The sequence below is a fragment of the Aegilops tauschii genome, chromosome 1 (assembly GCF_002575655.3).
Source record: "Aegilops tauschii subsp. strangulata cultivar AL8/78 chromosome 1, Aet v6.0, whole genome shotgun sequence".
NCBI lineage: Eukaryota > Viridiplantae > Streptophyta > Magnoliopsida > Poales > Poaceae > Aegilops > Aegilops tauschii.
This window is the reverse complement of record NC_053035.3, coordinates 446,150,066-446,222,154: the sequence shown is the minus strand read 5'-3', so window position 1 is coordinate 446,222,154 and position 72,089 is coordinate 446,150,066. Positions and strand designations below refer to the sequence as shown.

The 72,089-nt window shown below is 45.9% G+C and overlaps 1 protein-coding gene and 1 pseudogene across 1 annotated transcript; both read right to left on the bottom strand.

The window, feature by feature from the left end:
• Positions 1 to 26,492: 26,492 nt before the first annotated feature.
• On the bottom strand, positions 26,493 to 30,912 carry LOC109782943 (glutamate--tRNA ligase, cytoplasmic-like; annotated as a pseudogene).
• A 2,269-nt stretch (positions 30,913 to 33,181) lies between these two features.
• On the bottom strand, positions 33,182 to 34,510 carry LOC109782945 (uncharacterized). Its single transcript, XM_020341579.4, has 2 exons — positions 33,897 to 34,510; positions 33,182 to 33,808 (listed from the first exon to the last, which is right to left on the bottom strand). Exons 1-2 carry the CDS (start codon positions 34,106 to 34,108, stop codon positions 33,547 to 33,549), a joined length of 474 nt encoding a protein of 157 aa, XP_020197168.1. The 5' UTR covers positions 34,109 to 34,510; the 3' UTR covers positions 33,182 to 33,546.
• Between the last annotated feature and the right edge of the window lie 37,579 nt (positions 34,511 to 72,089).

Below are 72,089 nucleotides of genomic sequence, written 5' to 3'. Positions count from 1 at the left end.
ATTGTCATCCTTAGATTCTCTGGCAGCTGCCTATTCCTTAGGGCTAGCTTGCCTGTCCTCCTGCTCGAAGCCTGGCTGGAGGGGACTGGCTTCGTCTTCGGCATTATCTGCAGCGTTATTGTCTCTTGTGCCGGTATCGCTGCTTTTGCTACGGCGGGGCTTAGAGCGGCGCCGCTGACGCCTGTGCTTGGGTTGCTTCTCGGAGGGATTATGCTCCATTGCCTTATCGCCATTGCCCTCTTTGGGGGTGCCCACCATGTATATATCATATGATGAGGTGGCAGTCCAGCGCCCTGTGGGCGGTGGTTCCTGTTCGTCTCCTGCATCGTCGTCCATACCATCGATGTCTTCGAAGCCGAAATCGAGCATGTCGGTTAAGTCATCGACAGTGGCTATTAAATGGGTGGTGGGTGGGGAACGAATTTCTTCGTCGTCCGCTTCCGACTCAAGCCGGACATAGTTCGACCAAGGGTCTCCTGACAAGGAGAGAGACCTCAATGAATTTAGCACGTCGCCCAGGGGAGAGTGCTGAAAGATATCCGCGGAGGAAAACTCCATGATCGGTGCCCAATCAGATTTGATAGGCACGGACGCAGGCGGTTCGGAGCCCGTGGCCGGGGACGAATCCAAGTGTCCGGCAACACAGGTCTCATAGGAGGTGAAGTCAGCATTCGGCTCTATCGCCACTGAGTGCGCGGCCTCCGTGGCGGGGTCTATCCACCCGTCCTCGGACGGCGTGATCTTCTCCGGATTGGGGGCCGAAGTAGCCGCAGGTGTGATCTCCCGAACACTGTCCGACGGCAGAGCTAAGTCATGCTCATCGTGACAGTGCGGCGCACCTGACATGGGCTCGAATCCGTCGAAGATCAAGTCTCCGCGGATGTCGGCAGTATAGTTCAAACTTCCAAACCTGGCCTGATGGCCATGGGCGTAGCTCTCGATCTGCTCCAGATGGCCAAGGGAGTTGGCCCGCAGTACGAAGCCGCCGAATGCAAAGATCTGTCCGGGGAGAAAAGCCTCACCCTGGATCGCATTGTTGTCGATGATCGAAGGGGCCATCAAGCCTTTATCGTGACGGCACAGTGGAACTCTCAATGAAAGCACCAATGTCGGTGTCAAAACTGGCGGATCTCGGGTAGGGGGTCCCGAACTGTGCGTCTAAGGCGGATGGTAACAGGAGGCGGGGGACACAATGTTTACCCAGGTTCGGGCCCTCTCGATGGAGGTAATACCCTACTTCCTGCTTGATTGATCTTGATGATATGAGTATTACAAGAGTTGATCTACCATGAGATCGTAGAGGTTAAACCCTAGAAGCTAGCCTATGGTTATGATTGTTCTTATCCTACGGACTAAACCCTCCGGTTTATATAGACACCGGAGGGGGCTAGGGTTACACAGAGTTGGTTACAAGGGAGGAGATCTACATATCCGAATTGCCAAGCTTGCCTTCCACGCAAAGGCGAGAGTCCCATCCGGACACGGGACGAAGTCTTCAATCTTGTATCTTCATAGTCCAACAGTCCGGCCAAAGTATATAGTCCGGCTGTCCGAGGACCCCCTAATCTTGGACTCCCTCAATGAGTATTCATAATCTGAAAATATAAAAACAGCAAGGTAACTAATGATAAAAGTGAGCGTAAACGGTATTGCAATGCGTTGAAACAAGGCCTAGGGTTCATACTTTCACTAGTGCATGTTCTCTCAACAATAATAACATAACTGGATCATATAACTATCCCTCAACATGCAACAAAGAGTCACTCCAAAGTCACTAATAGCGGAGAACAAACGAAGAGATTATGGTAGGGTACGAAACCACCACAAAGTTATCCTTTCTGATCGATCTATTCAAGAGTCCGTGGTAAAATAACACGAAGTTATTCTTTCCGTTCGATCTATCCTAGAGTTCGTACTAGAATAACACCTTAAGACACAAATCAACCAAAACCCTAATGTCACCTAGATACTCTAATGTCACCACAAGTATCCGCGGGTTTGATTATACGATATGCACCACACAATCTCAGATTCATCTATTCAACCAACACAAAGAACTTCAAAGAGTGCCCCAAATTTTCTACCGGAGAGTCAAGACGAAAACGTGTGCCAACCCCTATGCATAAGTTCAACTGAACCCGCAAGTTGATCACCAAAACACACATCAAGTGAATCACGTGATATCCCATTGTCACCACAGATAAGCACATGCAAGACATACATCAAGTGTTCTCAAATCCTTAAAGATTAATCCGATAAGATAACTTCAAAGGGAAAACTCAATCCATTACAAGAGAGTAGAGGGGGAGAAACATCATAAGATCCAACTATAATAGCAAAGCTCGCGATACATCAAGATCATATCACCTCAAGAACACGAGAGAGAGAGAGAGAGAGAGAGATCAAACACATAGCTACTGGTACATACCCTCAGCCCCGAGGGTGAACTACTCCCTCCTCGTCATGGAGAGCGCCGGGATGATGAAGATGGCCACCGGTGATGGATCACCCCTCCGGCAGGGTGCCGGAACAGGGTCCCGATTGGTTTTGGTGGCTACAGAGGCTTGCGGCGGCGGAACTCCCGATCTAGGTTATGTTCTGGGGTTTTTGTATATATAAGAGGTTTTAGCGTCAGGAACAAGTCAGGGGGGTCTCCGAGGCGGCCACGAGGTAGGGGGCGTGCCCAGGGGGGTAGGGCGCGCCCCCACCCTCGTGGTGGCCTCGGGACTCTTCTGGACCATCTCCGGTACTCCGTGGGCTTCTTGTGGTCCAAAAACAATCTCTGTTGAATTTCAGGTCAATTGGACTCCGTTTGGTTTTCCTTTTCTGCGATACTCAAAAACAAGGAAAAAAACAGAAACTGGCACTTGGCTCTAGGTCAGTATGTTAGTCCAAAAAATCATATAAAATAGCATATAAATGCATATAAAACATCCTAGATGGATAATATAATAACATGGAACAATCAAAAATTATAGATACGTTGGAGACGTATCAGGGCCCAAGTAGGATTCCTCCTACTTGGGTGCCCCAAGGTTGTTCCCCTCCCCCTCCCACGTATATATACGTGGGGAGGGGGCGCCTAGAACACACACCAACAATTGTTAGCCGTGTCCGGCGCCCCCTTCCACAGTTTACGTCTCCGGTCATATACACGTAGTGCTTACGCGAAGCCCTGCGTGGATCACTTCACCATCACCGTCACCACGCCGTCGTGCTGACAGAACTCTCCCTCGACACTTTGTTGGATCAAGAGTTCGAAGGACGCCATCGAGATGAACGTGTGCAGAACTCGAAGGTGTCGTACATTCGGTGCTTGATGGGCCGGAACGAGAAGAAGTTCGACTACATCAACCGCGTTGTCAAACGCTTCCGCTTTCGGTCTACGAGGGTACGTGGACACACTCTCCCTCTCTCGTTGGTATGCATCTCCTAGATAGATCTTGCGTGAGTGTAGGAATTTTTTTGAAATTGCATGCTACGTTTCCCAACAACCCCATGCGCACGGGGCTGACACTAGTAGAAAACGAAGCTTTATCACCGGTTCGTAAGGGCCTTTAGTGTTGGTTCTGCAACCGGCACTAAAGAGTGGAGACTAAAGCCCCCCCCCTTTAGTCCAAATTGAAGTTTTCAAATTTTCCTAACTAGTAGATGTAGTAATATAACTACCTCTCGAAGGATTTTATTTTTTGAAGTTTTTATCATTTTCTTTTGATTTTTTCAAAACTGAAATGGCGATACACATGGGGGGTAGAGTTTGAAAATTGCCCTATAGTCCCGGTTTGTGTCTCCAACCGGGACTATAGGTCAGACCCCTTTAGTCCCGGTTCATGGCACGAACCAGTACTAAAGGTTAGCCCTTTAGTACCGGTTTGTGCCACGAACCGGTACTAAAGGTGATCGTGGGGCCCCGTTCTGACGCCAGCCTGCCACCACCCCTTTAGTACCGGTTCGTGGCACGAAACGGTACTAAAGGTTCAACACGAACCGGCATTAATGCATAGCCGTTCGAATCGGCACTAATGGTACCATTAGTACTGGGCCAAAATCAAACCGGGACTAATGTGTCTCACATTAGGTCCTTTTTCTACTAGTGTGACTTAGCCCGTGCACACGGGGTCCAACGGGCAGAAACGGTCACCCGGGCAAGAACACTATAAAATCCCCCTTCTTCCACCTCCATCCCTAACCCTAATGTCTTGTTGAGCTCCACCTTTGCTACACTCCATTTTGCTCAATACTCTCAATCTCTCCATCCAAACTTGTTGAAACTTTGGGGATTGGGAGAGCAAGACCCGATCTACATCTTGACCAAACCAAACCGTGTTCCCCGCAACATTTCTTCCCCATTGACTTGTTACTCTTGGAGCTTGGGCTCCTAGGCGGTTAGAGGTTCTTTCGGAAGCTTCCTTGCTTGTGCTGTGCTCCGGAGAAGTTTGTAAAGGTGTGGTGGTCGCCTTCAAGACCAACCCCGAGTGATTCGAGGCTCATCCGTTGGGGGTGACTCGGAAGAGAGTACGGTGAGCCTTCAGTGGCATTCTGCAAGCTTTGGCTCCGGCACCGCTCTAAATGGAGAGTAGCTCTTCCCCAAGGAAGAGTGAACTTCGGGATAAAACCCACGTCCTCGCCTCACTTGTGGTTAATCCTTTCCCACACTTTACTTTGTCTTGTATGCTTGTTGGCTTGCTAATTAGATTGTTGCCTAGCATATTTGGCCCTAAGCTTGCTTGTCATATAGGTTGTGTTCACCTAGTTGCATATCTAGTGAACCCTATTTATCTTCTCAACCTTAAAATTGACAAGAAAAATTAAAATTTATAGTCTCCTATTCCCCCCTCTAGTTGACCGTATCGATCCTTTCACCTTTTATAAAGACTGATCTGGTGGATCGTGGGACGCCTTTGGCAGTCCATCAGATCACGCATATGAGCGCGTACGGTCGTATGGAACGCCGTCTTTTGCTATGTTCCCTCTGGCGCATCTCCCACTTGATCTCCACTTTACTCCTTTCCATGTATTGACTTGATTTCGTCTGTAATTAGCTCATTTCATGTGGAAACAAAATAATGATAGGATATTTGGAATCCTTTGCATTCATTAGTCATTAGTAGCAATATCTGGATGAATATCTTGTTTTTTATGAAATATCTCAGTTTAAACTCAGGTTTGATGAGCGTAAATATTAACACTCATCAACACATGCACTTCCCCTTTCCTTTCCCTTTCCCTTTCCCTTTCCCCTTCCCCTTCCCTTGCCCTTGCCATATTCGTCGCGGAAGTACCGACCGAAAACGCAATATGGGTCCACCATGATCTGCTCACTGCCAGAATTGTCAGATGCCTCAGGGCCATCCGTCGTCTCCTCCTCCCTGCAGGCCGATGAGCGGTCGTAGTGCTCGTGTTTGCTCGCATGCATGTAGGGCATTAACGGTATTGTCCTCTGTGTCCTTGTCAACAACAGTGTGGTTAGTAGCGACGCCCAACTTCGATGTCGCACGGCGGGCATGCTGCTTGTGCAACCGAGAGTTTATTGAATGAGTAATCTAAGGACGAAAGAAGTCATGCAAACACCAATTCAGAACCGCATGTGCCACCTAATTTCTGAATGAAACATCTCTAAAGAGGAAACCATATGTACAACCTGGTAAGCCGTCCAGTTGTTCAATGAGCAACCTAAACACGAAATACAAATTGTGTGCCGGAATATGCAATCCAAGTAAACTGATGACAACCCAAATCAATTATATACCCTACGTAAATTAGGAAAATATATCAATTCCGAGAAACTACAAGTGCAAATCTAACAAATCCAACCAAACTACGTGCACATATGTATCAGCCAACGAAACTGCATGTGCAAATCTATTAAATCCTACGAAACTGCATGGGCAAATCTATCAAATCGAAACAAACTACATACACCTCTATCAAGCCACGTAACTGCATGTGCAAATCTATAAAACTATCCCAATGGTTAATCTATTAGATATCACCAAACTGGCAAACTACAGGCGCAAATCCTCCAAACTCAACTACTATAAGCCGTAAAAAAGCAAGATTTCATGTAGAAATGCCACATTTCATAAGTATTGGTTTCCGAGGCATTCTGCGAACTAGAAAACCCCAATAATGATTTCAATACAGGTGGACCAAATATTTCCCTCCTACCTACGATTTGATAGGTATTGGCACATGCTAACTAATAATTCTTAACCATCCGAAAAAGATAGATCCTCTTGATTTCAAATCTCCAAACTAGATAGATGATGCGTCAGAAGGAGTACTTACAACACAAGAATTGTTGGATCCTTCCTCCATGGGGGTCCCACCAACAACCCGCTTCCTGGTAATCTTTGCACGACATTGCTGCTCCGGTTCATCCATGTATTGATTGTTCAACACCTTCCTAGGCATCGGTTTAATTGTCATCGAGATCCAATCCTAGGGAGGTGCAGACACACGAGAGATGGGAGGTCGAGGAGTGGCTATGAGTAATGGCAGCTGCTTTCTTCAAAAAGGGGGGGTTTGGCGGCTAAATAGGACGCTTCCGATGCCTCACGACGCGCGGACCAGTGACAGTGGGGTGGATGCCCAGACGAATTAACCAAAGCACCGAGAGCGTCCGATAAGTTAAGCGCCCAATAAGGCCCCGCTTGGATTGTCGGTTTGCTCCCAAATACCCCCGTAAACAATACGGACCTCCGGGCGTCGTTTTCTTTCTGGGCAGAAATAACACCACGGCCGGTAATATACACCTGTAGATAAAATCCGGTTGTATAAATTTACACCTAATCCAAGCGGGGCCTAAGTAGACGCGACGACGTGCAACTACAACCCACACACGGCCACCCGTGCCAACTTTACGGCTTGGAAGGTCTGACTACTATTTTGCGCCTAATAGATACACGTTGCATGGGAGCAAATCAAACCATCCATGATGTTAGTCGGAAGCACCTAACACAGGCATCGGCGCACACAAAAAATCAGACGGTCTGATAACCGAGAAGAAGGGTTTGGCACAAAAACCTAGCTCATCCAGCGTTAGCTGTCTTCTGGCTAGGCGCGAGCGGCGCATGCCACGCTGGCGGCTAGTCGACGATGTATTTTTTTTGAGGGGTTTCAGTATGCGAAATAAGATCCTTCAGAGATCATGTAGTAGAAATAACACGGCCATGCCGGCGAATTATTAACTCATTGACTGTAAAATTATTAGCCCCGCAAAAAAAAGAACACCAAAATTATTAGTCAAGTAAGTACTCCATATTATACAGCAAAGAATATATAAGTAGGAATAAAATCAAAGAAAAAACTATGACTTCCCAAAAGAAAAAAATACATCCAACTGGGATTTTATTTTATTTTTGAGATTCCATATCCAACTGGGTGGGGATCATATTTTCTGGGAGGGGACTCTGTCCAGAGCGCTGGCTAAGCTACCCGACTGTTGGGGCCGTGACGACGATGTTGCCGGAGTCGCAGAAGATGACGACGCGCTTGGGGTCGAACCCAGTCGGCGGCGCGTCCTCCCCGTGGTCGTAGAAGTGGACGCAGACCTCGGGCCTGTCTTTCAAGATCAGGGACGCCGCGTCGATGGCGCCGCAGTCCACCAGCTCCGGCCACGACTTCCTCTGCTCGCGATCGGGTGCCGCCGAGGGGGCTTCATCTTCTTCTGCTCCGGCCCTCCGAACCCCGAAAACGGACGAGAAGGTCGCTCCCATCCTCCAAAGCCTCTGACGGCGGGCCAAGTACGCGCGGAGAAGAGAAGCGACGGACTGCGCACGGGTTCAGACCTCTTTTTTCTTCCTTTTGTCTCTCTACTACTAGTACGTACGCGCGGCCTTGGAATCGTTTTGGGCTTCGGCAACAGCTTACCCCTGTATTTGTACTGGTCGATCGGCAGCGCACGTTGACACGATTCGACTCGTACTGCTGAACGGACGGGAGCAAATCCGCTACTTGGACACACGCCTTCACCGGTCGAACTAGAGTACAGCAAGTGCCCGGCCTGGACTCCTATAACGCCGCGTAAGTTGGCCTCTGTTGTAAATATAGTTTCTTTTTTCGGGGAAACATAAGTTACAAAGATATCCAATGAGGCATTTGTTTTATAGCATCTCTAGCCGATGCCTTTGCAATGTAGCCCCTCAAACGATCTCTTATTCTTCAACTCCTCATATTTGCTCCATAAAAAACAAAGTAATTCCTAGTCGAATCCCTAAAACTTAACTCCCTAAAACAAATTCTTCCTCAGTTGTTATAAGTTTTTATGTCCATGCTACATTTCAACTACATATTTGCACACATACTAAATCCAAATTTAATAATCAAAGTTCACACAATTCATTGAATACTATAAATTTAAAGTTTTTACAATTCAAATTCAAACACACGAAAGGGTCCAAATGAAGTAAAGAGCATGATAAAAGCAGAACAATCGACTGGTGCTCATTAACAATCACGGCAATGGACATTTCAAAATCGTCATCATCTTCTTCCTCCTCGTCCGATGAAGAGTCGTCGAACACCATCTCCCTCAACCTCTTCATCTACACTATGCAATATTCGTGAATATGATTGCAAAAACAATTAAATGAAATGAAAATAGCTAAAAACGCACCTAGGCAATTTGTCGAACACTTTGCGGACGCAGAAGGTGACAACATCGAGTGGTGGCTCTATGTCATCTCCACCGTCTGTCGGCTTCGTTTTCGAACAAACGAAGCAACTCCAGTGGTTTTTTCGGCCACGGGGGCGATGCAACGGTGACAGGGATATGCGTCATTTCCAGCGACGGCGGCAACTGGTGGGCAGATCAGAGTGGGGCAGGAGGGGGGAGGCTGCGGGGTGTCGGCACGCCGTCGAAGGAGGCTGCGGGTGGATGCCATAGGCAACACTAGCGAAGATTCAGTGCAAGCGGGGGTGTAGGGGGAGGCTGGAATTTATCTTGGGAAGTGGTGCCCATCGAGTATATTTGAGGGTCGGGAGAGCCGGCACTTCAATTGTTTACACCTCTGACCGGTTTTAAGGGACCGGATAGAGATACTCTTAGTTTGCATGGAGCAAACATAGCTCTTCTCTCTTCTACAGATTGGGGAGTTCCGACGGAAGTGGAGAGCATTACAAGCAAAGTCCCCCAAGCAAGCTATCTACTTCATATATCATTTTAGAAGGCTTCCTCCAAGGTGCCAAAGCCAACCTTTTGGACCTCTATTATTCCGGCGTGCGTCGACCGCCTTCTCGTTTGTTGGATCTTCTTTTGATGAAACAACCCGCAACAATCCAATCTATAGGTTAGATTTTTTGCAACTCACCCCTTGTTGCAATCCTACCAAGAGTAATGGGAGGTCTGTAGTGCGGCGACGACGATGAAGATAGGAATCCACGTTGGCATGCAGTGGCGCACCTCTAGCTTCCTCTCCAGATTCGTGTGACGCCCTCGACTCAATCGTACACTAATCATACACGCAAATGTGTACGATCAAGATCAAGAACTCACGGGAAGATATCACAACACAACTCTAGACACAAATTAAAATAATACAAGCTTTATATTACAAGTTAGGGGCCTCGAGGGCTCGAATACATAAGGTCGAAAACTCAAGAGTCAGCGGAAGCAACAATATCTGAGTACAGACATAAGTTAGACAAGTTTGCCTTAAAAAGGCTAGCACAAAAGCAACAACGATCGAAAAGGCAAGGCCTCCTGCCTGGGAGCCTCCTAACTACTCTTGGTCGTCAGCGGTCTCCACGTAGTAGTAGGCACCCTCGGGGTAGTAGTAGTCGTCGGTGGGGTCGTCTGGATCCTGGGCTCCAGCATCTGGTTGCATCAACCAGAAAGAAGAAAGAAGGGGGAAAAGGGGGAGCAAAGCAACCGTGAGTACTCATCCAAAGTACTCGCAAGCAAGGATCTACACTACATATGCAACATTATCAAAGAGGGGCTGTATATGTGGACTGGACTGCAGAAATGCCAGAATAGAGAGAAGGCCTAGTCCTATCGAAGACTAGCATCTTCTGGAAACCACCATCTTGCAGTAACAGGAGGGAGTAGAGTAGTATAAAGTAAAGTAGTAAAAGTGTTATCAACCTCGGCCAGAGATCCTTTCTCGACTCCCTGCGAGAAAGCAATCCCTGAGCCATACTATCCAGTTCTCATCCCCATTTCTCATATCCATTTCTCATCTCAGGTATCCAGTTCTAGTTGTATCGATCGGGATACAACTCCAAGTGTCCGTTACCGTAGGATAGGCTATCGATAGATGTTTTCTTCCCTGCAGGGGTGCACCAACTTACCCACCACGCTCGATTAACTCCGGCCGGACACACTTTCCTGGGTCATGCCCGGCCTCGGCCAAATAATACGCCGCAACCCGACCTAGGCTTAATAGAGAGGCCAGCACGCCGGACTAAACCTATGCCCCCGGGGGTCATGGGCCATCGCCCCGGGAACTCCTGCACGTTGCGTGGGCGGCCGGTGAGCAGACCTAGCTACCTCCCTAAAAAGGCAGGAGCTTACCAGTCCAACCCAGCGCGCGCCGCTCAGTCGCTGACGTCTATTAAGCTTCGGCTGATGTATACGACGCAGAACGCCCATACTATGCCCACGTGATGGTTAGTGCTATCAGGCCAGAGGCCCCTTGGATCAAATATCCAAATCGTAGTGGATTAGGAGCACGCGGTAACAAGCAGAGACTCACGAAGGATGTGACCCCGTTGCCCCGTCTCGAGGACTTGCGGCAAGGGCGGGCACCCTCCAGGTCAGCCCGACTCCACATCACTCGCAATTAAGCTCGCGCGGATACCCCTCAGGGCCGACCCGTCTTTCCAAGTAACAGTGGTAAAGTCCAAGTATCCGTGTGTCCAAACATCAAGGGGAAAACCCGAGGAATCACCCCCAGTGAATTCCACTCGATGTAATCATCAAGGTGAACGTAAGAGGAACCACACCCGAGGTTCACACTTGAGGGGTTGCACGACAGAGTCGTGTCGGAAGTGGTTAAGGCGGAATCACCCTCGATGACCATGACCGAATAGCTACACTACAGGGTTAACATCAGAAGTGCTGTAGAGGTCTCACCCTCGGCACTCGATAGTAACCCAATAGTGTCGAGCAACTAAGGGGAAAGTGATGTGCGGTGCCGGGGGCTGGTCTTCGATCCCGTTGATCAGTTCTTCAATGATGAAGCAGGGGCAACAAGGACAAGGTGGGGATCACTGATGGATCACTAACCAACCTATACTAAGCAGTTTAGGATAAGCAGGTAAGGTACAATGAGCAGGTTACAAAAGCAGGCTATGCATCAGAATAGGAGCAAACATTAACAGTAGCAAAATCTAATGCAAGCATAAGAGAATGGAATGGGAGATATCGGGATGATCAAAGGGGGGGCTTGCCTGGTTGCTCAGACAAGAAGGAGGGGTTGTCGGTGACGTAGTCAATCACAACGGCATCGGCAGCCGCCACGGGGTCTACCGAAGAGAAGAGGGGGGAGAAACAGTAAATACATAGCAAGCAAGTGCATATCAGGACAACAGGCAGAGCTAGACGTGTTCTAACGCGGTGCTACACGATACCGGTGAAGGGGGAATTCAACCGGGAATGAATTCCCGGTTCCGGACCTGTGTGAGACAAATGACCGGGGGGAATATTCCATGTTCAGATAGTTAGAGGCATCTGACATGTATGTGGGTAGCGTATTCGGGTTCGTCTCGTCGTTCTGAGCAACTTTCATGTATAAAGTTTTTCAATCCGAGCTACGGTTTATTTTATATTAATTTTCAAAGTTTTAAACATTTATTGAATTTACTAGATTTAAATTAATCTGAAATTAAGTGGTTAAATGCTATGGGTACACACAGAGCGTACCCAGCTGTATGTATGTGAGGCCGAAAAATGGGCCCAGTCAGCAGTTGACTGGTCAAAGGTTGACTTGGGGGCCACCTGTTAGTGACTAGACTTAGTTTAGACTTTAGTTAAGTTAGAATAATTAGCAGTGGGGGCCGCTAGTCATAGGACCATCTGACTAATGTAACAAAACAAAACAAAGAAAAAGAAAAACTAACAGGGGCTAATCCCCCGATTACCCAGGCCGGCCAAAACAAGCGGTGGACCGAGGCCACGGCTGGGTCACGCTCGGTCGCTCCCAGAGGAGCGCCGGTCGCCCGGGGCATGGGGAGGGGGTGCAGGGCGAGGCCCCCTAGGCAGAAGCGGCCTAGCCGGAGTGGCCAGGCGCCGACGGCACAAGGCAGGGCGGGCGGCGCAAGGCGGGGCAGCGGCGAGTCCAGTTGGGCGCGGCAGCAGCATGAGCGCAAGCGCGGCAGCAGGGCGAGCAGAGCAGCGAGCAGCATCGGCTAGCAAGGGCAACGACAACACAACAGCAGCAGTAGCAAACAGGCAAAGCGGCGGCAGTAGTAGTACGCACGCACGTAGAGCTTCGGGGCGTCGATGACGAGCTCAAGGCGGCGGCTACAGCGACGAATCGAGGCGAAAAGAGGGGGGATTCGGGGGAGGTGCTCACCACGAGCTCATTGGCGAGGTCGGCGAGGCAGGGGCGGCTCGGAGTAGCGGCAATGGTGACACGAGATGCGACGACCGAGACGGAGAAAGACGAAGAAGGCGTCGTGGAGGGGGCGTCACAGCTTTGGCTGGTCCCCTGAACGGAAGAAGACGGCCGCTGCGGACCTCCTGGACGTGCTCCCGCACGTCGGAGAGGTCGGTGTCCGCGACCACGATGACGAGACAGCGGTCAACACACGAGCTCGATTGGAGACAGAGGGGAAGGGGAACGATGGGGATCGAGGGGGATGAACGAGGGCGATCTAGGGTTTGCCAGAGGCTTCGGGGCGATCTTATCCACCGAGGGGAAGCCGTGGGATGGCCGGCGCTTGGCAGGCAGCCATGGGATGGCCTCATGAACAGAGAAAGGGGATGAGAGGAAGCTGGGCTGGGCCTATGCACTGTAGCAATAGGCTTTATGAACACGGTGTGTGCCGGGCCTCGTAAGAGCACAGTGCCCTTTTCCTCTCTTTCATTTTTTTCTTTTCTGGAAATCAAAAAGCTACTGCTTTGCAATTATTCCGAGCACCAAATGACTCTTGTAAAATGTGCCACATGCCACAATAAATACTTTGCAATATTGTGAACTTGCACAAAATTGTTTTGAGCATTTGGAAATGTTTACACACTTTTAGAAATTGAAAAGGCCAATTTAATTGTTGCTGGACCACTCAAATAATTTCCAGGAGCATTTTTGGAATCCAACAGAGGTAGGTTTCATCATGACAATTACTTAGAGAATATTTGCCACATTGTGAACTATTTTTCTGGCTCATTTGAAGATGCAAATAATTGACTTGCAATTTGAATTGAATTGGACTTGATTTTTGGACAAGTGGCATTTTGGCTTAGGAAAGCATGATGACAAGGCATCATTAGGGGGGATTACTGTAGCAAGATTCTCAGGGCGTTACAATTCGGCACCCAACGACACCATTGTACGCACCTTCCTATCCACGGCAGCCACAACCCAGGATCCCTCTTCTTCCTCCCCTTCAATCCATGGCACTGTCGGTGACCCGATGGGGAGCTCGTAGGTTCTAGCGCGCCTTGTCGGCCTCCTCCACGCCAGAGCAAGCTGCTGGCTGTGGATGACCATGCCCCACGCCCAGCAGCGTGCTTCTGTACTCCTGTGCTCCCCATCTTGTCCCAGACAGGATCGAGCCACCGATTACAGGGGTTCTTTTGTTGCAATGGCACATCCATGTCTGCGAACTGGAGATGCATTTTTTGCAACATGGTCTTGTTGCAGAGGTCTCTACAATAGCACCTCTGTTGCAGAGGTCTTTGTAAGAACACCACTGTTGCAGAGATCGGAAGAAAAAAAATAGGTTCAAGAAATGAGTTCAAAAAAGTCTTTTGCAACAGGGCTCTTGTTGCAGAACGGTGAGAGAAACAAGGCTTATCTTGTAGAGATCTGAGAAAAAAGGATGATTGCAACAAGGCCATTGTTGCAAAGAGACGAGCGCAACACTAAGCTGGTTGCAAGATCTGACGGTTATCTGCGCCTACATCTGATGGCCTGGGTGGCGATCGATGTTTCCAGGACATCAACCGTCTAATGCGTAGCATGGTCCCTATTCTTAAGGTAAGGCCATCCCTAATTCAATCCTGCAAATCAGCTCAAGTGGGAACACCCCTTGCATTCCTTTTTGGGAGAATATTCATGGGGATCTAATGATTCAAAATCAAGACTTTGTTTACGTAAAGCATACATGACTGACGTTCCCTCATAGGGGAACGCCGTGTGCCGTGTAGGATACTTCACATGAATCTCAACAGCAACACGTGGCAATCGCGGTGGTACACTTGTTCACCCCAATGCATCCCTCGGAGCTCTCGACTGAGCGAAAGACACAAAATGTTCGTTCACCATGCCAATCTAAGTGAATGACACAATCCCCGTGCTATCCCTGACCTCCCCCTGAAAATCACATACATATTGCAAAGTATGTATCTAGAGCATAGAATTTCTAACAGTTCTCTCTTATGCAGCATGACGATCCCCTTCTGGCAGCATTGCAATTCCTAAACAGGTAGGCAAATTTCTTTCCTATAGCATGAAAATTCTCTGTTGTAGCATTGCAAGTCTAGTATGGCAATTCATGGACATGTGTGGCAACTTGCTCTCATGTAGCATGCCAATGATTCTATGCTACACCATTTGTCATGTTCTTACATCTGCAGCATGGCAATCTCTGGAACACGTGGCAACTTTTCGCCTATAGTATGACAAATTTTGCTGCTTGTAACCATTGTCATACCATGGAAATTTCTCTCTGATAGCATGGCAAAAGAGGGTGCTCAGAAGGGGGGTGTTAGTGTTGTGCAAGGGAGGGCCTTCGAGTGTTCGCTGGAGCGGTTTTCTTGAAGGAACGATCTGTTCCCTCGCGAGAACCACCTAGAGCGCACACTCGTTCTCTTGGGGAACCGCCCTGAGGGAACATCGACGCGTTATTGCCGTCCTTTGTTTATCGTACTGCATTTCAGACTTATCCTGGAACTCCTAGATGGAACATGGAATTTGTTATAAATCTTTCTGGCAATCATAAAGACAATATCTATGCAAACATTCCAAGAATAATGAATCTCGATGCTCTTATTTGGTAACATACTCCGTTAGGCAAGTGCAACACCAAGATTGCTTATCAAAATTTCAAGCCCCATGTTTACTAATCCGGGCGGCGGCGGCGACAACTCAGGAACTCACTCTTGTGTTATAGGGTGTTGAATTTAGTCACTTGGATGCCAAACGTCGGCTCGAATGTGTCACAACCTCGGGCGGGCTGATGTGTGTGTTGCATTTGAATCAGTTTTCGACGAGTTTTCCTTATTAACCGGTCAATTCTCTTTCTTCTTAATGAAAAGGCAACTACTGCTAGTTGCTCAAAAACAGTTTGCACTAATCAAACTATTACCAGATCTACTTTCTCTTCTACTATAAAAAGCGATCTTGCAGATACCTGGAAAGAAACAGGGATTCCTCCCAGAGTACAATTTGGCATGGAGAATATTAAGGCAAGCTATTCCAACAACAACTAGAGTTGCAATGAGATCTTCTTTAGTTACATGTTACAACTGCAAGAGATGTGGAGAACAAGAGGATGATATACACCTTTTTGTTGTCTATATGGTTTTGCGAGAGTTGTTTTGTTTATTTCCTTTACAGGGAGGGCTCTGGGTGGATCAAGTACATCAACAAGGATGCACCACTATTTCTGAACCGTCAAGTTCATTATGCAAAAGGCCAGCATGCAAAATCTCTTATCTATGACCTTGTTAATTCTTTCGTCCATTTTAAAAGCAAGGAATGTTTATCTTCTCAACGCAAAAATTGGAACCAAATGCAGTTCATCCATGCAGCAATGGCATTGCTAAATGAAGATTATAAGGACGTGCATTATGCTCAAAGTTTGTCTGCTCCAACGACTCCGAAGCGCCCACTTTGCATTCTTTGAAGTTTGACGGGTCCAGGATCGGGAAAGGGCCAAACATATACATGGATGTAGGTTTAAAGGAAATGTGCCTTGTGCAGGAAGGGTGAATCATGCTGGCATAGGAGTGTTGATACTGAAGGTTAAAAGAAAATTATCATCTCGTGTACTCCAGATTTTTCTATTTGTATATATTTAATTGTAAAGTTCATTATCAACACATATTTATATACCCCACACTTATTAATATAGTTAGCGACACACATATACATATATGCTACATTAATACAAAATTAAATTAATCCAATAAGACATGGAATTTATTCATTCTTATTTGGTCACAATTAAGTTGAATTGATCTAAATATGTTTTAAGGCGTATTTTATTGACTAGTGTATTTTAATTATTTTTAAAATTCACCATAATAATTAGCTACCATTGTGAGTTGGAAAAAATAACTTGTAAACAAGTACTAAAATTTCGTATAAATATTGATATTTATTTGACTCGCACCAGGGCCCAATATTTGTTGGACAAGGAAGTAGAACCAGGGTGTGATCCCCATGCTTGGGTCGGACGTGTCGAAGCAGCGCGAGCACCCTCTGCTAACGAACATAAGACGGTGGCCAAGGTCTTGGGTGACCCATCGGTGAAGGATACCGTCACAGGCGGGGTCCGCACACCGAAGAGCTTGAAGCCTATGGTCACTCTGGGCTCTCCCGGCACGGCGGTGGACGCGATCTGAACGACCATCAAAAGTTCCCCATGACTCTCGACTAAGAACCGCGCCACCACTGCTTGGGGGCAGCACGAGTCCAGGGTGGGGGATCCGCGGGGCAGAAGATGTGCTCCTGCGCCGGCAGGAGGTGAAGGCCCTGCAACTCTGAGTCCGGGTCAAGGACGAACTCGAAGATGCCCTCCTGGTGCGTAAGGATGAAGAAGGAGCCATTGAAGAAGATCAGGTCTTCAAGTTGCTCCCCCTTGAGTTTGGATACCCAAAAGAAGCGCTCTTTGTAGGACCGCACAGGCCAAAAGCCTAGACGGCCACCGCCGTCCATGATAGCGCCCACCATGATGCCAACGTCTCTGCGTCAAGAGCAGGAGGCTAAGGCACGATCGAGGGGGCACTTATCCGCATGAACCTCTTGTCGCCGAACATGTCGATGATGTAGGAGGGAAGCCGTATGACCGTGCCAGACCTAAAGTTGAAAAGCCTGTAACTGCGGCCCTCCGTGGTGATGAGGAGCCATCTGCCCTGGCCCGATGAGCTGATGTACCAGGGCAGCTGCTCGTGGAAGAGGGAATGGGCCGAGTGACGATGGACACCGCCAAGAACGCATAAGAAGCAAGGTTTGCTCTGATGAGAGGGGAGCAAAATGCATGGGAGCGGTGAGGGATGCAGGTCGGAGATGGATACGGAGTTGTGCCACGGCCTGCAAACAGCGGCCATGGCCAGTCAATCCCTAACGCAAGGGAGGTGGTATGATGCAAGAAGAGAGAGTACGCCCATAGGAAGGTCAGCCCAATCCGCCGGCCAGTCGCCGACAAGGGCGGACCAAGATCTAAAGCCATGATCTCATTGTTCTCTCGGTGGTTGTGGGCAATAGGGGGCGGGAGAACTCTTGTTGGTTCAATGCTTAGGAGGGGAGAACTCTTGTTGGTTCAACGCTTTTGATTAAGATTGAGGTGTATCGGTGTATATGCAAGACCCTTGATCCAGGTCGGTTCATGTGACCGGATCTCAAATATGGAAGTGGTTCCTCGATATGGAATGTGCTGCCGATCTCAAATCCAAGGCTCCCCTCCCGCTTCTCTGTTGGTTTCCGTTGGTGTGTGCCACTGAACAGGTTCTCCATATTCTGCAGGTTTCTGGTTATTATTGGGTATCACTGAAGGGGTTCGGCATATTCTACTACTCAGGCAACGTCGGTGCTGCAGGCATCGGCAAAGGCTCTGGAGTTGGCAGCATGGCTTGCCCATCTCCTGCGGATAAAGAAGTCAAACTTCATACAAGACAACCAAACTCTGGATGAAGCGAACGCAAGAAGAGAGATCTTCAAAACTTCCCTAGACATGATCAAACCAAATTTCTCCAACTATCTCTAGTTCCCTCATCAAGAAGACGTGAGAGCCTTCACGATTGACCGAAAGAACAATACTCTTGTGCATACTCAAGATCAAGGTCATGCTTGACAATATTTACTTTCTTAGGACAACAACATTGTGCTGAGAAGTGTCCTACTAAGGTTATGTTGACCTCTCATCATGTGCAATGTTGCACGAGCAGATCACACATGAGTCGATTCGAAGGGCATACGGCTAACGACGTCCCAGAAAAAAGGATCAATGCCCCCGCATCGTCCCCTGAGGCGACTCGGGTGGCTCCTCTACCGCCACCGCTCCAGGCTCCCGCCACACCTTCCTCCCCTCGCCGGCACCGGCTGGTGCCGCCTGGGTAAAGCCCCGGCCGGTGGTTGACGGCGGTGTGTTCCTCTGCGCTTCCTTCGTGCTCCCGATCAGACCTGCCCCTACGTGGATCTCACCTCGCCGTTCCTCCCCAACCATGATCCGTTGGACGCCTTGTCTTGGTCCTTTGTGTTGTTGCTGGCAGAGCTACGTGTACCCGCTCTAGCCCTGGTCCTTCACCGGCGTGCACCTCCTGGTGGCGCCCCCGTGCGTGGTCTGCCCAGATCCGATACACCACTGTGGAGCAGATGGTTCGCTGCAGTACCGGTGCACTCGAACGTAAATCCGCCCTCCGACGCTATGGTCTACTGGGCCAACTGGATTGGACAAGGCTCTCGATAGTGAGGTGGTGATGGTGTGCTTCGTCATTGATACGTCTCCAGCGTATCTATAATTTTTGATTGTTCCATGCTGTTTTTTTATCAATCTTGGATGTTCTATAATCACTTTATAGTCATTTTATATCATTTTTTGGTACTAACCTATTGACATAGTGCCAAGTGCCAGTTGTTGTTTTTTCTATGTTTTTTACATCGCAAGAAATCAATAACAAACGGAGTCCAAATGCCCCGAAACTTTATGGAAATTTTTTATGGGCCAGAAGAAAGAAGATGGGCCTTGGTTGCACCTGGGGGAGTCCCGAGGAGGGGACAACCCACCAGGGCACACCTGGGCCCAGGCGTGCCCTGGTGGGTTGTGCCCACCTCGGGTGCCCCTTGGACCGCCTCTTTGCTCTATCAATACCCCAAAAATACCAGAACCCTAGGGGAGTCGACGAAATATTCATCCAGCCGCCGCAGAGTCCAGAACCACCAGATCCAATCTAGACACCGTCACGGAGGGGTTCACCACTTCCATTGGTGCCTCTCCGATGATGCATGAGTAGTTCTTTGTAGACCTTCGGGTCCGTAGTTAGTAGCTAGATGGCTTCCTCTCTCTCTTTTGATTCTCAATACAATGGTCTCTTGGATATCCATATGATGTAAGTCCTTTTACGGTGTGTTTGTTGGGATATGATGAACTTCGAGTTTATGATGAGTCATATATTTTTACATCCATGAAATTTATTTGAGTTTCTTTGATCTCTTATATGTGTGATCTTTTATAGCCTCGTATTTCTTCTCCGGTATTTGGGTTTTGTTTGGCCAACTCGATCTATTTGTCTTGCAATGGGAAGAGATGCCCGGTAGTAGGTTCGATCTTACGGTGCTTGATCCCAGTGATAGAAAGGGAACCGACACGTATGTATCATTGCTACTAAGGATAAAAAGACGAGATATAATATCTGCCGCAATAGATAAATGGATCTTGTCTACATCATGTCATCATTTTTATTGCATTACTCCGTTTTTCCATGAACTTAATACACTAGATGCATGCTGGATAGCGGTCGATGTGTGGAGTAATAGTAGTAGATGCAGGCAGGAGTCGGTCTACTAATCTTGGACGTGATGCCTATGTAATGATCATTGCCTGGATATCGTCATAATTATTTGAAGTTCTATCAATTGCCCAACAGTAATTTGTTTACCCACCGTTTGCTATTTTTCTTGAGAGAAGCCACTAGTGAAACCTATGGCCCCCGGGTCTTCTTTCTCATATGTTTGCCTTGCGATCTACTTTTCGTTTGCGTTTTTGTTCAGATCTATTAAACCAAAAACACAAAAATACTTTGCTGCACTTTATTTTATTTGCGGTCTATTATTTCAATCTATAAAAAATTTCTCCCATCTCCTCGCCAATTTTTGGCGCCGTTACCCAAAAGGGATTGACAACCCCTTTAACACGTCGGGTTGCGAGGGGCTGTTATTTGTGTGCAGGGGCTGTTTACGTTCTGTTGCTTGGTTCTCCTACTGGTTCGATACCTTGGTTTCATAACTGAGGGAAATACCTACCGTCGCTGTGCTACATCATCCTCTCCTCTTGGGGGAAATACCGACGTAGTCCTAGCAGACATCATCAAGGGAATTTCTGGCATCGTTGCCGGGGAGGATCTTCAACATAACCATGTTCCTAATCACAAATCTCATCTCCTCGCAATTTACATTATTTGCCCCTCGTTTTCCTCTCCCCCACTTCACAAGATTTTGCCGTTTTATTCGCCCCTCTTTTTCCGTTCGCCGTTTTCTTGCCGGGTCTGTTTTTGTGTGCAATCTTGTTTGTCATTATGTATAGTTCTACCTCTATTGCTTGCACTCCTGAGGACGAGGTCCTCAACTTTAAACAAAGGGGAGGAGAAAGTTTAAAAGATGCTTGGTATCGAATTTGCAATGCTCATAATAGATCTATTCGTAAGCAATCTACAGTTGTTCTTCTTCGCTGTTTTTATGTTGGCATCACCACCTGGTATAGATTCGTCCTTGATACGATTACCGATGGAAATTTCTTAATGAGTCCTCCTTTTGATGCTCTTAATGCTATGGGAAATCTAGTAGGCTCGCCACCTCTTGTGGTTAATGAAATAATTTTGACTCCTGAGCATGTTATGGAAAGACTAGATGTTATTGAAAAGAAAATGCTCACTGAAGATCATATGGAAATTATACATAAAAATATGCATAATTTTGCTACTAATCTTGGGTCAAAAGCGGGCGATATTTTTAAGTTGTTAAAATAAAGGGGCACCTTAATTCATGAAAGAATAGAATAAAGTCCGTCTCGGATCGATAAATTAGAAGAAATCTTTAGTAATCTAAGCACGGTTTTTACTACCACCAAAAGTATTGAGGAAACTCCCGTTAAGAGCAAAAGATCTAAGAACAAGGGTGCAACTTCTAGTAAAGAGGACCTTAAAATGATTAGTATCCACCCGGATTTTGTTGAAGTGATTAGAGATCCTTTTTGCAAGAATGAGTTCTTTAATTTTATTCCTAGGAGCATTATTGTTGAAAATCTTTATGTTGAATCTTTGAAGGATTCTAAGTGTTTAATTGAAGAGTTGGACAAGGATGACAAAAATTAGATCCTTGCCTTACGCCTAGCTAAGGGCGTAAAACTATAGCGCTTGTTGGGAGGCAACCCAATGAATAAAATTTACTTTCGCTTTTTACTTTCTGTTCTTGTGTGTTTGCACAATTATGCTACTGGTATGATTGTGTATTTTGTGTTTTAATTAGTGTTTGTGCCAAGTAAAACCTTTAGGATCTTCTTGGGTGATAGTTGTTTGATCTTGCTGAAAAAGACAGAAACTTTGTGCTCACGAAAATAATTTTCATAAATCACAGAAAAGAGCTTCTACCCTGATTCTTTTTGCAGAAGATTAATATACAAATTACTCTGGTCGTGCTAATTTTTCAGAATTTTCGTAGTTACAGAAGTTTTCGAAAGTGTCAGATTACTACAGACTGTTCTGTTTTGACAGATTCTGTTTTCTTTGTGTTGTGTGCTTATTTTGATGGCTCTATGGTTTTCTTTGATGAGTTTTTGCCATAGAAAATTTGGAATACGGTAGATATAATACAAAAACAAAATATGAATTGGTTTGACACAGCACTTATAGTAGTGGTTTGCTTTCTTTTACTAACGGATCTCACGAAGGTTTTGTTGAGTTTTGTGTGATTGAAGTTTTCAAGTTTTGGGTTATCTTACGATGGATGAAAGAAGGATAGAAGAGCCTAAGCTTGGGGATGCCCCGGCATCCCAAGCTATTATCCAAGAATGAGCAACCAACTAAGCTTGGGGATGCCCCCGAGTGGCATCCCCTCTTTCTTCTAACGACCATCGGTATTTTACTCGAGGCTATATTTTTATTCGTCACATGATATGCGTTTTGCTTGGAGCGTCTTGTATGATATGTGTCTTTGCTTATTTTATTTTGTGTTTTAAGTCATCAATCCTTGCTGGACACACCTATTTGAGAGAGCCCAAATTATATCATGACTTGTTAGAATTGCTCTCTATTCTTCACTTAAATCTTTTATGAGCTAGGACTTGCTCTAGTGCTTCACTTATATCTTTTTGAGCACGGTGTGCTTAGTATTTTTGAAGAAATGCTCTCTTGCTTCACTTAGATTTATTTGAGAGTTAGTAAAATTTTGAAGAAATTCTCTCTTGCTTCACTTCAATTATTTTGAGAGAAAGAAAATTTGTTATGCTCATGACCTTCACTTATATTTGTTTGAGCTTATGAAAAGCAACACATAAAAGTTAGTCCCAAAGTGATAGATATCCAAGAAGGATAAAATAAATAAAAATGTCATGAAGATCATTGGACAAAATAAACTTGATTCTTAGTAATAGTTTTGAGATATGATGATGTGATATGTGAGTTATGTTGATGAGTAATTGTGCTCTAGTAAGAATATTGGTGTTAAGGTTTGTGATTCCCTATGCATGCACGAAAGTCAATAATCATACAATGAAAATTATATCCTACTTGTGGTGCATTATTCGGTGTTAATTATGCTTAATGCTTGCTTTACAAAATTATTCGTTTCTTGGTTGGTCGCTTCTCAATCTTTTTGCTAGCCTTCATTTTGCACCGAGTATGATCTCTACTTGTGCATCCAAAATCCTTTATACCAGTTTTGCCACATGAGTCCACTATATCTACCTATATGCGGTATTCTTTGTCGTTCTAAGCAAATTATTTGCATGTTCCATCTCTAATTTTCAAAATAAACTTCTCTTTTGTGTGTTTGTTTCGCTCACGGAACGGTAACGGGTGGCTAATATTTTCCATGCTAGATGTGTTATCCTCACGATGAGTGTTTATTCACTTGTCATTGCACGAGAGTAAGGCAAAGGTTTTAGGGATGCCCACTCCGGAATGCAAAAATGAATTTACTTTATGTTGTCAAATAATAAATTCCTTGGAAAATGTTGGTATGGAAGGCAACCATGGATTCAGCTAGCCATGGAAAGTGAAAGTATGGTGGAAAAATGAATAAACTTTATTTTATTTTTGGGAACCGCCTATGGCATATCTAGCATGGAAAGTGTTCGGAACTCTGTGTCGTTTTCGTTGGTGGGATGGATACACCTCCCAAAATGTTTTTATCTCTATTTTTCGTTTTGAGCTCTGGCACCTCTACAAATCCCTACTTCCCTCTGCGAAGGGCCTTTCTTTTACTTTATGCAATTTTTACTTTTGAATTTGAGTCTTCATCTTCTCTTACAAAAGCACTAACTAGGAGGCAATATGATCGTGAGTAAGTATTGGGTGTAGCTAATATGCGATTGTGTTTCATGAATGGATCAATGTTTGAGCATGTTGGGCTAGGGATAACTTATTTTAGCGTTGATATTTTGATAGACATGGTTGCTTGTTGATATGCTTGAGTATCTAAATTATTATGCCAAAACTAGACTATTGCTTTGAATCACATAAAAGTCCAAATGTCCATGCTATAAAGAAAAGAATATGATATGACTTGATGAACAGCACTCCACATAAAAAATTCTGTTTTTATCACTTACCTACTCGAGGACGAGCAGGAGTTAAGCTTGGGGATGCTGATACGTCTCCAACGTATCTATAATTTTGATTGTTCCATGCTGTTTTTTATCAATCTTGGATGTTTTATAATCATTTTATAGTCATTTTATATCATTTTGGTACTAACCTATTGACATAGTGCCAAGTGCCAGTTGTTGTTTTTTCTATGTTTTTTACATCGCGGGAAATCAATATCAAACGGAGTCCAAATGCCCGAAACTTTACGGAGATTTTTTATGGGCCAGAAGGAAGAAGATGGGCCCTGGTTGCACCTAGGGGGAGTCCCGAGGAGGGGACAACCCACCAGGGTGCGCCAGGAGGCCCAGGCGCGCCCTGGTGGGTTGTGCCCACCTCGGGTGCCCCTGGACCGCCTCTTTGCTCTATAAATACCCCAAAAATACCAGACCCTAGGGGAGTCGACGAAATATTCATCCAGCCGCCGCAGAGTCCAGAACCACCAGATCCAATCTAGACACCGTCACGGAGGGGTTCACCACTTCCATTGGTGCCTCTCCGATGATGCGTGAGTAGTTCTTTGTAGACCTTCGGGTCCGTAGTTAGTAGCTAGATGGCTTCCTCTCTCTCTTTTGATTCTCAATACAATGGTCTCTTGGAGATCCATATGATGTAAGTCCTTTTGCGGTGTGTTTATTGGGATCTGATGAACTTCGAGTTTATGATCAGTCATATATTTTTATATCCATGAGAGTTATTTGAGTTTCTTTGATCTCTTATATGTGTGATCTCTTATAGCCTCGTATTTCTTCTCCGATATTTGGGTTTTGTTTGGCCAACTTGATCTATTTGTCTTGCAATGGGGAGATGCCCGGTAGTGGGTTCGATCTTACGGTGCTTGATCCCAGTGATAGAAAGGGAACCGACACGTATGTATCATTGCTACTAAGGATAAAAAGACGAGATCTAATATCTGCCGCAATAGATAAATGGATCTTGTCTACATCATGTCATCGTTCTTATTGCATTACTCCATTTTTCCATGAACTTAATACACTAGATGCATGCTGGATAGCGGTCGATGTGTGGAGTAATAGTAGTAGATGCAGGCAGGAGTCGGTCTACTAATCTTGGACGTGATGCCTATGTAATGATCATTGCCTGGATATCGTCATAATTATTTGAAGTTCTATCAATTGACCAACAGTAATTTGTTTACCCACCGTTTGCTATTTTTCTCGAGAGAAGCCACTAGTGAAACCTACGGCCCCCGAGTCTTCTTTTTCATATATTTGCCTTGCGATCTACTTTTCCTTTGCGTTTTTATTCAGATCTATTAAACCAAAAACACAAAAAATACTTTGCTGCACTTCATTTTATTTGCGATCTATTATTTCAATCTATTACAATTTTCTCCCGTCTCCTCGCCAATTTCTGGCGCCGTTACCCGAAAGGGATTGACAACCCCTTTAACACGTCGGGTTGCGAGTGGTTGTTATTTGTGTGCAGGGGCTGTTTACGTTTTATTGCTTGGTTCTCCTACTGGTTCGATACCTTGGTTTCATAACTGAGGGAAATACCTACCGTCGCTGTGCTACATCATCCTCTCCTCTTGGGGGAAATACCGACGTAGTCCTAGCAGACATCATCAGTCATCGGTGTTGATTACATCGGTCTGCAGCGGCGGCTTCGCCAATGATTGCAGTGACCACCGAAAGATCTTTGTGATGATTTTTTTTTCTCTCTAGATCCGGTGGTTACCTTCGGCGGTGAGATGCAGTCTATGAACGACGACTTGACGCAAGGGTATGCGCGTGCGGTGGCGGCGGACACACATCACATGTTGCTGTTGAGATCGAGGAAAGGTGGTGGACACAACACATGAGTGACTTCGATGATGGTGCTTCTTGAACACCTGGTCTCGAGTTCCGGGATGGAAACCTAGGTCTGGCCGAGATGGTTATACCTGACAATGGCGATGTTGTTGCATCATTACCTTGTTGAAGGCATTGTTCGGATATGCTCAGATTGGTTCTTTAGGGTGAAAACTTAGAACCTGGCTTTTGGTGGTTCGGTCCGGTGACGACGAAGCTTGTGCGTTGCTCCCTTCCTAAATGTGTTACCGTTGAAGAACATCGTCGTTCGTGTGGGGTCATGAGATAGTTGGTGTGGATAAGGTCATTGTTATAGTTTATTGATAAGAGATTTGATCGCCTTGGGTATTTTCTTTTTCCTCTCTTAGGCATAGCTTTAGTCTTATATAACTTTACTATTTGCCGGCTATTTATTGTGTGTGCACGTTAGCGTTGTATGTGTGCATCCTAATTATGCAAATGCCAGGTGTGTGCTCTTTGTGTTTGTATCCTCTTGATGCTTTAGATTAAGTAAATAAAATCCACACATTGTTGAAAAATGTGCGATGTTGCACATTACCTTCTGTATCTTGTTTTTGAACCCTACAAGTATGGTATAAATCTTATAAAAGTTCGGGGAATAAAAACGCCGCATCCTCCCTCTTGTCTCAGGCGCACATGCGTGCCCATGAATTCACTCTTGCCGGTGTTTGTCGGCACGATAACCTTTCACTACTTAATTTCCTATATGCTGCCCTTCCTCTATTCTTCTTTTCATGCCTAAGCAAGGGTTCAGGTTCTACCAGTTCCAGTTAATTCCTTACTTTCCAAATGTACAAAAAATTGTCCCAAAAAGAAGAACATACTAGAGATTGCAGGCATAGTTTATACCAAGTGACAAAACAAAAATCAAGGGACATGGTCCCAGCCAGTGTTGTAAACTATGCCTGCAATCTGAAGAACCGAAATCTGAAGTTCCATATTTCAGTCTGAGGATACCAATATGGTTGTAAGATTTTTGTCCAAAAAAGTACAACTATTTACCCAACATAACTTGTTGAAGCTAGGCTCCAGAAACAATCGACGTGGACTTCAGTCGGCCATCGGGAATGGCAAAAAGCATGATTGGTTTCGATGACCCGACAAATGGAACATCACACCTGTAATAGCCTTTCCTTTCGAGCTGTATAACTTCTCCTCGCTTGATGTTCCGCATGTTTGGGTCTCCAAGAGCTAAAGCTTCTCGTCGGGTGAATGGGTTAAGATTTTCAAGGAACTTCTCACCTCCGGGCTTATCATCTTCTCCCAGTTCGAGCTGCAAAAGTGCCACATATTAGTAGGACTAAAAGAACATGTAGATGTACCATTTATGATTGACTGAGAGTGAGACAATATGGACACATCGATGGAAGAGATAACTCATCCCAGGAAACATCATCACATCACATTGATCAAAGAGATAACTCATCCTAGGAAACATCATCACATAGATATAAAAGGAAAAAAACTAAATATCTTTGACATCAGCTCCAACAGTAGTAGAGTGAAGTATGGGGCCATGCTGAGTTTCAAAGACCAACCAATTCATGGAATGCCTCAAGCTGTTGAGGCAATATAAGCATAGTTGAACAGAATAATAAGTAACTAATGCAGCAAATAGGTAGTATAAGAAACGGTTCTGGTGCTCAAGTGACTGCAAGCCTACCAACTTGAACATAGAACATGATGCCTCACCTTTTTATTGATGATTAGGTAGTCAAAATCCACCAAAGAGAGAGAGACACAAGGTCTTCAGTATCCGATAGCCATGTTAACTTTAGCTTTGTCATCTTCACTGACCCGTCGGGATGGAGTTCACCAACTAGTTGAGTAATTGTTCCATCATCTGTCTTGATTTCTTTAATGATAGCATTTCCCCAGTCCATCAAAGTGACCTCCTCACCCACGCTTATGGCTGATGCATCAGCATACTCTAGCCAAATTCTGTTTGCGAACGTTATAGCCTTATATCCAGCACCCTCAAATTTCTTGTGCCTAGGTAAAATTCGAATGAATGGTACCTCTGGGCCATTAGTAAGTGTCAAGGGCACACTTTTGTCCTTCAGCACAGCAGTATGCCTTCCACAGACTGGATCAATTATCTTCTTGTTGATTGTCCAGAGTTTATCCCATTCCATGAGATTCAGATTCTTTGAAGCACCCTTCACAAACAGGAAATGCAAAAAAAAGAAAGGAGAGTTAATAACTCAAAACTTGCACACAATAATATTATATAAGAAGAGTAACTCATTAGAAGATTACCTGCTCGAGTATAAACTGGATCAAGGCTTCAATCTTCAAGCCACGCCGTAATATGCCTTGTACAGTGGGAAAGCGTGCGTCAGTCCAGTCCTCCACCTTCTTGTTTTGTACAAACCAGCGAAGCGTGTGCTTGCTAAGAACGGTATAAACCATATTCAGTCTGCTGAACTCAAAGATTTCAACCCTCCGCAGCCCCATGTCCTGAAGGATACGGTAGTACTGTGCGTTCCGATCATGATATTCACTTGAACGAAGAGCATGAGTCACCCCTTGCAGTGCGTCAACAAATGGGCATGCAAAGTCATATGTTGGATAGACCTTGTATTTTGAGCCAACACGATGATGGGGATCGGGGTTGCAACGGTAGTAAACAGGATCTCGAAGTGATTTGTTGGGGTCCTGCATGTCAAATTTACCACGCACACAGCACTGAGTACCCCTCTTGGTACCATTAACCATCTCACTCCACAACAACAAGTTCTCCTCAACAGTATTGTTTCTACATTTAGATTCCACACCGTCCCTCCTTTCAGTATTCATGTTATCCTTGGGTGTATCATCAACATATGCCTTTCCCTGCTTAATCAAACATTCGGCCATCTCCATTAGCTTTGGGAAATAATCCGATGTGTACGTAACTACATCATATTTAACCCCAAGGGTCTCAATATCCTTCAGGACGTTCTCAACAAATTCGCTGCTTTCTTTTGAAGGATTTGTGTCATCAAATCGAACTAAAAGACGTCCTTTATATCTATCTGCAAAATACTGGTTCAACAGTGCAGCCTTAGCATGCCCAATGTGGAGATACCCGCTAGGCTCTGGGGCAAAACGTACGCAAACCTCCCCAACTTTTGCACCTGGGAGATCTATCTCATGACCTGAGGTGTTCTCCAAGCCAGGCATCTTTTCTTTCAGGCATGGTGCGGGAGATTTGCCAATTGCTCGCTTTCCAACATAAGCAGATGTACAACATAAGCAGATGTAACTTCTTCTAGTGCATAGTCTACAGCCATGCTGTTGAACCAACGGACAAGGTTTTGGTACTTCCTTGACCTCCTTAAACTTTCCCATCGTTGACCAGCTCCTGAAGAAAACAGTTGTGACCTCCAGGGTAAGACAAAGGGAGAGAACATTAAACTACACATGGACGAAAGAAGCCAGAAATTACCTCTGAGGTTTGACCACACTACAGTGTCAGCAACTGTGAGACCATGACCAACCAAAAAGGTTTGAGATGCCAAGTATCCATCAAGAAATGAGCAAGCAGCTTCAAATTCAGAGCCTGAAAGAATGAGTGGTGCGTACTCGAGCCATTCATCAACCTACATAGGCATAATAACAATGGCAACTTAGTATATACTGAGATGATTCTTGAAAATCATTGACAGGCAGCATATGTGGAGCAGAAACGTACACGTGCTGCCTGAATAGCGTCCTCGCCATAGAAGCTGGAAACAGATGTAGTACGGGCAATATAACGAAGAACTGTGTTGACGCCATGTATAAAGTCCCTGTAAAGAATCATGATAGATTCAATGAGACACTACAAACTCGCATACATAAATACTGCCAAGTGCAATGAGTAGTGGAAAAGCATGTTTCAGCAAAAAAACTGTTTTTGTTGACCCATAGTTGACGTCAAAAGAAAGCAAATGAGTAATCAGAGGGGGGAGGTCAAAGCCTAAATATGTACACTGAAAGGTAATCACTTACCCAGAACCGAAGTGTAGTGTGGGCACTGGACCTGAGGGGAGGCAGGGATCAATGGTTATGGGAACACCTGCAATCTTAGCAGCAGAAATGATGGAAAGTGGTGGGTTGTCCCGGGGGAATACTAGTTTCACGGCCATCGCCTCCATCAAGCCTCTTACAAGCAGGAATCTGCAAATGGCAGAAAAACATTGTGAGCCAATGCATATGTTTAACTTCACATATTTATCTTTTCCTTTTCAAGAGCAGCAAATGTGCATCAACCCCATGAACTAATATAGCATATATGCAAACTCAGACTTACTCTCTCAACGAATGTAACCAAGCAATTGTTCAAATATTCATCACCCATTTTTCTTTCTTATTAGTGGATTCTTCACATATTTCATTGAGGAAAATACCCTCTCAACACTAGCAGTGGCTACCGGAATCAAGTTCCAAAGCTGCCAAATCTACTTGGACATCTTCATCATCAAATACACAAAGTAGAAATCAGTGGCAGTGGCAATGTGGCATGGACTGATGGACATTGGTCATTGGACAAACAATTTCAATGTACAACCAATTAGTGAAAATAATAAAGAGATGTAGTGGTCACTAGGTTCATTATGTCTATCCGGCAATCAGTGAATCACATAAGTAAAAAATGAATCACATAATAAGTACTAGTTCAATTTCACTGGTTTACAAGCAATCAGTGATTATCTTCTACAGTACTTCCTTCTAGCAATCACAGGCAATGACATTGACAAAAAAAATCTTCAAATATGTTTAAAAACAGAGGGGGGGGGGGGGGGGGGGGGGGGGGATACCTTGGACAGAGCCACGGAGGTGGATACGTGGCGTGGAGAGCGGCTGCAGCCCTGCAGGGCGAGCCGAGCAGGGGAGCCGGGGAGGCCGGAGGGCAGAGGCGGACTGGCCCCTGGCCTTGTCGGCAGGGGGAGGCCTGACCGGACACAGAGTCACAGACTCGCGGAGGAGAGGTCGGCGAGGGCAGGAGGCCGAGGGGAGGGAAGGGGATGGAGGGAGGAGAGGGCCTGGCAGGGGTTGAGGCGGAGACTAGAGGACCTTCTCGCCGCCGGCGACCGAGGATAGGTCCGCAGCGGCGTGGGGGTCTACGGGGCAGGGAGGCGGCGGCGTTGGGGCTCGACGGGGCGGCGCGGCGGCGGGAGAGAATAGAGGGGGCGGCGTTGTCCGTGTACGTGGCGACAGGGGTTTGCGAGGGAAGACGTGTATATATTTCGCCCAAACCCAAAGCGAGACGATCTCAAATTCCCTGGTTTCCTTTTTTTCTCTCGTTTTTTCCTTTTTTCCAGTTTCTTTTTTTTCTTTTCTTTTTGCGAGGATCCCAGTTTCACTTTCAGTTTTAATTATTTTCATTTTATATTATTTTTGCTTCCTTTTATATAAATAGATTCGATTAAAATGTATTAAAAAACAAAATTGTTTGAGTAATTTAATTTTTTGCCTATTCTAAAATATTGCTCATGTATTTCCAAATAATGTTCAAGTAGTTCTAAATTCGCCCTAAAAACTGTGGTTTTAAATAGTGTCCACACCTTTAAAAAATGTTCGCGTATTTTTAAAAAGCCATGTACTTGAAATTTGTTCGCCTATTTAAAAAATGTTCGTGCAATTATAAATAGTGTTCACACCTTTAGAAAAAATTGTTCATCTAGTTTCAAATTGTGTTTGCACCTTATGAATTTTTTAACACATTTCAAAACAATGTAATAAGTTCAAAACTGTTCTCACATTTATAAAAAGGATGTTCATGTACTTTAGAACGTGTTCACACATTTTCTGGAAAGAATGTTAGCGGAATTAAAAAGGTGTCCGTCCATTTAAAAATAGTCATGTGCTATGAAAAAGTTTTCTAGAAATAAACAATCGGGCGTTTTAAAAGGGTGTTCATTTATTTAAAAAGTTCATCAATAATTTAAAATTAGTTCATGCATTGCAATTTTAGTGTTCATGTATACTAACATATGAAGCATTTTTAATACCCTATACATTTTCAATACCTTGTATATACAGTCGGGCGTCTCAAATTTCCTCAAACGTCAGAGCGGATGGCCCGATCATTGACCGATCAAACATACATAACTCATACGAGTACCTCAAACCAGGCTAAAATGTTCAGGCTAACCGACACCCCTTATCTATATCTACTAATAAAATACGGAACCACCTTACATTTTGAAGAATCAACTTGTAGTACATCTTTAAGTGGAAAAACGAATATTCTTTTTTACAAAAAAAAAACTACAGTTTCGGGTAATTAACCTGCAGTTTACTTTTAAGTGATAAAACGAATCTTTTTTTTGTTTTTACATAAACCCTCCTACAATTTTTGGTCCCACAGTTTTACTTTTAAGTACAAAACATGCTTTTTGAAATATCCTTATCTTTTACACCCTAACTCCTATTTTAACATGTTATATATGAAATTTGATTACAAAAATGTGTAGAATCCGAATATGATGTTATTTTATCTATTAACTATATTTAAAATGCTATTTAGAGTGTAACATTAATCAATAGCATGCGATCCGTCTTTCCTTCGTACGAGCGTCGATCTCGATTGCAAATGAACAGCTCAACAAACAATATAGGAGACGAAAGAAACATTCGATAACTACGCAGGCATGCCTTGGCAAAACTAGCAAGGGAAAATTATTATCATCTTGTGCCGAGAGAGATGATTTAGGATTGACCACATTCAAACACGTTATGATTCTGTAGGCACTAAAAGATTATCGTAGGTGAGAATAGGACGGAAGACAAACTACAACATAGATGGGATGTGATGTTTAAATAAAGAAGGCGGATCTATTGGGGTCTTGATTCATGATTGGGCATGAGCTATCCTTTTCTCCCATTGCAACTCAGCCTCTTTTGCTAGTATCCTCAAACATACCTAACACAGATGGGCACCTCAAACCAGCCTCAGACGTCTGGGCTGACCGGCACCCTTTGTATCCAAACCAAATTTGAGCGGATATAAGGAGGCCCAGGTGCATCCGCCACGTTGGATTCGGTCCACGCTGGCCCACCTAACCCCATATAAATTCGTCCTCTTTCGCTGAACGGATCAAACCCTAGCCACTCCACTCCCTTCCTCTTCATCCCCAAACTCACTTTCGACGATCTCCAGCGGTCTCCGGCGTGATGAAGGGCGGATTAGACTCCGACCACTCTGGACTGGGATGTCGTCCCATGCGGGATGGAGAAGGCTATGGCCGTCCGCATTGCCCTCCGCTACTCCAGTGAGGACCACGCCCGACCGACGACCTCATGCTCAATTTCAAATAACATTTCAATTCATAGAATGAAAACTACAAAGTAAAATAATTTATTATGATTATACAGATGTATGATAATAATTGTTTTGTAAACGGAATTTGATAACAATTGTCGCCCAACGTGGAGTTAAACATGAGTGTCGGCGCGAGACATCGAAACATTGCAGAATCTACGTGGAATTCCAAGCCCAAAGCAGCGCTACACTGTAATTTTGGATCATCCAACATGAAGGAAAACGGAGACGAAAGCCCTGTCTCCGGCCAGGCTCCTCCCGTATCCTTTGCGCTGACCACAAATGGTAAAATACACACCGCAGAAGTGAAACACAGCCTGATCTGCTCCCCTATTCGCAGTACACAGTTACAAACTCCATATTTACATCACAAGATATCAACTGTCTCACACAGAAGTTGCTCTCATGAATCATTCGCAGACTAATGCGCCTGCAAACAAGCAACAAGGACAAGGACATGGAGAAGAAGAGCATTTTAAGAGGCCTGATGAACCGAGAAATAAACCCTGAACCTACTGGCGGTAGCAGTCCTCGTTGACGGGGATGTTCATGAAGCCGCTGCCGGCGTCCATGAGGCCGAGGTTGGCGCAGGAGGAGCCCGGCGGCTTCCTGGCCATGGCCATGCCTCCCAGCGCGGCGTAGCTCTTGCAGGGCTTCATCTTGTGCCCGCGCCCGCGCGGCTTCTCCTTCTTCTGCAGGTCCTCCAGGCACCGCACCTCCGCCATGCACGCGAACGACTGCGACTTGCCCTGGTAGTACGCCGACAGCCCCTTCCTGCGCAGCCAGATCGTTAGCCTTTTTTGCTCGCCGTTCGTCGTCGACGGATAAGTTGGTTGGTCGGGACGGGAGTAGTGCTACTTACTTGGCGGGGAGGTGCGCCGTCATGCCGGACATGTCGTAGATGCTGTCCGAGTTCATCCGCCTCAGCGGCGCCTGCGGCGGCGCGGACTGGCGGCGGCCGCCCGCGCTGTCCGGGAACCGGTCCCCCTCGTCGCCCGACTCGCCGCCGGAGGAGGCGCAGGACGACGCCTCGAACGCCTCCTCCTCCTCCTCGCCCATCATCCTGCAGCTCATCTCGGCAACCAACGAGCTCAACCCCGGCGGCCTTTCCCCTCTTCCGCCGCTCGTCTCCCGACCTGCGCCGTCGCTCAAACGGCACGAAGACGCTCTGCTCTGGCAGTGGTTGGTCCCTGTGAGTGCGGCTCTGGTCGTTGGCCTTTGGAGCCCCGGCGGGGTGGCGCGCGCATATATAGGGCAGCGCAGCACAGGGCCACAGGCACGGGCGGCCGGTTCGTGCCGGTCCGGTCGCGCCGAGAGCGGGGGCGGAACGGATAGCGTGGCGCGCCGGTGCCCGGTGCGTGTCCGCTCGCTTTCGTCCGGACGCGCGTGGTGTGGTTTGGTTCCGTTTGACCGATACCCGCGCCGGCTTGGCGTGCGCGATTCGCTGCCGATGCGCGCGCCCGCGGTCACCACCGTGGCCGCGAGTCACCACGGCACGGCCCGGGGTTTAATGATCTGGGTGAAAAGCGGTGGGGGCTGGCTTTTCCCCGGATTCCGTCCCGGTCGGTCGGTCGGTCGGTCCTCTGGTCTTATCCTCTTTGGGTTCGCGTCGCGTGTATGGATCATGGATGGATGGGGGATGGGCCCTATGGGGTGGGTGATGGATGGGCTGTGAGGCTGGGGCGTGGGTCTCCCGTGCGGTGTGGTCGTGTCCAATGACCAAGCTCGCATGGAATGTGTCGCTTTTAAAACTTTTGCAGCGGACATGTGGCCATTTCCTGCAGGAGCAGCGTGGTTTTTAATATTATCGGTGAATCTTTGAAGGGATCGATCTCACATACGGCGGCGAGAACGACCACATGAAAAAAGATGATGCATACTCTTTGTTTTAAAAACCTGTCAATCAGAACTGAGGAACACGTCCCGGACGGCACGTTCAGCCGGGCGGGAAGTAGAGTACGTGCGTTGTGCGGTGGCTGTTGTACTAGCAGCTTGGAGCCTAGGACGATCTGCCAGCCATGCGTAGGCACCCCTATTCATTTCGCACGGTGCGCGCTCTCCTCCTCTGGAGAAACAACCATCAGGAAAACAATCAACGCACCAACTCTCACTCGCTAGCCAGTGGCAGTGGCAGTGGGTGAAAGTGAAACGTGTACGTTTTCGGACATCATTTTCCCGCCAACGCTTCAACATCACTCCACCCTTGGTTCGTGCCACATGAGCGAGTGAATGAAGATTGAAAAACAAGGCATCGCGCACGATAGCATCGCGTATATATTCACGTGGGTGGCTCGTGGCCGGAACAAGTTCTGACCTCCATTATAATCTATCTATAAGAATCTCTCCATCCAAACATGAACATGATTTCCCTCCGTGTCACATCGATTACTCGCATCGCCATCCACGAAAAAGCAAAACCATTCTCCCAAGCCCAGAGCCTAAGCTCGAGGACGTGGCGGAGATGGAAGTCACGAAGCAGCGGGGACACGCGTCGGGGAGGGACGCGCTACGCGCCAGCTGCGTGTCCCGTGAAGAACCCGGCGATCCTGACACGTCCGGCACCACGTCGGCCCCGGATCAAGGGGAAAACGGCTCTCGCGCTTAAACAAATCGCCGGCGCGCGCGTCGCGTCACCGCCATTTCCGGCGACGGGGCCACGGCGTCTGACCAGGCTTTCTCGTGTTCGCATGGATGCCGTCGCCCGGCACGAGGTGCCCCGGAACCAGATGCCGCTGCCTTTTTGTTTTTCCTCGCCTGCCTCTGCAGCTTGGCCAGATGTTGATCACTGTACTAATCTGGTGTATTTTTCGTTGCCTCTGCAGCTTGGTCAGATGATCTTGTACTCAATCGTGTGCGTTAACTGATAACTGTCATGTGCTTATTGGCTTATAGTGTACCTGAGATCGAGGTCATGGTGTCAGTCAGTTAGGCTCAGGCGCCGCGGCGCCTTAAACTAATCCTTATCCACGTCACTTAGACGCCGGCCCATTTCGTTTGCACGCGTCCGTTTGGATCGATTTAGACGCCGAACCAGGGTCAGATCCCGATTTTATACGGTAAAAGGGTCGAAATTTGTCCACCGGTTACACGGCTGTAGTAACAAGCAGTGTGTGTTTCTGGATGAGCACAAAGCAAGCCCGTGTCCTTGTCCTGTCAAAGTGGTCCTTGCGGCGTGACCTAGTTTTAGACCAGACCCTGAGTGAGTGGTTGCTTACCAGGAGGATCTGAACGTGCGCGGAGAAAGGGTCAAGACCTGAGAGTCGGGCCGGGCCGGACTTTCCTTTTCGCCGGTTCGGTGCAGCAGTTTCAGACGCGTTTCAGCTGGAAGAAAACGTCGGTAGGAATATGCACCAACCGGTTTGATGATTAGTACTAGAAGCTCGTGGGAATGAATCCATGGATGGGGACACCAGTGACCGGCGCTGGTCCATAATAAAACACCGAAGACTGGCCACCAGTGCATCCAGCCGACTGCATTGCATGCACCCAAGGCTCGAGAGCCAGCCCCAGACGGCCGGGGGCTAGCTGGAGACCGCCGAGTTCGCGGAGCACGAGCCCTACCCCTGCTGGACACAGCGACGGAAACCATGCAGGTACGGGGAACTCGTCGCTGGAGGCGGGAGGACCAGCGCAGGTCGCAGCCCCGGCGGGCGAGGAGATGGCCTGAAACCATGCATGCATGGCCCCGATATTTTTGGCAAAAGGGTCCCCGGATCTGGACGGGTCACGGGCGACAGCAACGTGCATTACGACGACGTGGCATCTGTGGGGTTTCTTTTCTTGGGTGCGGATGCCCACCTTATCCTCCCGCTACGTACGGAGATCACATCGCGCATTCGTGCTCCTTGCTTATGCTTCTGCCCTCTGTGAAACCGACATTGCGACATGTTCTTGCAGGAGAAATGGTTGTTCGTTGCAGGAAACGGCGTGATTCCATTGTGATAAACCGCCCAAAGCTATGTGATTACGAGTTACGACCGCGCGCCGAATCAGATTGCCCCGGGTAGTGCCACTTTTGGCCAAGCATGGCCTTTTTACACAAAAAAGAGCAGGGGTCCAGCTGGTCCTAACGCAACAGGTGTCGGTGTCCATCGAGCCGTAGTTCTCGAGTGGGTTCCGTTTTCCTTTTCCCTAGAGCCCATGCAAATATCTTCCTGGCGAATGTGGAGTCTATCTTGGTTCAAATGCTCCTGGTGTGAACAGTAAAATAAATAAAATAAAATTGATTTTTTAAGACATGCTTTAAAAAATGTTTACGAAATGACATTGGAGCAAGGCATGGTAAAAAAAGAAAAGAAATCGATGCTGTGAAGATGTTACTTTCAAACGCATTTGAACTCGGGCCCTTTTCTTCAAATATCTTCCTGGCGACGTAGCCATCGCGGGATACAACTCCACTCCGCGATAATTGTAGACGATAATTCCCTCGGGACGCTTTTGGCCTGCCTTTTGGAATAACAGCGATAGAGGCGAAAACGACGGCCAAATGGCATCTCATCCATTATCCATGGAGTATCCATATACTGTAGGTGAAAGAGGCAGCTTCTCCGGCCGGATCAGATATAGCAACTTCTCTGCTGCGCTCCGTGTTACGCCGTTCGTTTGTCTTTGTCTTGATTCTTGAGGCGAGCCAGATCGATCGATCTATCTGGCTAGCAAGCTAGACCTTCACGAGTAACACGACGGCAGGGGCAAGGGACGCTGGCAGTCTGCAGGCCACAGCTCAGCTGGAACGGTTGCACTACCTACCTGACGCTCGGTGAAAGCAACAGCATCACTACATGCCGTTTTGAATGAAACCATGCATGCGGTTTGCACGAGTAACATGGCACCACGGGACCCCTGTATCCAGTCCATTATGCCGACGATGCAGAGGTCAGATGCAATTTGGTCCGGATTAGGTCGACCGTATGGGATCAGGAGCAAGTTGGTTCGTCCATTTGTGGTGTTGAATGAATGCGGCTAGCTCAGCGGCTCTTTCGGTTGGTTTTGTTTGCGTGCTCTGTGTGTTACAACTCGGCATTGGCCTGCAAATTAACGAGTCGAGTTTGAGCGAATTGGATTAGGCTCAACTCAAAATTCGGGCGAGCTCAAACCAAACGAAGCTCAAGGTCCAACTGTAGAAAGTGCCTCGTGCTCAGTTTGTAACGATCTCGAGCTAATTTTAAATTAAATAAGATTATACTTTTTTAATAATTTAAGACAAATTTTAAAACAAGATAGACCACATTACATAATAACCATTATATAATTCGAGCTATTCTCTCCAAAGTGAAGACTAGTATTTAGAAGCATCTACAGCCGGACCTCTCAAACATGTCTCGAACGCCCGGGCAGGCTGTCTGGTCATAAAAAACTGACCCAACAGAAGCTCTCAAACCAAAGACAAACGCCCGGGCTGACCTAACCGGTCCATCCCAAATATAGGGCGGATATGAGGCGGCTCGGGGCGCGTCCGCTGGTCTACCCCGACCCCACAAAATCCCCCTCCGGAGCAAAACCCTAACTCACTTCACTTCGCACCGCTCCGCCCTCCGACGATCCCCTTTCCTCAATCTGTCCAATCCCTAGCGTCAACGAGCATGTCAAGCACCAACAGCCACTCCGACAGCAGCTCCGAAGACGAGTACGAGATGACGCTCTGTATCGCGCTTGAGCGCTCGTGGGTCGATACGGGCGGCAGCTCCGGGTCCGGTGCGACGCCTCCTATCGCCCGTCACCGCAGCGCCGGCTCTTCCTGCCCCGCGCGCGGATTTGCACGGGCTGCACAATCTGCTCTGCCCGCCCGACGACCTCCTCCACCTCCGGCCGCTGCTCCGCGCGGGCAGCGGTGGGTTCTAGTGCCTGCTCCACCGGCGTTGCGGATGCGGACTCCGGAGTCGGAGGCATGCGCCGCCCGCCGCGAGAGGCAGAGGGTAAGGGAGACGGAGGCGGGTCCAACGCGGCTGCGCAGTCCGCCCACCGCCGTCGCCGCCGCGTGATGCCGGTGCCCGACGAGGAGGAGCGTCTCCTCCAATGGGTGTACCGCCGGTCGCTTACCACGACGGAGACAGACGCCAGACGGCTCCGTAGGATCAACGCTAAGCAGCTCCTGCTCGGCATTGAGCAATTCGAGTGGGAGGCGGCGGCGGCAGCGGCGGAGACGACGAGGGTGGCCAAGCTCAAGCGCAAGCAAGACCACATCGTTCGACGCTTGCAAGGCTACATCGTCATTTTCGATTCCTCCTCCTCCGACAGGTCCGACTCAGACGGCTCCGAAGTCGACCCACCTCCTACTTATGCTTTTGTGAACTATGCTCGTTTGGTGATCTTTTGGTGATGTTTATGTGAATTATGCCCGTTTGATATGGGTTTATATGTTTGTTTCCTGCCGATTTTGATCGTTTGATGGTTGCATGAATTTGTATGAATACAGGATGCCAGATATGAGATACACGGATATGGAGGCGCGAATTTAGGGAGTACCCGGTAAGTGTCCGCGGCGCGCCTGGGCGCGTCCGCTGGCGTTTAAGGGGTCGGATTTGTAAAGTGCATATGGTCTCAAACTTTTGCCAAAATAATATGAGTTTTCTTTTGCGAAAAAATGACATTTAACACATGGTGATCACATATCATAGTGGGGGCTAAATTTTCTCTGCAGTTAATTAATTTTCCATGTTTGGTAGTAAGTAAAATGTAGGAAAATCATACACAATGTATATGATAATAAATTACTTTTGGCTATCTATATGGTAATAAACTATCCCATTTATCTTTAATATATATCAAAATTATGTTATATAACTATATGATCTTGGGCTATCGAGCTAAAATCAAGCGAGCCAGTGTTGGCTCAAGATCAGCTAATTTCTCTATCAAGCTACATAAAGTGTTCATACTTAGCTTTTTTTTTCTCGAGTCCATCTCGAGTCGAGCCAAAATACGAGTCGATCTCGAGCGGCTCATGAGCCTCGAGCTTTTCTTGCAACCCAACTCGGGAACTGGGTCGATTTTTCTTCGGCTGGTACTTTTTTTTCGAGGAACTGCATGGATGATTTTTTCTTTTTTGAGAAGAGCTGCATGGGTGATTATTACGATCCTTTGAGATAGCAATCAGCGTCCTGAAGCAAATCGTTGTCGGATCACAAAGTGTACCGTAGGCCCAAGCTCTGGAGTTTGTTTTTCTAATACAACACACGCTCTCTGGTAGAAGGAACAATGGAGCAACTAATTGGGGTTACCCCTAGCTTGGACAACGGGTAGTCTCAGGACATTAGAGTGCTTCAGCGCTCTATATGTTTTTTTAAGTTGTATGCATTTTTAGTATTTTTTTTCTTCTTGTTTTTAGATATTTTCCCTATTTTTTGGTTTTCTTTTCTATTAGTTTTTTTTCATGTTTTTTTGGGTTTCTCGGTTTTTCTGTGTGGAGCAAATGTGTACTCTCTGATGGGGCATATCCTATGCTTTGTCGGGATGAAAGTGTCCTTCTGCTCCCGAGCTCAAATGAGCCTGGGTGAACAGTAACATAAAAAATCAAATTAAATTCAAAAAATTCTAAATTTCTTTTGTGATAAAATTGACAAAATTTTAAGTGCTTGCAAAAAAAATCATCATGAAATCACATTTTTGCAAGTCGTGGAAAAAAAATTATGCTCCAAAATGCTTTTGAAAGTTGCATTTTCAGAGTATCAATTTTCTTTGCCATGCCATCCAGGAATGTGATTTCATGATGAATTTTTGCAAGCAATGAAAACTTTTGGTCAATGTTTGTCACAAAAAAAACATAATTTTTACTATTCATTCAAGCTCATTTGAGCTCGGGAGCAGAAACTCCACGTCCTTCTCGGGGTCACATTTATGCTTCACTCTTGTGAGAGCCTGTGTTAGCTGACTTGAGAGCACAAGTTAGTACATGTAAAGATCACATGTTAGTGTTGATTGGGAGTTCACACTCAAAACACGCTTGTTAGTGCTGCTTGGGAGCACACGTTAGGAAGCATAGTTGGTGCTAGTTGAGAACACAATTTAATTCACATTGGGAGCACAGTTTATTACGACCTGGGATCTCAAATTTGGTCAAGAAAAGTTTGTCAAAAATCTATCAACACGTGATCTGCTTTTGAAGATCTTGGCTGAGGATGCAAGAATGAAAATGATTCTAAATTTGGACTCACAATTCAAAAGATTTAATTAAAGAAAATATCTAAATAAAATCACAAACAAACCCACCCATCCTTTGTGTGGATGAAAAAAAGATATATAACTAAGTAGTTGATCCACACTAACATAATTATCCCAACATGCAACTGTGCCACCTCATCTCACAATTATGAATGGACAATGGTCCACCTCAAAATGCAACATGCAGTCCACAAGGCTCAAACATTTTAATTGTATTATGCTACTTATGTTCAGTAAATATTTTATAATTACATGTACTTTTAGTTTAGTTATTACAATAGTAATCAAAATATTTGTGTTCATATAATAAAATCTTACTGAATATATAGCAAGTAATTCTCACAGCAACGTGTGGGTTATCATCTAGTTTCCATAAAAACTCTCGCGGCAAGTGACCTAGCGTTGCTAACCAACATAAGCTGTGACTTGTTCTGATATTTTGAGGCTGGAACGTTTAAGTACCATACTCAGTTGAGTTCTTTTTTTAAGTACGCATAAAATATTTTGTATATCCGTTGAACATTTTGCAATATCCGTTGAACATTTTCTTAAAATAATTTGAATATTTTAAATAATACATGATGAACTTTTTTGAATATACGATGAACATTTTTGAAAATATGAATAGACGCGCTGAACAATTTTTGGATATGCACTGAACATTTGTAAAAGAACATTGAAAAATTTACGAATACACATTGAACATTGTGTAATATACAGTGAACAAAATTAAGAAACATTGTGAACATTTGTATATTCGTTGAAAAACCAAAACTAAAAGAGAAAAACCAGAACCAAAAGAGCAAAACAGGACAAAAATCAAAAAACCATAAGAGAAACAGGAGAAAACCAAACCAAAAGAAACATAAACAAAACTAGAAGAATAAAATCGGAACAAAACCAGAAGAAAAAAACAAGAGAGAAAAAAAAGTGGAAGAAAAAAACTAACGAAAGAAACAGCAGTGAACGAAAAAGAAGCACGCGAACCCCATAGTGGGCTGGCCCAACATACACGCGAACGAAAACAGGTGCCAGTGTTTCCTCGACAGTTTGCCGCCAGCGCGCGTCAAATAGGAATTGCCCTTTTTATCTTGTAATCAAGCGGCTCATGTGCTAGCTCACTTTTGTTATTGTAACAAGACTTTCTATAGTTGGTTGGACGAGTCTCCTGACATTGTTGTCAGCAAACTCGTAGACGATGTAAACCTATTTTGATTTTCAATAAAGCTAGCCATGAAGGCCTTCCCTAAAAAAAAAGATTCACAATGCAGACCCTCGCTCGCCCAGGTGCGACTTTGGGCCAGCGCATCTGGGGTGGGTTGCCTTCTTTTTTCCTTTTTTTTATTTTCGTTTTTCTCTTCAGTATTTTTTTTCAGAATTTCAAATAAAAACTTCAAATTTTTCATGAATTTTAAAAAATATTCCTGAATTAATAAAAATTCAGTTGGAAAAATGTTCTCGGATTCACAAAGTGTTCATGATTTTGAATAATGTTTCTGAATTGAAAAAATATTTCCGTATTTTAAAAAAATCTTGAAATTAAAAAAAGTTCTTGGATTTTAAAAACTGTTTGCAAATTCAAAACAATTTGTGTGAGATTAATTTTTTTTACAATATTTCGAATTTTTAATTGGATACTTTTTTCCGAAACTCATGAACATTTTTCAAAATGATGAACATTGTTTTACATGATGGGGCTTTGATTATATGGGACCTTTTCCTGCCTCTAATGGATACACACATATTTTAGTTGCTGTTGACTACGTTACTAAGTGGGTAGAAGCTATTCCAACTACTAGTGCTGATCATAACACCTCTATTAAAATGCTTAAAGAGGTTATTTTTTCCGAGGTTTGGAGTCCCTAGATATTTAATGACTGATGGTGGTTCACATTTTATTCATGGTGCTTTCCGTAAAATGCTTGCTAAGTATGATGTTAATCATAGAATTGCATCTCCTTATCACCCACAGTCTAGTGGTCAAGTAGAATTGAGCAATAGAGAGCTCAAATTAATTTTGCAAAAGACTGTTAATAGATCTAGAAAGAATTGGTCCAAGAAACTTGATGATGCATTATGGGCCTATAGAACTGCATATAAAAATCCTATGGGCATGTCTCCGTATAAGATGGTTTATGGAAAAGCATGTCACTTACCTCTCGAACTAGAACATAAGGCATATTGGGCTATTAAAGAGCTCAATTATGATTTCAAACTTGCCGGTGAGAAGATGCTATTTGACATTAGCTCACTTGATGAATGGAGAACCCAAGCCTATGAGAATGCCAAGTTGTTTAAAGAAAAAGTTGAAAGATGGCATGACAAAAGGATACAAAAGCATGAGTTTAATGTAGGTGATTATGTATTGCTATACAACTCTCATTTAAGATTTTTTGCAGGGAAACTTCTCTCTGAATGGGAAGGTCCTTACGTTATCGAGGAGGTCTATCGTTCCGGTGCCATAAAAATCAACAACTTCGAAGGCACAAATCCGAAGGTGGTGAACGGTCAAAGAATTAAACATTATATCTCAGGTAATCCTATAAATGTTGAAACCAATGTTATTGAAACCGTAACCCCGGAGGAATACATAAGGGACACTTTTCGGAACGTTTCAGACTCCGAAAAGGAATAGGTATGTGGTACGGTAAGTAAACCGACTCCAAAACAGTTCTAATGGCAATTTTTCTCCGTTTTGGAATATTTAGAAAAATAGAAAAATAAGAAGCAGTCCGGGAAGGACACGAGGGCTCCACGAGGGTGGAGGGCGCGCCCCCTGCCTCGTGGGCACCGCGTGCGCTCTCCGGACTCCGTTTTCTTGCACGATACGTATTTTGGTCGGTAAAAAATCATTATATAATCTCCCGAAGGTTTTGACCTCCGTATCACGCAAATATCTCCTGTCTTTGTTTCGAGCTGTCCTGCTGCAGATTAGAGCAACATGTCGTCCCAGGATTCGGAAGGAGAAAGCTATGTGGCTGATTTCCTTGCAGATCCTAAGGTCTATGGGGATGTTGAGCATTGTGGTTGGACTACGGAAGAAGAAGAGGACTATGAACCCAAGAGAAAGGAGGAGACGAGCTCAGATGAAGATGAAGTCCCATTACCTCCACATGGGGACATGCATGTGGAGTTCAAAAAGTCAAGCCTCCCTGATAGAGCAAAGAAATTTAAGATCGAGTTTATCCCTTTTCTCCTCTTGCAGGAAAACAAGCAGGAATTATGCAAAAAGATATTTAGCCTGGAGCAGGAGATTGATGACCTGAGGGATCAAAATTTTGTCCTCAAGCGCAAATTAAGGAAGAAGCCTACGCCATCAACTAAACCACCTCTCTCTTCAACAAAGGAGATATAATCACATGGGTATGGGCACTCCCCTTGGCAACTGCCAAGCTTGGGGGAGGTGCCCCGGTATCGTATCACCACCACATCTCCTATCTTTACTATTTTTCTTAGTTCGATCCTTTTAGTAGTATCTTGATCTAGTAGAATAAAGTTTTAGTATGATCTAGTTTTGAGTTTTGCTTTATGATCCCTCTATGTAATCGAGTCCGTGAGCTATATAATAAAGATTAGTGTTGAGTCAAGGGCTTGATTATTTTGCTATGATCTTGAGGGAATAAAAGAAAAAGAAAGAATAAAAAGAAACATAGCTTTGGTCATCGTTGTTGAGAACTTATGGAGAGTAATGACTTCACATAGAAAGAGTATGATGATTAAAAGTTGTTGAGAACTGACAAACATAGCTTTGGTCATCGTTGCAATTAATAGGAAGTAATAAAGAAAGAGGGGTTTAACATATAAATATACTATCTTGGACATCTTTTATGATTGTGAGCACCATTAAAATATGACATGCTAAAGAGTTGATGTTGGACAAGGAAGACAACGTAATGGGTTATGTTTTCTTATATCTGAAATAAAGTATATTGTCATGGATCATCCAACATGTTGAGCTTGCCTTTCCCCCTCATGCTAGCCAAATTCTTTGCACCAAGTAGAGATACTACTTGTGCTTCCAAATACCCTTAAACCCAGTTTTGCCATAAGAGTCCACCATACCTACCAATGGATTGAGTAAGATCCTTGAAGTATGTTGTCATCGGTGCAAGCAATAAAAAATTGCTCTCTAAATATGTATGATTGATTGGTGTGGAGGAAATACGCTTTATACGATCTTGTGATGTGGAAGAAATAAAAGCGACGGACTGCATAATAAAGGTCCATATCACAAGTGGCAATATAAAGTGACGTTCTTTCGCATTGGGAAATGGGGATATGGTGAAATCGGTAGACGCTACGGACTTGATTGTATCGAGCCTTGGTATGGAAACCTGCTAAGTGGTAACTTCCAAATTCAGAGAAACCCTGGAATTAAAAAAGGGCAATCCTGAGCCAAATCCGTGTTTTGAGAAAAGAAGGGGTTCTCGAACTAGAATACAAAGGAAAAGGATAGGTGCAGAGACTCAATGGAAGCTGTTCTAACGAATCGAGTTAATTACGTTGTGTTGTTTTTGTGCATCCAACTCTGAAAGCACATGGCAACCTCTGCTTCCCTCTGCGAAGGGCCTATCTTTTACTATTATCTTCTACCTTATGCAAGAGTCATGGTGATCTTCACCTTTCCTTTTTATATTTTATCCTTTGGCAAGCACAGTGTGTTGGAAAGATCCAGACATATATATCTAATTGGATGTAAGTTAGCATGAGTTATTATTGTTGACATTACCCTTGAGGTAAAAGGTTGGGAGGCGAAACTATAAGCCCCTATCTTTCTCTGTGTTTGATTAAAATTCCGTAACCACAAGTATTGCGTGAGTGTTAGCAATTGTGAAAGACTAAATGATAGTTGAGTATGTGGACTTGCTGAAAAGCTCTGACATAGACTCTTTCTGATGTTATGATAAATTGCAATTGCATCAATGACTGAGATTATAGTTTGTTGGTTCTCAATAAAGTTTCTGATTCATACTTTGCATTGTGAATAGATTATTACTTGAGATTAAGAAATCATATGACAATATCCATACATGTTGTTGTTATTAGAATGATCATGATGCCCTCATGTCCGTATTTTATTTTATCGACACCTCTACCTCTAAACATGTGGACATATTTATCGTTATCGGCTTCCGCTTGAGGACAAGCGAGGTCTAAGCTTGGGGGAGTTGATACGTCCATTTTGCATCATGCTTTTATATCGATATTTATTGCATTATGGGCTGTTATTACACATTATGTCACAATACTTATGCCTATTCTCTCTCATTTTACAAGGTTTACATAAGGAGGGAGAATGCCGGCAGCTGAAATTCTGGGCTGGAAAAGGAGCAAATATTAGAGACCTATTCTGCACAACTCCAAAAGTCCTGAAACTCCATGAAAGTTATTTTTGGAAATAATAAAAAATACTGAGCGGAAGAAATACCGGAGGGGGCCCACACCCTAGCCACGAGGGTGGGGGGCGCGCCCTACCCCCCTGGGCACGCCCCCCTGCCTCGTGGGCCCCCTGTTGGCCCTCCGGTGCCCATCTTCTGCTATATGAAGTATTTCGTCCGAAGAAAAATCAGAAGCAAGCTTTCGGGACGAGACTCCGCCGCCACGAGGCGGGACCTTGGCGGAACCAATCTAGGGCTCCGGCAGAGCTGTTCTGCCGGGGACACTTCCCTCCGGGAGGGGGAAATCATCGCGATCGTCATCACCAACGCTCCTCTCATCGGGAGAGGGCCAATCTCCATCAACATCTTCACCAGCACCATCTCCTCTCAAACCCTAGTTCATCTCTTGTATCCAATTCTTGTCTCTAACTCTAGGATTGGTACCTATAGGTTGCTAGTAGTGTTGATTACTCCTTGTAGTTGATGCTAGTTGGTTTATTTGGTGGAAGATCATATGTTCAGATCCTTTATGCATATTAATACCCCTCTGATTATGAACATGAATATGCTTTGTGAGTAGTTACGTTTGTTCCTTAGGACATGGGAGAAGTCTTACTATTAGTAGTCATGTGAATTTGGTATTCGTTCGATATTTTGATGAGATGTATGTTGTCTCTCCTCTAGTGGTGTTATGTGAACATCGACTACATGACACTTCACCATTATTTGGGCCTAGAGGAAGGCATTGGGAAGTAATAAGTAGATGATGGGTGTGACGCCCCCGATTCAATCATACACTAATCATACACGCAAACGTGTACGATCAAGATCAGGGACTCACGGGAAGATATCACAACACAACTCTAAAACATAAATAAGTCATACAAGCATCATAATACAAGCCAGGGGCCTCGAGGGCTCGAATACAAGTGCTTGATCATAGACGAGTCAGCGGAAGCAACAATATCTGAGTACAGACATAAGTTAACAAGTTTGCCTTAAGAAGGCTAGCACAAACTGGGATACAGATCGAAAGAGGCGCAGGCCTCCTACCTGGGATCCTCCTAAACTACTCGTCGTCGTCAGCGGCCTGAACGTAGTAGTAGGCACCTCCGGTGTAGTAGGAGTCGTCGTCGACGGTGGCGTCTGGCTCCTGGGCTCCGGCATCTGGTTGCGACAACCAGAGAGAAAGGAAAGGGGGAAAAGGGAGAAAAAAGCAACCGTGAGTACTCATCCAAAGTACTCGCAAGCAAGGAGCTACACTACATATGCATGGGTATATGTGTAAAGGGCCATATCGGTGGACTGAACTGCAGAATGCCAGATTAAGAGGGGGATAGCTAATCCTGTCGAAGACTACGCTTCTGGCCACCTCCGACTTGCCGCATGTAGAAGAGAGTAGATGGTAAGTTCACCAAGTAGCATCGCATCGCATAATCCTACCCGGCGATCCTCTCCTTGTCAACCTGTGAGAGAGCGATCACCGGGTTGTATCTGGCACTTGGAAGGGTGTGTTTTATTAAGTATCCGGTTCTAGTTGTCATAAGGTCAAGGTACAACTCCGGGTCGTCCTTTTACCGAGGGACACAACTATTCGAATAGATAAACTTCCCTGCAGGGGTGCACCACATAACCCAACACGCTCGATCCCATTTGGCCGGACACACTTTTCTGGGTCATGCCCGGCTCCGGAAGATCAACACGTCGCAGCCCTACCTAGGCACAACAGAGAGGTCAGCATTCCGGTCTAAATCCTATGCGCGCAGGGGTCTGGGCCCATCGCCCATTGCACACCTGCACGTTGCGTACGTGGCCGGAAGCAGACCTAGCCCCCTTAATACAAGCGCGAGCTTACGGTCCAATGCGGCGCGCGCCGCTCAGTCGCTGACGTCACGAAGGCTTCGGCTGATACCACGACGTCGAGTGCCCATAACTTTCCCACGTAGTTGGTTAGTGCCTATAGACCAAATGGCCAGACTCAGATCAAATACCAAGAACTTGTTAAGCGTGTTATTTTAAAGTAACCGTGAACGCCGACCAGGGCCAGGCCCACCTCTCGCCTAGGTGGTCTCAACCTGCCCTGTCGCTCCGCCACAAAAGATCCACTCGCGGGTACTCCTACGAGCCGACCCGACTTTAGTCACCACAGGTATCATATATCATGTATATAAGTATATACCCGTGATCACCTCCCGAGTGATCACGACCCGATAGTATAGCATGGCAGACGGACAAGAATGTAGGGCCACAGATGGAATACTAGCATCCTATACAAAGCATGTAGGATTGCAGGTAAAGGTAACACCATTAGCAGTAAGGACATGCTATGCATCAGGATAGGATTAACGGAAAGCAGTAACATGCTACACTACTCTAATGCAAGCAGTAGAGAGTAGAATAGGTGATATCTAGTGATCAAGGGGGGCGGGCTTGCCTGGAAGCTCAGCCGAGAACGAGGGGTCGTTAACACCGTAGTCGTACTGGGTAGCAGCGGCGTCGGTCTCGGAGTCTAGCGAGAGAAGAGGGGGAAGAAACAATAAATATAATGCAAACAAATGCATGACGATGCATGACATGGCAATGAGCGTTGCTAGGGGTGCCCAATCGCGGTAGTAAGTGATACCGGCTAAGGGGGGAAACATCCGGGAAAGTTGAAGGAAATATGCCCTAGAGGCAATAATAAAGTATTATTTATTTCCTTGTATCATGGTACATGTTTATTATTCATGCTAGAATTGTATTAACCGGAAACATAATACATGTGTGAATATATAGACAAACAGAGTGTCACTAGTATGCCTCTACTTGACTAGCTCGTTAATCAAAGATGGTTATGTTTCCTAGCCATAGACATAAGTTGTCATTTGATTAACGAGATCACCTCATTAGGAGAATGACGTGATTGACTTTACCCATTCCGTTAGCTTAGCACTCGATCGTTTAGTATGTTGCTATTGCTTTCTTCATGACTTATACATGTTCCTATGACTATGAGATTATGCAACTCCCGTTTACCGGAGGAATACTTTGTGTGCTACCAAACGTCACAACGTAAATGGGTGATTATAAAGGTGCTCTACAGGTGTCTCCAAAGGTACTTGTTGGGTTGGTGTATTTCGAGATTAGGATTTGTCACTCCAATTGTCGGAGAGGTATCTCTGGGCCCACTCGGTAATGCACATCACTATAAGCCTTGCAAGCATTGTGACTAATGAGTTAGTTGCGGGATGATGTGTTACGGAACGAGTAAAGAGACTTGCCGGTAATGAGATTGAACTAGGTATCGAGATACCGACGATCAAATCTCGGGCAAGTAACATACCGGTGACAAAGGGAACAACGTATGTTGTTATGCGGTCTGACCGATAAAGATCTTCGTAGAATATGTGGGAGCCAATATGGGCATCCAGGTCCCGCTATTGGTTATTGACCGGAGACGTGTCTCGGTCATGTCTACATAGTTCTCGAACCCGTAGGGTCCGCACGCTTAACGTTACGATGACAGTTTTATTGAGTTTTGATGTACCGAAGGAGTTCGGAGTCCCGGATGAGATCGGGGACACGACGAGGAGTCCCCTTGGCCGGCTGCCTCCCCCTTGCTCCTTTATATACGGGGGCGGGGGGCACCCCAGAGACACAACAATTGATCCTTGAGATCTCTTAGCCGTGTGCGGTGCCCCCCTCCACCATATTACACCTCGATAATACCGTTGCGGAGCTTAGGCGAAGCCCTGCGTCGGTGGAACATCATCATCGTCACCACGCCGTCGTGCTGACGAAACTCTCCCTCAACACTCGGCTGGATCGGAGTTCGAGGGACGTCATCGAGCTGAACGTGTGTAGAACTCGGAGGTGCCGTACGTTCGGTACTTGATCGGTCGGATCGTGAAGACGTACGACTACATCAACCGCGTTGTGATAACGCTTCCGCTGTCGGTCTACGAGGGTACGTGGACAACACTCTCCCCTCTCGTTGCTATGCATCACCATGATCTTGCGTGTGCGTAGGAATTTTTTTGAAATTACTACGTTCCCCAACAGTGGCATCCGAGCCTGGTTTTATGCGTTGATGCTATGCACGAGTAGAACACAAGTGAGTTGTGGGCGATATAAGTCATACTGCTTACCAGCATGTCATACTTTGGTTCAGCGGTATTGTGAGATGAAGCGGCCCGGACCGACATTATGCGTACGCTTACGCGAGACTGGTTTCACCGTTGCGAGCACTCGTTGCTTAAAGGTGACCGGCGGGTGTCTGTCTCTCTCACTTTAGTTGAACCGAGTGTGGCTACGCCCGGTCCTTGCGAAGGTTAAAACAGCACCAACTTGACAAACTATCGTTGTGGTTTTGATGCGTAGGTAAGAACGGTTCTTGCTAAGCCCGTAGCAGCCACGTAAAATATGCAACAACAAAGTAGAGGACGTCTAACTTGTTTTTGCAGGGCATGTTGTGATGTGATATGGTCAAGACATGATGTGATATAATGTGTTGTATGAGATGATCATGTTTTGTAACCGAGTTATCGGCAACTGGCAGGAGCCATATGGTTGTCGCTTTATTGTATGAGATGCAATCGCCATGTAATAGTTTTACTTTATCACTAAGCGGTAGCGATAATCGTAAAAGCAATAAGTTGGCGAGACGACAACGATGCTACGATGGAGATCAAGGTGTCGCGCCGGTGACGATGGTGATCATGACGGTGCTTCGGAGATGGAGATCACAAGCACGGTGCTTCGGAGATGGAGATCACAAGCACAAGATGATGATGGCCATATCATATCACTTATATTGATTGCATGTGATGTTAATCCTTTATGCATCTTATCTTGCTTTGTTTGACGGTAGCATTATACGATGATCCTTCACTAAATTATCAAAGTATAAGTGTTCTCCCTGAGTATGCACCGTTGCGAAAGTTCTTCATGCTGAGACACCACGTGATGATCGGGTGTGATAGGCTCTACGTTCAAATACAACGGGTGCAAAACAGTTGCACACGCGGAATACTCAGGTTAAACTTGACGAGCCTAGCATATAACAGATATGGCCTCGGAACACGGAGACCGAAAGGTCGAGCGTGAATCATATAGTAGATATGATCAACATAGTGATGTTCACCATTGAAACTACTCCATCTCACGTGATGATCGGACATGGTTTAGTTGATATGGATCACGTGATCACTTAGAGGATTAGAGGGATGTCTATCTAAGTGGGAGTTCTTAAGTAATATGATTAATTGAACTTGAATTTATCATGAACTTAGTACCTGATAGTATTTTGCTTGTCTATGTTAATTGTAAATAGATGGCCCGTGCTGTTGTTCCGTTGAATTTTAATGCGTTTCTTGAGAAAGCAAAGTTGAAAGATGATGGTAGCAATTACACGGTCTGGGTCCGTAACTTGAGGATTATCCTCATTGTTGCACAGAAGAATTACGTCCTGGAAGCACCGCTGGGTGCCAGGCCTGCTGCAGGAGCAACACCAGATGTTATGAACGTTTGGCAGAGCAAAGCTGATGACTACTCGATAGTTCAGTGTGCCATGCTTTACGGCTTAGAACCGGGTCTTCAACGACGTTTTGAACGTCATGGAGCATATGAGATGTTCCAGGAGTTGAAGTTAATATTTCAAGCAAATGCCCGAATTGAGAGATATGAAGTCTCCAATAAGTTCTTCAGCTGCAAGATGGAAGAGAATAGTTCTGTCAGTGAGCATATACTCAAAATGTCTGGGTATAACAATCACTTAATTCAACTGGGAGTTAATCTTCCGGATGATAGCGTTATTGACAGAATTCTTCAATCACTGCCACCAAGCTACAAGAGCTTCGTGATGAACTATAATATGCAAGGGATGAGTAAGACAATTCCCGAGCTCTTCGCAATGCTAAAGGCTGCGGAGGTAGAAATCAAAAAGGAGCATCAAGTGTTGATGGTCAATAAGACCACCAGTTTCAAGAAAAAGGGTAAAGGGAAGAAGAAAGGGAACTTCAAGAAGAACAGCAAACAAGTTGCTGCTCAGGAGAAGAAACCCAAGTCTGGACCTAAGCCTGAAACTGAGTGCTTCTACTGCAAGCAAACTGGTCACTGGAAGCGGAACTGCCCAAAGTATTTGGCGGATAAGAAGGATGGCAAGGTGAACAAAGGTATATGTGATATACATGTTATTGATGTGTACCTTACTAATGCTCGCAGTAGCACCTGGGTATTTGATACTGGTTCTGTTGCTAATATTTGCAACTCGAAACAGGGGCTACGGATTAAGCGAAGATTGGCTAAGGACGAGGTGACGATGCGCGTGGGAAATGGTTCCAAAGTCGATGTGATCGCGGTCGGCACGCTACCTCTACATCTACCTTCAGGATTAGTTTTAGACCTAAATAATTGTTATTTGGTGCCAGCGTTGAGCATGAACATTATATCTGGATCTTGTTTGATGCGAGACGGTTATTCATTTAAATCAGAGAATAATGGTTGTTCTATTTATATGAGTAATATCTTTTATGGTCATGCACCCTTGAAGAGTGGTCTATTTTTGTTGAATCTCGATAGTAGTGACACACATATTCATAATATTGAAACCAAAAGATGCAGAGTTGATAATGATAGTGCAACTTATTTGTGGCACTGCCGTTTAGGTCATATCGGTGTAAAGCGCATGAAGAAACTCCATACCGATGGACTTTTGGAACCACTTGATTATGAATCACTTGGTACTTGCGAACCGTGCCTCATGGGCAAGATGACTAAAACACCGTTCTCCGGAACTATGGAGAGAGCAACAGATTTGTTGGAAATCATACATATAGATGTATGTGGTCCGATGAATGTTGAGGCTCGTGGCGGATATCGTTATTTTCTCACCTTCACAGATGATTTAAGTAGATATGGGTATATCTACTTAATGAAACATAAGTCTGAAACATTTGAAAAGTTCAAAGAATTTCAGAGTGAAGTTGAAAATCATCGTAACAAAAAAATAAAGTTTCTACGATCAGATCATGGAGGAGAATATTTGAGTTACGAGTTTGGTCTACATTTGAAACAATGCGGAATAGTTTCGCAACTCACGCCACCTGGAACACCACAGCGTAATGGTGTGTCCGAACTCGTAATCGCACTTTACTAGATATGGTGCGATCTATGATGTCTCTTACTGATTTACTGCTATCGTTTTGGGGTTATGCTTTAGAGACGGCTGCATTCACGTTAAATAGGGCACCATCAAAATCCATTGAGACGACGCCTTATGAACTGTGGTTTGGCAAGAAACCAAAGTTGTCGTTTCTTAAAGTTTGGGGCTGCGATGCTTATGTGAAGAAACTTCAAACCTGATAAGCTCGAACCCAAATCGGAGAAATGTGTCTTCATAGGATACCCAAAGGAGACTGTTGGGTATACCTTCTATCACAGATCCGAAGGAAAACTTTTGTTGCTAAATTCAGAAATTTTCTAGAGAAGGAGTTTCTCTCGAAAGAAGTGAGTGGGAGGAAAGTAGAACTTGATGAGGTAACTATACCTGCTCCCTTATTGGAAAGTAGTTCATCACAGAAACCAGTTTCTGAGACACCTACACCAATTAGTGAGGAAGTTAATGATGATGATCATGAAACTTCAGATCAAGTTATTACTGAACCTCGTAGATCAACCAGAGTAAGATCCGCACCAGAGTGGTACGGTAATCCTGTTCTGGAAGTTATGTTACTAGACCATGACGATGTTGGGAATCGTAGCATAATTTAAAATTTTCCTACGCTCACCAAGATGCATCTATGGAGTCTACTAGCAATGAGGGGAAATGAGTGGATCTACATACCCTTGTAGATCGCGAGCGGAAGCGTTCCAATGAACGTGGATGACGGAGTCGTACTCGCCGTGATCCAAATCACCGATGACCGAGTGCCGAACGTACGGCACCTCCGCGTTCAACACACGTACGGTGCAGCGACGTCTCCTCCTTCTTGATCCAGCAAGGGGGAAGGAGAGGTTGATGGAGATCCAACAGCACGACGGCGTGGTGGTGGATGTAGCGGGTCTCCGGCAGGGCTTCGCCGAGCTTCTGCGAGAGAGAGAGAGGTGTTGCAGGGGAGGAGGGAGGCGCCCAAGGCTTAGATGTTGCTGCCCTCCCTTCCCCCCACTATATATAGGGCCAAGGGAGAGGGGGGGGGGGCGCAGCCTTGCCCCTTCCTCCAAGGAAGGGTGCGGCCAGGGGGGAGTCCTTCCCCCCCAAGGCACCTCGGAGGTGCCTTCCCCCTTTAGGACTCTCCCTTTTTCTCTTATCTCTTGCGCATGGGCCTCTTGGGGCTGGTGCCCTTGGCCCATATAGGCCAAGGCGCACCCCTTACAGCCCATGTGGCCCCCCGGGGCTGGTGGACCCCCTTGGTGGACCCCCGGACCCCTTTCGGCACTCCCGGTACAATACCGATAAAGCGCGAAACTTTTCCGGCGACCAAAATAAGACTTCCCATATATAAATCTTTACCTCCGGACCATTCCGGAACCTCTCGTGACGTCCGGGATCTCATCCGGGACTCCGAACAACTTTCGGGTTTCCGCATACATATATCTCTACAACCCTAGCGTCACCGGACCTTAAGTGTGTAGACCCTACGGGTTCGGGAGACATGCAGACATGACCGAGACGCCTCTCCGGTCAATAACCAACAGCGGGATCTGGATACCCATGTTGGCTCCCACATGTTCCACGATGATATCATCGGATGAACCACGGTGTCGAGGATTCAATCAATCCGTATGCAATTCCCTTTGTCAATCGGTATGTTACTTGCCCGAGATTCGATCGTCGGTATCCCAATACCTTGTTCAATCTCGTTACCGGCAAGTCTCTTTACTCGTACCGCAATGCATGATCCCGTGACTAACGCTTTAGTCACATTGAGCTCATTATGATGATGCATTACCGAGTGGGCCCAGAGATACCTCTCCGTCACACGGAGTGACAAATCCCAGTCTCGATCCGTGCCAACCCAACAGACACTTTCGGAGATACCCGTAATGCACCTTTATAGTCACCCAGTTACGTTGTGACGTTTGGCACACCCAAAGCACTCCTACGGTATCCGGGAGTTGCACGATCTCATGGTCTAAGGAAAAGATACTTGACATTGGAAAAGCTCTAGCAAACGAAACTACACGATCTTTTATGCTATGCTTAGGATTGGGTCTTGTCCATCACATCATTCTCCTAATGATGTGATCCCGTTATCAATGACATCCAATGTCCATGGTCAGGAAACCGTAACCATCTATTGATCAACGAGCTAGTCAACTAGAGGCTCACTAGGGACATGGTGTTGTCTATGTATTCACACATGTATTACGATTTCCGGACAATACAATTATAGCATGAATAATGGACAATTACCATGAACAAAGAAATATAATAATAACCATTTATTATTGCCTCTAGGGCATATTTCCAACAGTCTCCCACTTGCACTAGAGTCAATAATCTAGTTCACATCATCATGTGATTAACACTCACTGGTCACATCACCATGTGACCAACATCTAAAGAGTTTACTAGAGTCAACAATCTAGTTCACATCACTATGTGATTATCACTCAATGTGTTCTGGTTTGGTCATGTTATGCTTGTGAGAGAGGTTATTAGTCAACGGGTCTGAACCTTTCAGAACCGTGTGCTTTACGAATATCTATGTCATCTTGTGGATGCTACCACGCGCTATTTGGAGCCATTTCAAATAATTGCTCTACTATACGAATCCGGTTTACTACTCAGAGTCATCCGGATTAGTGTCAAAGTTCGCATCGACGTAACCCTTTACGACGAACTCCTTTCCACCTCCATAATCGAGAAAAATTCCTTAATCCACTAGGTACTAAGGATAAGTTCGACCGCTGTCATGAGATCCTTTCCGGATCACCATTGTACCCCCCTTGACCAACTCATGGCAAGGCACACTACATGTGCGGTACACAGCATAGCATACTATAGAGCCTACGTCTAAAGCATAGGGGACGACCTTCGTCCTTTCTCTATCTTCTGCTGTGGTCAGGTCTTGAGTCTCACTCAATACTCACACCTTGTAACACAGCCAAGAACTCCTTCTTTGCTGATCTATTTTGAACTCTTTCAAAATCATGTCAAGGTGTGCTGTCTTTTGAAAGTATCATCAGGCGTCTTGATCTATCTCTATGGATCTTGATGCCCAATATGTAAGTAGCTTTATCCAGGTCTTCCTTTTAAAAACTCCTTTCAAACAACCCTTTATGCTTTCCAGAAATTTTACATCATTTCGGATCAACAATATGTCATTCACATATACTTATCAGAAATGTTGTAGCGCTCCCACTCACTTTATTGTAAATACAAGTTTCTAACAAACTTTGTATAAACCCAAAAACTTTGATCACTCCATCAAAGCGTATATTCTGACTCCGAGATGCTTGCTCTAATCCATGGAAGGATCGCTGGAGCTAGCATACCTTTTAGCATCCTTAGGATCGACAAAACCTTTCTGATTGTATCACATACAACCTTTCCTTACGAAAACTGGTAAGGAAACTTGTTTTGACATCCATCTGCCAGATTTCATAAATGCAGCTAATGCTAACATGATTTCGACGGACCTAAGCATCGCTACGGATGAGAAAAACTCATCGTAGTCAACTCCTTGAACTTGTGAAAATACTCTTTGCCACAAGTCGAGCTTCATAGACGGTAACATTACCGTCCATGTCCGTCTTCTTCTTAAAGATCCATTTATCTCAATGGCTTGCCGATCATCTGGGCAAGCTCACCAAAGTCCATGCTTTGTTCTGATACATGGATTCTATCTCGGATTTCATGGCCTCGAGCCATTCGTCGGAATATGGGCCCACCATCGCTTCTCCATAGCTCGTAGGTTCATTGTTGTCTAGCAACATGACTTCCAAGACAGGATCACGCATTACTCTGAAGTAGTGCGCATCCTCGTCGTCCTACGAGGTTTGGTAGTGACTTGATCCGAAGTTTTATGATCACTATCATAAGCTTCCACTTCAATTGGTGTAGGTGCCACAGGAACAACTTCCTGTGCCCTGCTACACACTAGTTGAAGCGACGGTTCAATAACCTTATCAAGTCTCCACCATCCTCCCACTCAATTCTTTCGAGAGAAACTTTTCCTCGAGAAAGGACTCGTTTCTAGAAGCAATTACTTTTGCTTCCAGATCTGAAATAGGAGGTATACCCAACTGTTTTTGGGTATTCTATGAAGATGCATTTATCCGCTTTGGGTTCAAGCTTATCACCTGAAACTTTTTCACATAAGCATCGCAGCCCCAAACTTTTAAGAAACGACAACTTAGGTTTCTATAAACGGTGTCGTCTCAACGGAATTGCGTGGTGCCCCTTTTAAAGTGAATGCGGTTGTCTCTAATGCCTAACCCATAAACGATAGTGGTAATTTGATAAGAAACATCATGGTATGCACCATATCCAATAGGGTGCAGTTATGATGTTCGGACACACCATCACACTATGGTGTTCCAGGCGGTACTAATTGTGAAACACTTTCCACAATGTCTCAATTGTGTGCCAAACTCATATCTCAGATACTCATCTCTATGATCATATCACAGACATTTTATCCTCTTGTTACGACGATCTTCAACTTCACTCTGAAATTACTTGAACCTTTCAATAATTCAGACTAGTGTTTCATCAAGTAAATACACTCAGCATCTACTCAAATCATCTGTGAAGTAAGAACATAACGATATCCACTGCATGCCTCAACACTCATTGGACTGCGTACATCAAAATGTATTACTTCCAATAAGTTGCTCTCTTGTTCCATCTTACTGAAAACGAGGACTTTCAGTCATCTTGCCCATGTGGTATGATTTGCATGTCTCAAGTGATTCAAAATCAAGTGAGTCCAAACGATCCATTTGCATGGAGTTTCTTCATGCATATATACCAATAGACATGGTTCGCATGTCTCAATCTTTTCAAAAACGAGTGAGTCCAAAGATCCACCTACATGGAGCTTCTTCATGCGTTCTACACCAATATGACTCAAGTGGCAGTGCCACAAGTATGTGGTACTATTATTACTATCTTATATCTTTTGGCATGAACATGTGTATCACTACGATCGAGATTCATTTTAGGTGCAAGACCATTGAAGGTATTATTCAAATAAACAGAGTAACCATTATTCTCCTTAAATGAATAACCGTTTTGCGGTAAACATAATCCAATCATGTTCAACGCAAACACCAAATCTCGATGGTAGAGGGAGCATGCGATGCTTGATCACATCAACCTTGGAAACACCTCCAACACATATCGTCATCTCACCTTTAGCTAGTCTCCGTTTATTCCGCAGCTTTTATTTCGGGTTACTAACACTTAGCAACCGAACCGGTATCTAATACCCTGGTGCTGCTAGGAGTACTAGTAAAGTACACATTCATATAACGTATATCCAATATACTTCTATCGACCTTGCCTGCCTTCTCATCTACCAAGTATCTAGGGTAGTACTGCTTCAGTGACCGTTCCTCTCATTACAGAAGCACTTAGTCTCGGGTTTGGGTTCAACCTTGGGATTCTTCACTAGAGCAGCAAACGACTTGCTATTTCATGAAGTATCCCTTTTGCCCTTGCCCTTCTTAAACTAGTGGTTTTACTAACCATCAACAATTGATGCTCCTTCTTGATTTCTACTCTCGCGGTGTCGAACATCGCGAATAGCTCAAGGATCATCATAACTATCCTTGATATGTTATAGTTCATCACGAAGCTCTACTAGCTTGGTGGCAATGACTATGGAGAACTATCACTATCTCATCTGGGAGATTAACTCCCACTCGATTCAAGCGATTGCGGCACTCAGACAATCTGAGCACACGCTCAACGATTGAGCTTTTCTCCCTTAGTTTGCAGGCTTAAGAAACTTGTCAGAGGTCTCATACCTCTTGACGTGGGCACTAGTCTGAAATCCCAATTTCAGTCTTCGGAACATCTCACATGTTCTGCGACGTTTCAGAAACGTCTTTGGTGCCACAATTTTAAACCGCACCGAACTATCACGTAGTTATCAAAACATGTATGTCAGATGTTTTGTAACATCTACAGACGACGCTGAGGTTCAGCACACCGAGCGGTGCATTAAGGACATAAGCCTTCTGTGCAGCAATGAGGACAATCCTCAGTTTACGGACCCAGTCCGCATAATTGCTACTACCAACTTTCAACTAAATTTTCTCTAGGAACATATCTTAACCAGTAGAACTAAAGCGCAAGCCATGACATAATTTGCAAATACTTTTTGACTATGTTCATGATAATGAAGTTCATCTGATTATGAACTCCCACTCAGATAGACATCCCTCTAGTCATCTAAGTGAAACATGATCCGAGTTCAACTAGGCCGTGTCCGATCATCACGTGAGACGGACTAGTCAAGATCGGTGAACATCTCCATGTTGATCGTATCTTCTATACGACTCATGCTCGACCTTTCGGTCCTCCGTGTTCCGAGGCCATGTCTGTACATGCTAGGCTCGTCAAGTCAACCTAAGTGTATTGCATGTGTTCCGAGGCCATGTCTGTACATGCTAGGCTCGTCAACACCCGTTGTATTCGAACGTAAGAATCTATCACACCCGATCATCACGTGGTGCTTCGAAACGACGAACCTTCGCAACGGTGCACAGTTAGGGTGAACACTTTCTTGAAATTATTATAAGGGATCATCCTACTTGCTACCGTCGTTCTAAGCAAATAAGATGCAAAAACATGATAAACATCACATGCAATCAAATAGTGACATGATATGGCCAATATCATTATGCTCCTTTGATCTCCATCTTCGGGGCACCATGATCATCTTTGTCACCGGCATGACACCATGATCTCCATCATCATGATCTCCATCATTGTGTCTTCATGAAGTCATCACGCCAACGATTACTTCTACTTCTATGGCCAACTCGTTTAGCAACAAAGTAAAGTAATTTACATGGCGTTATTCAATGACTCGCAGGTCATGCAAAATAATAAAGACAACTCCTATGGCTCCTGCCGGTTGTCATACTCATCGACATGCAAGTCGTGATTCCTATTACAAGAATATGATCAATCTCATACATCACATATATCATTCATCACATCTTCTGGCCATATCATATCACATAGCACTTGCTGCAAAAACAAGTTAGACGTCCTCTAATTGTTGTTGCAAGTTTTTACGTGGTTTGTAGGTTTCTAGCAAGAACGTTTCTTACCTACGTATGACCACAACGTGATTTGCCAATTTCTATTTACCCTTCATAAGGACCCTTTTCATCGAATCCGTTCCGACTAAAGTAGGAGAGACAGACACCCGCTAGCCACCTTATGCATCTAGTGCATGTCAGTCGGTGGAACCTGTCTCACGTAAGAGTACGTGTAAGGTCGGTCCGGGCCGCTTCATCCTACAATGCCGCCGAAACAAGAAAAGACTAGTAGCGGCAAGAAGAATTGGCAAACTCAACGCCCACAACTACTTTGTGTTCTACTCGTGCATAGTAACTACGCATAGGCCTGGCTCATGATGCCACTGTTGGGAATCGTAGCATAATTTAAAATTTTCCTACGCTCACCAAGATGCATCTATGGAGTCTACTAGCAATGAGGGGAAATGAGTGGATCTACATACCCTTGTAGATCGCGAGCGGAAGCGTTCCAATGAACGTGGATGACGGAGTCGTACTCGCCGTGATCCAAATCATCGATGACCGAGTGCCGAACGTACGGCACCTCCGCGTTCAACACACGTACGGTGCAGCGACGTCTCCTCCTTCTTGATCCAGCAAGGGGGAAGGAGAGGTTGATGGAGATCCAACAGCACGACGGCGTGGTGGTGGATGTAGCGGGTCTCCGGCAGGGCTTCGCCGAGCTTCTGCGAGAGAGAGAGAGGTGTTGCAGGGGAGGAGGGAGGCGCCCAAGGCTTAGATGTTGCTGCCCTCCCTTCCCCCCACTATATATAGGGCCAAGGGAGAGGGGGGGGGGCGCAGCCTTGCCCCTTCCTCCAAGGAAGGGTGCGGCCAGGGGGGAGTCCTTCCCCCCCAAGGCACCTCGGAGGTGCCTTCCCCCTTTAGGACTCTCCCTTTTTCTCTTATCTCTTGCGCATGGGCCTCTTGGGGCTGGTGCCCTTGGCCCATATAGGCCAAGGCGCACCCCTTACAGCCCATGTGGCCCCCCGGGGCTGGTGGACCCCCTTGGTGGACCCCCGGACCCCTTTCGGCACTCCCGGTACAATACCGATAAAGCGCGAAACTTTTCCGGCGACCAAAATAAGACTTCCCATATATAAATCTTTACCTCCGGACCATTCCGGAACCTCTCGTGACGTCCGGGATCTCATCCGGGACTCCGAACAACTTTCGGGTTTCCGCATACATATATCTCTACAACCCTAGCGTCACCGGACCTTAAGTGTGTAGACCCTACGGGTTCGGGAGACATGCAGACATGACCGAGACGCCTCTCCGGTCAATAACCAACAGCGGGATCTGGATACCCATGTTGGCTCCCACATGTTCCACGATGATATCATCGGATGAACCACGGTGTCGAGGATTCAATCAATCCGTATGCAATTCCCTTTGTCAATCGGTATGTTACTTGCCCGAGATTCGATCGTCGGTATCCCAATACCTTGTTCAATCTCGTTACCGGCAAGTCTCTTTACTCGTACCGCAATGCATGATCCCGTGACTAACGCTTTAGTCACATTGAGCTCATTATGATGATGCATTACCGAGTGGGCCCAGAGATACCTCTCCGTCACACGGAGTGACAAATCCCAGTCTCGATCCGTGCCAACCCAACAGACACTTTCGGAGATACCCGTAATGCACCTTTATAGTCACCCAGTTACGTTGTGACGTTTGGCACACCCAAAGCACTCCTACGGTATCCGGGAGTTGCACGATCTCATGGTCTAAGGAAAAGATACTTGACATTGGAAAAGCTCTAGCAAACGAAACTACACGATCTTTTATGCTATGCTTAGGATTGGGTCTTGTCCATCACATCATTCTCCTAATGATGTGATCCCGTTATCTACGACATCCAATGTCCATGGTCAGGAAACCGTAACCATCTATTGATCAACGAGCTAGTCAACTAGAGGCTCACTAGGGACATGGTGTTGTCTATGTATTCACACATGTATTACGATTTCCGGACAATACAATTATAGCATGAATAATGGACAATTACCATGAACAAAGAAATATAATAATAACCATTTATTATTGCCTCTAGGGCATATTTCCAACAGACGAACCTACGAACTATGAAGAAGCGATGGTGAGCCCAGATTCCGCAAAATGGCTTGAGGCCATGAAATCTGAGATGGGATCCATGTATGAGAACAAAGTATGGACTTTGGTTGACTTGCCCAATGATCGGCAAGCCATTGAAAATAAATGGATCTTCAAGAAGAAGACTGACGCTGATGGTAATGTTACTGTCTATAAAGCTCGACTTGCTGCGAAAGGTTTTCGACAAGTTCAAGGGATTGACTACGATGAGACCTTCTCACCCGTAGCGATGCTTAAGTCTGTCCGAATCATGTTAGCAATTGCCGCATTTTATGATTATGAAATTTGGCAAATGGATGTCAAAACTGCATTCCTGAATGGATTTCTGGAAGAAGAGTTGTATATGATGCAACCAGAAGGTTTTGTCGATCCAAAGGGAGCTAACAAAGTGTGCAAGCTCCAGCGATCCATTTATGGACTGGTGCAAGCCTCTCGGAGTTGGAATAAACGCTTTGATAGTGTGATCAAAGCATTTGGTTTTATACAGACTTTTGGAGAAGCCTGTATTTACAAGAAAGTGAGTGGGAGCTCTGTAGCATTTCTGATATTATATGTGGATGACATATTACTGATTGGAAATGATATAGAATTTCTGGATAGCATAAAGGGATACTTGAATAAGAGTTTTTCAATGAAAGACCTCGGTGAAGCTGCGTATATATTGGGCATCAAGATCTATAGAGATAGATCAAGACGCTTTATTGGACTTTCACAAAGCACATACCTTGACAAAGGTTTGAAGAAGTTCAAAATGGATCAAGCAAAGAAAGGATTCTTGCCTGTGTTGCAAGGTGTGAAGTTGAGTAAGACTCAATGCCCGACCACTGCAGAAGATAGAGAGAAGATGAAAGATGTCCCCTATGCTTCGGCCATAGGCTCTATCATGTATGCAATGCTGTGTACCAGACCTGATGTATGCCTTGCTATAAGTCTAGCAGGAAGGTACCAAAGTAATCCAGGAGTGGATCACTGGACAGCGGTCAAGAACATCCTGAAATACCTGAAAAGGACTAAGGATATGTTTCTCGTATATGGAGGTGACAAAGAGCTCATCGTAAATGGTTACGTTGATGCAAGCTTTGACACTGATCCGGACGATTCTAAATCGCAAACCGGATACGTATTTACATTGAACGGTGGAGCTGTCAGTTCTAAACAAAGTGTCGTGGCAGGATCTACATGTGAAGCGGAGTACATAGCTGCTTCGGAAGCAGCAAATGAAGGAGTCTGGATGAAGGAGTTCATATCCGATCTAGGTGTCATACCTAGTGCATCGGGTCCTATGAAAATCTTTTGTGACAATACTGGTGCAATTGCCTTGGCAAAGGAATCCAGATTTCACAAGAGAACCAAGCACATCAAAAGACGCTTCAATTCCATCCGGGATTTAGTCCAGGTGGGAGACATAGAAATTTGCAAGATACATACGGATCTGAATGTTGCAGACCCGTTGACTAAGCCTCTTCCACGAGCAAAACATGATCAACACCAAGGCTCCATGGGTGTAAGAATCATTACTGTGTAATCTAGATTATTGACTCTAGTGCAAGTGGGAGACTGAAGGAAATATGCCCTAGAGGCAATAATAAAGTATTATTTATTTCCTTGTATCATGATAAATGTTTATTATTCATGCTAGAATTGTATTAACCGGAAACATAATACATGTGTGAATATATAGACAAACAGAGTGTCACTAGTATGCCTCTACTTGACTAGCTCGTTAATCAAAGATGGTTATGTTTCCTAGCCATAGACATAAGTTGTCATTTGATTAACGAGATCACCTCATTAGGAGAATGACGTGATTGACTTTACCCATTCCGTTAGCTTAGCACTCGATCGTTTAGTATGTTGCTATTGCTTTCTTCATGACTTATACATGTTCCTATGACTATGAGATTATGCAACTCCCGTTTACCGGAGGAATACTTTGTGTGCTACCAAACGTCACAACGTAAATGGGTGATTATAAAGGTGCTCTACAGGTGTCTCCAAAGGTACTTGTTGGGTTGGCGTATTTCGAGATTAGGATTTGTCACTCCAATTGTCGGAGAGGTATCTCTGGGCCCACTCGGTAATGCACATCACTATAAGCCTTGCAAGCATTGTGACTAATGAGTTAGTTGCGGGATGATGTGTTACGGAACGAGTAAAGAGACTTGCCGGTAACGAGATTGAACTAGGTATCGAGATACCGACGATCAAATCTCGGGCAAGTAACATACCGGTGACAAAGGGAACAACGTATGTTGTTATGCGGTCTGACCGATAAAGATCTTCGTAGAATATGTGGGAGCCAATATGGGCATCCAGGTACCGCTATTGGTTATTGACCGGAGACGTGTCTCGGTCATGTCTACATAGTTCTCGAACCCGTAGGGTCCGCACGCTTAACGTTACGATGACAGTTTTATTGAGTTTTGATGTACCGAAGGAGTTCGGAGTCCCGGATGAGATCAGGGGTATGACGAGGAGTCTCGAAATGGTCGAGACGTAAAGATCGATATATTGGACGACTATATTCGGACTTCGGAAAGGTTCCGAGTGATTCGGGTATCTTTCGGAGTACCGGAGAGTTACGGGAATTCGTATTGGGCCTTAATGGGCCATACGGGAAAGGAGAGAAAGGCCTCAAAAGGTGGCCGCACCCCTCCCCATGGTCTGGTCCGAATTGGACTAGGGAAGGGGGCGCACCCTTCCTTCTTTCTCCTTCCCCCTTCCCTTCTCCTACTCCCACAAGGAAAGGAGGAGTCCTACTCCCGGTGGGAGTAGGACTCCCCCTATGGCGCGCCTCTCCCCTTGGCCGGCTGCCTCCCCCTTGCTCCTTTATATACGGGGGCAGGGGGGCACCCCAGAGACACAACAATTGATCCTTGAGATCTCTTAGCCGTGCGCGGTGCCCCCCTCCACCATATTACACCTCGATAATACCGTTGCGGAGCTTAGGCGAAGCCCTGCGTCGGTGGAACATCATCATCGTCACCACGCCGTCGTGCTGACGAAACTCTCCCTCAACACTCGGCTGGATCGGAGTTCGAGGGACGTCATCGAGCTGAACGTGTGTAGAACTCGGAGGTGCCGTACGTTCGGTACTTGATCGGTCGGATCATGAAGACGTACGACTACATCAACCGCGTTGTGATAACGCTTCCGCTGTCGGTCTACGAGGGTACGTGGACAACACTCTCCCCTCTCGTTGCTATGCATCACCATGATCTTGCGTGTGCGTAGGAATTTTTTTGAAATTACTACGTTCCCCAACAAAAGTATCCCCGGTGTTTTGCGTTTCCGTACAGGAGGAAAGTTGCGTGTTCGATATGTTAGGTACGTGTGGCGGACGAACGGGCTTCATATCCGGATTCGTCGCGTTGTTCTGAGCAACTTTCATGTAGAAAGTATTTTCATCCGAGTTACGGATTATTTTATATGATTCTCTAAAGATTTAATCATTTTCTGGAATTTATTTAATTAATTTAAATCAACATTATCCAGAATAGTATGGGATGACGTCAACATGACGTATGTGTGATGTCAGCAGTCAACAATGCGGTTGACTGGAGTCAAAACTGACTTGTGGGTCCAGTGGGACCCACCTATCATTGAGACAGAGGTGAAATAGGATTTGTTTTAAACTAATTATGATTAACTAAGTGTGGGCCCCATTAGTCAGTGACTAATTAGCCTAGATTAATTAATTTAACTAATTTAATTAGCTCATAGGGTGGGGGCCACTGGTCAGCTACTGGGACCAGCCCAGTCAGCAAGTTGACTCAGTCAACTGGTCAACAGGGGGCCTTGGGCCCACCAGTCAGTGGCCCAGGCGGTGGGACCCGCCGCACCAGGTCAGCACGGGTGGCTCTCGCCGCCGGCGACCAAATGCACGGCGCTGACCCGCCGGAGTTCACCGGAAAATGCGCACAGGGCACGGATCAGCGCGCGCATGGGCTCGTTCGAACGAGCGCGAAGAGGCGCATCTAGTGGCATGGGCGGTTCGTCCCGAGGTCGCCGGAGCTGTCGCCGGCGTCGAGCTGAGCGGCGGCCGGAGCTAGGCATCCGCCGGAAAATGGTCATAGGCCATCATTTTGGACACGGATGGCCGCGTTCGAACGCGCACGAGCCGGCGCATCCAGCGGTGGCACTAGCACGATCAGAGATGGGCAAAAATGACGGCGGCGAGCAGCGAGGCGGAGGGGGGAGTTCGGTCATCGTCGGGTTCGGAGTTGCGATGCGCTAAACGAGCAGCGTGAGGCGTCTACGGCGTCTACTCGAAGCGAGAAACGGAAAGGTGGCACGCACGGGACCAAATGGTCACCGTGGCCACGCCGGCGACGAGGCCAGGTGGCGGCGCGTTCGAGTGAGGGTGGAACGGGCGCTACCAGTGATCAGAGGAGGCAGGGGAGGGTGCATCCGGCGCAGAGGCTCACCGGGGGAGCGTGGGGTCTGGGCAGAGGGCTCGCGGAGGACCGGCGGCGTAGATCGAAGGCAAGGATGACGCAGTGGCCGAGCCGGAGAAGAAGAAGAATGCGGCGACGCGAGGGGGTCCGGGGCTCGATCCAGTGTCGTAGTGGAAGCAGCGGACCACGGTGGAGCTGTAGGACTTGCCAGGTCGACGAACGGACGATGGTGGTCGAGTCTTCTACGGCGGCGAGGCCATGGCGGCGCTCGGATGCGGTGGGGAACGAGGGGGGGGGAGCGAGGTGGATCTGAGGGGAGAGGGAGAGGCGGAGATCTGGGAGGAGAGCGGTGTGAGTGGGAGAGGGGCCCGAGGAGGCGGGGACGCTGGCGATCTTATCCCCTCCTCGACGCCGGCGAGGGGGTCCGATGGCGACCGCGCCCTGTAGCGGCACGTAACCGAGGAACAGGAAGGGGGCGCGGTGCGGGGAGCTGGGCCGGTTGGGCTGGCTGGCTGCTGTTGGCTAGCTGGGCCTTTCGGCCCAGGGGGAGGGGGTTTCTTCCGTTTTTTAGTTTTGTTTTCTGTTTTTGTATTTTCTTTTCTTTTATTTCTTTTCCTTTTCTGTTTTATTTAATTTAGGGCATTTAAGTATTTTATAAAATTGTGTCTTCTACACCATAATTACCTATGCCATATTTGGCACTGTCCGAACATTTTTGTTTCAACTTTTGAAAACTTTGGGTGTTTTGTCACTAATTCATTTTTGAATCTGAAATGTTTTGAACTAACACTTGATTAGCAACAGTAACAGAGGTGACATGGCATCATTAGGAGAGTTTTACTGGAGCCCAATTATCCGGGCGTTACAAATCTCCTCCACTACAAGAAATCTCGTCCCGAGATTTAGGAGGTAGAAGGAAACATCGCGGGGTATTCATCACGCAGGCGATCCTCGCATTCCCAAGTGGCTTCATCTTCAGAATGGTGTGACCACTGGACTTTGAGGAACTTGATCGCCTTCTGACGTGCGCGCCGTTCAGCTTGGTCGAGAATGCGGACCGGATGCTCTTTAAAAGAGAGGTCCTGTTGCAATTCGAGCACTTCATGATCCACTGCTCGGATTGGGTCCTTGAAGCATCGGCGGAGCTGTGACACGTGGAACACATCGTGAACCTGAGAAAGGTTCGACGGAAGCTCCAGTTGATATGCCACTTTTCCACGCCTTTCCAGAATAGTGAATGGGCCAATATAGCGAGGAGCTAGCTTGCCCTTGATCCCGAAGCGGTGAGCACCTTTCATTGGTGTAACTCGAAGATAAGCCTTTTCGCCAGGTTGATAGACCATATCTTTATGTTTACGGTCATACTGACTCTTCTGACGTGACTGAGTAGTCTTGAGATTCTCACGAATAATGCAGACTTGTTCTTCGGCATGTTGGATAATATTCGGACCGAAGAGTGGACGTTCCCCAGTTTCTGACCAGTTCAGAGGGGTTCGGCACTTTCGTCCATATAACACTTCGAAGGGGGCCATCTTCAGACTAGCTTGATAGCTATTATTATAAGAGAACTCAGCATACGGGAGAGATTCCTCCCATTTCTTGCCGAAGGAAATAACACAAGCTCGAAGCATGTCTTCGAGAACTTGGTTGACACGTTCAACTTGCCCTTGCGAGTGAGGATGAAACGCAGTACTGAATGACAGATGAGTTCCCATAGCTTCTTGGAAACTTGCCCAGAATCTTGACGTGAATAAGCTGCCACGGTCTGAGCTGATAACCAATTGAATACCGTGGAGTGAAACAATCCTGGACATATAGAGCGTTGCCAGCTGACTAGCAGTGATCGTTTCTTTGACTGCCAGAAAATGTGCAACCTTAGAAAGCCGGTCAATGACGACAAGAATTGCATCATTACCTTTCTGTGATTTGGGAAATCCAGTGACGAAGTCCATCTCGACATGGTCCCATTTCCATTCAGGAATAGAGATAGGTCGCAGAGTTCCAACAGGCCTTTGATGTTCTGCTTTGATACGACGGCAAACGTCACACTCGGCAACATAACGAGCAATGTCTTGCTTCATATTAGACCACCAGAATCTTTGACGAATATCTTGGTACATCTTTGTACTACCGGGATGAATAGACAAAGGCGTATCACGAGCTTCTTTCATAACCTCCTGTGTCATATCCAGGTTTTTCTCTGCACATGGCACCACTAGGCGGCCCTTGAAGTACAAAGTGCCATCATCAGCAATAGTGAAGAATGAGGGCTTTCCTTCTGCGAGGTAGCGCTTAATCATGTGCGCTTCAGAGTCATATCCCTGTATTCTCTTGATGGAGTTTAAGAGATCTGGTTCGACAGCCAGGGTATTGAGGGACCCTGGGAAACAACACGGAGGTTCATCTTGCGAAACTCCTTAGGAGGGGGAGCGAGTGCACCCGGAGGAACAATATGGAGGTTCAGCTTTCTGAATTCTTCAACAAGCGATGGCTGAACTTTGCGAACCTGGAGGTGGTTGCAGTAAGACTTGCGGCTCAAGGCATGTGCCATTACATTAGCCTTGCCTGGTGTATAGGAAATACCCAAGTCAAAGTCTGCAACAATCTCCATCCATCTCTGCTGACGGAGGTTCAGGTCTGGTTGAGTAAACAGATACTTCAGACTTTGGTGGTCAGTGAAGATCTCGCAACGATTACCGAGAAGGTAATGTCGCCACTTCTTCAGTGCATGAATGACAGCAGCAAGCTCGAGGTCATGAACTGGGTAGTTCTCTTCGTGAGGGCGCAATTGCCGAGAGGCATAAGCAATCACTTTGCGGTCTTGCATTAGGACACGGCCTAATCCTTGGCGAGAAGCGTCACAGTAAATGACGAAGTCCTTCTTAGTATCAGGTGGAGCTAGCACTGGGGCAGAAGTCAACTTGTCTTTGAGTGCCTGGAAACTTTCCTGACATTTGTCTGTCCATTGGAACTTGACGCCCTTATGCAACGGGTTAGTCAGAGGCCTGGCGATCTTGGAGAAGTTCTTGACGAATCAACGGCAATAGCTGGCAAGACCGAGAAAACTTCTGACTTGCTTAATGTTCTTTGGAGGAGTCCAATCAAGAATAGCCTGGACTCGTTCAGGGTTGACGGCAATACCATCCTTAGAGATGACATGCCCAAGATAGGTTACTTCCGGTAGCCAGAATTCACATTTGGAGAACTTGGCATATAGTTGATGCTCTCGTAGCTTTTCTAGCACAAGACGAAGATGTTCAGCATGCTCTTCTTCGTTCTTGGAAAATACCAGGATATCATCCAGATAAACCACGACGAACTTGTCGAGGTAATCCATGAATATATAGTTCATCAGACAAGAGAAGGTGGCTGGAGCATTGGTTAAGCCGAAAGACATGACGGTGTACTCGTATGAACCATATCGAGTCACGATGGCGATCTTTGGGATATCCTCTTCACGAAGGCGATCTTTGGGATATCCTCTTCACGAAGGCGGTCTTTGGGATATCGTGGTAACCCAACCTCAAGTCGAGTTTAGAGAACACTGATGAACCAGCCAGTTGATCATACAGATCATTGATCCGGGGAAGAGGATATTTGTTCTGAATGGTAGCTTGGTTAATAGGACGGTAGTCTTGGACCAGTCGGTTTGTCCCATCCTTCTTCTTGACAAAGAGAGAAGGTGCTCCCCAAGGAGAGCAACTTGGGAGAATGAAACCACTTCGAAGAGATTTGTCGATTTCCTCCTTAAGCTCAATGAGTTCACGCGGCGGCATCTTGTAGGGCCATTTGGCTATAGGAGTGGTGCCTGGTTTCAGGTCGATGATGAATTCGACAGCTCTAGCAGGGGGAATCCCTGGGAGTTCCTCAGGAAAGACATCTTCGAATTCGCGAACGACGGGAATGTTTTCAATGCCCTTGAGTGGTGCAGCGTTCAATGCATTCAAGGCATAAAGCCGTGCCTCGGCATTTTGCACCAGATGAGCTTGGTAAGTAACTATTTCATCTGAAGGGTGTAGCAGATGGACGGTCTTAGTGGCGCAAACTATAGAAGCAGTATGCACTTTCAACCAATCCATCCCCAAAATGAGGTCGATGTTAGACGACTTCAGGATAATGGGCGAGGCATAGAATTCCAGCCCTTCGATTTCCACGGGGACGTCGATGCCAACCATGGAGGTTTGACATTGTCCCACGGGGGTTTTTACCACTACCGAAGTGTTCATCTCCTCACATTTAACGTCGTGCTTGTATGCAAAATCTTTTGACATGAATGAATGCGATGCACCTGTATCAAATAAAACGGATGCTGGTACTGAATTTACGAGGAGTGTACCCATCACAGTAGCAGGCTGGTCTTGAGCTTCGTTCAGATCAACGTGGTTGGCATGAACACGACCATAAGACTTAGCATTGTTGTTGCGGGGCTGGTTGTTACCACGGCCAGCTGCGGGAAGGGCAAGTTGATTCTGATTCTGATTGCAGTCCCTGGCACGGTGACCTGGTTGACCACACTTGTAGCACAGACCATTATTGGGAGTGGGAACAAGAGCTTGGGGTGGTGGAGCTGGAAGCCTTGGCTGCCGAGATGGTGGAGGAGACAGACGAGGTGCAGCATAGGTCTGCCTTGGGGCAGGTGCATTTGGACGGTACATGCTGTTCGAGATCCATATCTTACGCTTCTGCGAGGGCGGGCCCGAAGATGAGCGCGTGTCACGGTTGCGCCTGTGAGAGCTCTGGTATTCCTGCTGACCAGTTTCGACATTG

What these genes read in the sequence shown, in the direction of transcription:
- LOC109782945 (XM_020341579.4), bottom strand. Translation starts at nt 34,108, where the DNA reads ATGAGCTGCAGGATGATGGGCGAGGAGGAGGAGGAGGCGTTCGAGGCG. An exon ending in ACGGCGCACCTCCCCGCCAA is followed by an intron (nt 33,809 to 33,896) that starts GTAAGTAGCACT and finishes CTGGCTGCGCAG; the next exon opens with GAAGGGGCTGTCGGCGTACT.